The sequence below is a fragment of the Pinus tabuliformis genome, chromosome 5_2, assembly GCF_031772625.1.
Source record: "Pinus tabuliformis cultivar Carrire ecotype Pingquan chromosome 5_2, CPIR1, whole genome shotgun sequence".
NCBI lineage: Eukaryota > Viridiplantae > Streptophyta > Pinopsida > Pinales > Pinaceae > Pinus > Pinus tabuliformis.
Window position 1 is genome coordinate 751,471,846 of NC_142306.1, and position 72,089 is coordinate 751,543,934.

Consider the following 72,089-nt stretch of genomic DNA (forward strand, 5'->3'; position numbering starts at 1 on the left):
ATTAAAGTTTTTTCCTCGGCTTTGGCTTCGACCATGACTTTGTACATTATGTTTTGCTTGATTCTGATTGAAATTCCCTCCACCTCCACTTCTAGAAATGTCAGCTGGTGACTTACTAGCACTGGCCTCTGTGAAAAAAACATCTTCACCAACTTTCTTCTTCTTCCCAAAGGTTTTATCATGTTGTGTCAACATTTCATAGAGCTCATCAAACTTTAGCTTCTCTAGCTTTCCAGTTAATTATAGAGTTTCCAAAAAATGTGTGTAGGAAGAAGGAAGTCCAGCACTTAAAATTGTGACCATAAAACTATCATCTACTGCTTGAAAACCAGCATTAATGATTTCTTGCTTAATACTCTTAAGTCTGGAGAAGTATTCAAGGACATCACCTCCTTCTATCAATTTTTGTTGCAACAATTTTAATTGTAGATCAAACTTCTTTGATTCAGGCTGAGTATCAAAGAAGTCTTTAAAAATTCGCAAAGCAGACCATGCATATGTGGCATTTTCTATATGGACATACATTTCAACATTAACAGAAGATTTAATGAGAGCTAATGCTTTGGCATTCTTAACTTCCCATTTTTCTAGTGCATTTGCATCTGTGGGTTTATTTGGCTTAACATCACCATCACATATATCATGCCAAAGTTCATTATAAATGAGAGCGATTTCAATGAGGCGTTGCCATGTTTTGTAAGATTTTGTGCCTTCAAGTTTGTCGAAATCAGAAAACAACTTAATCAACTTTGACATTGTAGTGTTGAAGCTTCACACCAAATCATGCTCAGAAAAAAAATATCAAGATGGGCAACACAACATGCAACACGCTATGCAAAACTGATCTATCAGGGCTTGGCCTTGACCCTTGTATAGTCATTGAAACAAGAGAAAAATGATTGAGCTTTGCACTTGGCTCTAGTCAATTTCTCAAATATTTACAAAGTAACTTTCGAAATTTGACTTTTACAATGCTCTTGCAAATCCTGGTAAAAAAAGGCACCCCCCCCAAAGTAAAATTACTTTGAGTTACAATGTGATGAACCCAAATTTACAGATTTTAAATAAAAAATCCCAACTCACCTTATTTCTCCATTACAAAAAAAAATTTACTTTACCAACTTTTCAAGTAAAAACATTTTACTTTCCCAACGCTGTAAACATGAGGTTGTATGCAAGAAGGCCGCTGGTGGCGAGGTAGCAGATCGAATCCTAGACCTCTTATACTTTGTATAGGGCCTTTGGTCCTTATTCTTCATGCACTTTCTCCTCGAGATGAAGCCGCTAGGTTTGGAAGATTCGAACTACAAATCCCCAAATTATTTTCGGTATATTTGTGTTGCATTTGATTGCAATTGGTATCCGTAGGAGTAGGGGGTAGTGACCATGGCAACTGTTGGAGGATTATGCGATGTGAAAGATTTTTAGAACTCAATAGAGACACTCAAGCTTTGGCTTCAGGCTAGTTGCTTGCTGGCTGGCTCACGTTGCTTCATGGCCATCCTTCTCAGATCTTCTGTGCCAAATTCACTGTTAGATACACGCTTCTATGACATGTTTCCTAGATCTTTTAGCAGACAGAAGGTCGGAAAGCAGTGGAGCTTGCTGGTGTCACAGACCTATGAGGGAAAGGGACGACGAGAATCAAAATGTAGACCTCTAGCGAGGGAGATCCAACAGATTCACAGAGGCGTCATCGAGGTGGGGATGCATGAAGAATGGTTAAGGTGAGAAAGATATTCACTAGTCTACCAGGAAGGGGCCTGCAGGGACGGCAAATAAATTTGCGATAACGAAACGTAGGTTCAGATTTGGATGGTTAATTGATTATATAGAACATTGGATATGTCTCCTATGTGTATGGCAATACTCCATTCCCTTCATCATTAATTTTTCGGCTTTAGTTTGGTTTTTTCATGTTGGGGGACACCCCAATCTCCCTTGCAGTGCTTGTCACCAATGCGATTACTTTTGCAGCAGCAGCAGTTGCGGGCTCAGTTCTGTTGGGTGAGGATATTCTTATCATGGCCAAAAATCATGTTGAAGCGGAGCAGATAACATAAATTCAAGACACAGGAGCAAATTTGGATAATAATAAAAAATTGATTTTCAGATTTAAAAATCTAAAATCAATAAAATAATAATTTCTTTTCCTTTTGAACAAAAACAGGACAATTTTCATACCAATCATTTGCTGGTCAATTTAATGGAGTTTTTCAAAAACTTGCTGAGCTGGAATGTCCTCCTCACATCAGCTACATTACTGGAGCTCTGATACCACAATAATGGTAGAAGTGTCATCACTCACACAATTTTATTAATCAAAAAAGAAATTGCATAATAGTTTTGCAAGAGTTTACACCCGAACAACCAAACACTCTTGCAATGGGATATTTATAAGCTCAATGTCCTAACTACCTCTAATTATGGATCACTTATAAAGTAACAGGTGTCCATTTACAATAAAAGCTATTCAAACAATTTACTAACAATTCTCCTAAATCAGAGCCTAAGATACGACACATTTGTAGAGTCATATCTTTTACAACAATATTCTAATTCTAAATGTCTACATTTAATAATTAAATATTCTAGATTAATAATTATTAATTTAATATCTTAAATTAATAATTATTTTATTCTAAATTTGTAACCTACGATAATATTTTATTTTGGATCATCTAACAAATTCGGGTTAGGGTTAGGGTTTGATAAGCTATACCAATAACAAATTCAATGCAATAAATTAATATCATTAGATATTTATTTTTGCATCATATTAAAAATATGGTGGAACTTTGTATTCATCCCATACAAAATAAGTATATGGCGTTTTCATGCATAATTTCATCAAATGAATATCGACCAATTTTTTTAGTTGTGGGGTGTTTTCATTAATAAATTTATTAAATATTTTCCTTATTTGACAACTTCATGTTTTTTGTAACACCCCAAGCTGCATAAACAATTACTATGGTTATTAAGTTTTATCTTTACCATTTACTACTTTAGTTTTCTTACCCTATGTTGTTAAAATAATAAATGACTAAGGCTGGAAGGCCAAGATATATTTGGTTACCTAATTATTGGTAATTAGGAGTTCAGATATTTTAACAAAAATAAAAATTGTTCGCAATAGTTAAAAGAAACAGTTGCCCATCTATCGTGGGGGGAGATATAGATGGGGGAAAAGTGTCCAAGAGATATCATAGAGCATGGTGGAATAAACCATTGGGAGAATACTCAAGCACACTCTGTGAAGTATAGGACTTGAGGTTGGACAGTGAGTCTCGAGGCCCAAGGTACTCGATTGTGGCTAGAATTATCTTAACTGTGAACATAAGAAAGTGCTCAGGGGAGAGTCTGGACGTAATTGCCAATCTCATGGCTAGGAGGAGAGACTTTCCAAATAGGATTGAGGTTACATGTTTGCAAGTATTGAACAGATAATTAACACAAAATTTAATTTATGAATTAATGTTGGACTGTGAAAATTACTTGTTTAGGTGACAGAACAAAGTAAGGAGAGAAATTCCTTGAAAGTACATTAGAATAGAAAACATAATTTACCATATTCACAATTGAAAGTACAGATAGTAGATGTTACAATGATGCATGAAAGGCAGTTAATGTTACAAGTAATGTACAAGGAAGTATCTCATTATAGCAAATAGATATTCATTTTCTTTTAAGTTGTAAAAGTAATATCTATGATAAATTGTAGAAGTAATCTTTATGATGTACTGTAAAAGTAATCTTTATGATAAGCTATAAAAGTAATCTCGATGATGAACTATAGAAGTAATCTGTGTGATACACTATAAAAACAAGCTTTATGAGAATAGGTCTTGGAATCCCGAATGGATAGAATAAGAAGACATTGTTGTCTATTCACTAAGCTGCTACCTTACACAAAAAGGACCAAAATAAACCTCTATCAATCATCATAGGGAAGATAGTAATAAAGTAACCACACATTCATTCTTTTAACAAGACAAACTGAACTCATACATATATATATATATATATATATATATAGAATCCAACTAGAATGATAAACTTGAAATAAAGTTCTCCATAGCAATACGGGCTCAACAGCTTGTGTTTGTCAACATGATAAATAACCCCAAAACCCTCAAGTTTATAACCATATCTAGAAAAAGGTGTAGTAGAGAATCTTTGATCAACATTGTTAATTCAGAGAAAATATTCATGAAAAATCATAGTCGAAAAGAATTCCGACCGCTCAAAACCCTTGCAAATGTCGGGTAGGGAGTTTAATATTTATACACAGTTATCTAATTAAAAGGATAACCTTACCAGTGTCAGTGTAAAGCATGTGCTCGGAAAACGGTTCTTTTCACAGTGGAGTTAACACATAGTAATTAAACATTCATGAACCAGAGGTGAGTTTTCCAACCTGGAAACAACCATGGAGAACATAAGCTCCTAAACCCACAAAATACGTTGTCTTAACCACACAATTAACTAGACAACTATAGTAGAATACCTGCACACAAACGCCAACAACCACAAAGCATAGTATGTGGGAAAACTTGCTAAGTAAACCAAAACACAATGATGCCGAGAAGGTGGCAACCTTATGGGCGGTCCACCTACATCACAACAAATGTATCACTAGCCAACTTTAGAGTTGGAGATCCATGAACGACTGTGACAACAAATCTATAAAGCTTATGAACTTTAAGACCTACATGCTTACCTTCCAGAAATTGATGTTTGATTTGGAAACTTCCCGCAGAACTGGAAAACCATTGAGCCACCCCTGGACGGTGGAGGCAATCAGTTAAACTCTACACTAGGCAGAGGTTCGAAGTGGAAAACAAGTTCAAACATCACATAAAAACGAATTTCCATAAGGGCAGGCTATTGGGGGTAGCTTCCTATGTAGGACTAACCATAACATCCATGGAAAACAACTGAAAGGGTCATGAGCTAACCTGAAACCACCACAAACCAATTTATTTGTAGATTAGTGAGACACCAAAGGCCGATGATAACAAATGACAATACAGCTTGCCAGATGTGGGAAGTTGGTTAGATGGTTAAAACCTAGACCCTCCCCACCATCGGATTGCATAGGGAAGATCAACAGATGTACAACGGTCTAGGTGTCGTTAGGGATCACTAACATCTAGTGAACCCATGAAACAATATTGGCCACAAGTATGTTGTGTGTACCAGCGTACAAGAGCCAGTTAACCAATGTCTGATCATAGACGACTACACCACTAGGGGATGTGTGCAAATTAATGGTGAACCACCACATATGCATCACTAACTGTGAATTTTAGTTAACCATACAAAACCATATAAGTGCACTACTGTAATTACAACCAAGTATTAAGTTCACATTAAACTTCATATAAATTTATGACAAGTTCCATTTTATCATTGTGTGTTTTATATGTATTAATTAATTTCTTTTAATTTTCCTTAGTATTAAGGTTTTAGGTGTTGCAAATGGTATTAGAGACCAGGTTTGTACATTGAGACTCTTTGGGGAAATATGTATATAGGAAATACATGTGATTTCTTCATAATAACTAATTAAATATGCTTGTGAACACAGAGACCTGCATCAAACACAAAAGGGGTCAGAATGTAGATGAGTCTAGGACCACCAAACTTGACAAAGACAACTTATGTGAATGCCAACCTTGATATTTGGCTAAATCTAGGAGAGGAATCTCGTCAAGCTAATGTTGTTCTACTCAAAATCATTTAGCAGCTGCATGCTGAGATGACAAATTTAAGAACATACAATGAACGACTATGACTAGAACAAGACAAAATCCTTAGAAGTTTATCCAATCGTTAGAACCAACGAGATCCAGACCCTAGTGCTGAAGATAGAGAAAAAAACCCAATAGCTGAGCATGGAGAAGAGAATGGGGGGCCAACCGAAAAACATGGGGAAGAAAAAGAAGGATGTTCGGACAACATTTCCGACCAACGCAAGACAAAAAGATAGAAATCTGAATTACAAGGAGAATTTAAAAAGATTAAGCTGTCACTCTTTGAAGGGGAATGCTAAGAGGCAACAAAATCTTGGTTAATTGATATGAGAAAATATTTCCAAATTTATAATTACACCGATAAACTAAAAGCATGTTTGACAGTTTATCAGTTAAGAGTTAAAGCCACCATTTGGTGGGAAGAAATCAAAACATTGAGGAAAATTGATGAGGAGCAAGTTACATGGAAAGAATTTCAAAATCATTTCAAGGATAACTATCTAACAAAACATTATTATTATGAAAAAGAAAATGAATTTCAAGAGTTAAGATTGGGAACCTTAACCACGGATGAATATGTGAAACGATTCACCTCCTTATTGCACAATGTGCCTTACATGCAAGAGGAAAAGGCCAAAATTCAACATTTCATTAGTAGCCTACCCAATTTTATGAAAGAGAAGCTTGAATTTGATTACCCAAGAACAATAGATGATGCGGTGTGAAAATCTTGCATCTACCACCAGCAAATGAAATAGAAAAATGAAGGACCTAAAGGACGACTAAACAGGAAGGGAAGGAACCTATTCCCAAACAGACAAACAAAATTTACTAATGGCAGAAATGCACAGAAAAAACCTCTTAGTAAATTCCCAGCAAGGAACTAGCCCAAAGTTGCATATTCTGAAAACAGACAGTTAGAAGGAGTTAATAAACATGTTAATGACCAGTAGTCAAAACCATCTCTGCAATGTTGGGGGTGTGGAGAACCCCACTATTATAAAAACTGTCTACATAACGCAATAACAGAACAACTACAAATATGCAAGAATCATCCACGGTTGGATAAGTGGCAAGGAACATGCCTAGAATAAATGTTGCTTTGTATGATCATCAAGCAGAATACCAACCCACCATGATCAAATGTGAAGGTATGATTTCTAAGCAAACTATCTTTGTTTTGTTTGATCCTGGTGCTAGCCTAAGTTATGTTAGTCCTAAGGTGGTATAAAATTGTCAACTATAGAGTAGTAAGTTTCCAAAACCATGGTTAGTTCAATTAGCCACTAAGGGAAAAAGAAGGGTAATTGCAAAAACACAACATTGTCGTGTAACAATTTCAGGACAACTCATTAACGTTGACCTTAATATACTCCCTTTGGGTTCACACGACATTTTAATAGGGATAGATTGGTTGGAAAAATGTTGGTCCTTAGTTGATTTCAAATAGAAAACTTTTAGTTTTATCACTGAGTTAGGCAAAAGGAAGGAACTTCATGGAATCAAGACAAATACCAAATTGCATCCTATTACTACTATTCAGCTAGGAAAATGTATTGGAATGGATGACAGATATATGCTATCCAGGTGGTATTTACGAAATCCAAAAATAAAATGACCTCCTTCGAGAATATTCCTGTTATTCATGAATTTGCTGATGTTTTCCTTGAATCTATTCCTGGACTACCACCCAAGCGTGATATTGATTTCACCATCGAACTAAGTCTAGGTGTAGCCCCTTTATCCAGGGCTCCTTATCGCATGAGAATAACTAAGTTAAGAGAACTCAAAATGCAGCTCCAGGAGCTTCTAGATAAAAGGTATATCTGCCCCAGTGTGTCCCGTTAGGGAGCCCCCATACTGTTTGTACGGAAGAAAGATGGAACCCTGAGATTATGCATCAATTATTGTTAGTTAAATAAACTGACCATCAAAAATAAATATCCTTTACCATGTATTGATGATCTATTTGATCAGGTCCAAGGGGCCAAAGTATTCTCCAAAATCGATTTAAGGTTCAACTACCACTAAATCAGGATAAAGGAGGAGGATATTTACAAGGCTACATTCTGAATTTGTTATGGTCATTACGACTTCATGGTTTTTCCATTTGACCTCACAAATGCCCCGACTACTTTTATGAGTTTGATGCATAGTATTTTCTAGCCTTACCTTGATAAATTCGTACTGATTTTTATTGATGACATTTTAATATACTCCAAGAATTAGGAGGAGCATGAAGAGCATCTTAGGATAGTGTTTCAAACTCTGTGGGAAAATCAACTATATGCTAAATATAGTAAGTGTGAGTTTTTCCAAGGTCGAATTCAGTACTTGGGTCACGTTATATCAACAGAGGGAATAATAGTCGATTCGGAAAAGATCAAGACCATCATGGAATGGACTGTTCCAAAGAATGTTGTTGATATTAGATCATTCTTGAGTTTGGTCGGGTACTACCGTCAACTCATCGAAGGATTTTCAAAAATTGTTTTGATAATGACCTATTTATATAAAAAGGGACAAACTTTCCAATGGATAGTCGAATATCAGCAAAGCTTTGAAAGACTAAAGCACCTACTTACCAATTCACCCGTGTTAAAGGTAGCAGATCCTAAAAACTCTTTCGTGGTTTGCACGGATGCTAGTAAAAAAGGTGTTGGCGGAGTGCTGACACAAGAGGGAAAATTTATTGCTTACGAATCACGGAAGTTGAAGGAGTATGAGCAGCGATATTTTTCTTACGACCTTGAATTAACAACAGTCGTGCATGCACTTAAAATGTGGTGACCCTACCTGTTGGGGAAGAAATTTCTTCTATTAACAAATCATAGCAGCCTTACAAATTTCTTTAACCAGTCTAGTTTAAATGGTTGGTAGGCTAGATGTACAACTTTTTTAAGTGAATTCGATTTCGAAATGAAACATCTTAAAGGAAAGGGAAACCGAGTGGCCGACGGATTGGGAAGGAAAATGCATTGTATTTATGAGGTCCAAAGTAGTCAGGTACACTCAAACATCCCCGAAATCATAAAGGAAGCCTCCCTTAAGGATCCTGAGTACACTTTTCTTTGTAAACAAGCACATGAAGCTTAGTAAAAAAGGCAAAAATTAGATTTTGAAATAAATTCAGATAAGATCCTTAGCTTCAAAAACATAATTTATGTTCCTAACCAAAATTCTCTTAAGCAATTGATATTGGATGAATTACATAGGAAACCATGTGTTGGCCACCCAGGATACCAAAAAATGTTTTCAGCCATCAAGAAAGGTTATTTCTGGCCCGGGTTAAGGAAATATGTCATTGATTACTTGTCCAAATGTTTTGAATGTCAGTTGGTGAAGGCAGAACATCAGCATCTTGTTGGTTTGTTGCAACCGTTGCCCTTTCCAGAGTGGAAATGGGGGACCATATCTCTAGACTTCATCACCGTCTTACCTTGCACAAAAAAGAAACATGACTCAATTATGGTGGTGGTGGACAAATTGAGCAAAACTGCTCACTTTATACCGGTGAAATCCATTTAGAAAACTATAGAAATTGCAGACATGTTTATGAGGGAAAATTTTGTCTGCATGGAATACCCAAGGTGGTAATTTCTGATAGGGATGTAAAATTTACATCCACATTTTGGAAAAATCTCTTTGCAGGATTGGGTATGCAGATCCAATTTAGTACAACTTACCATCCTCAAACGGATGGACAAACCAAACGAGTAAATTAGGTGCCAGAGGACATGCTACGTAATTTTGTAATGCAACAACCACATAAGTGGGAAGACTATCTCCACTTAGTGGAATTCACTTATAATAATGGGCATCATGAATCATTGGGTATGAGAGCCTTTGAGGTGTTGTATGGGAGAATATGTAGAGTGCCCATAGATTGGAATAGTCTAGTTAATAAGCTATTGTTGGGTCCTGACATGCTAGCAGAGATGGAAGAGGCAGTCAAGAAGGTTCGACAAAATCTAAGGGCTCCCCAAGATAGGAAGAATATGTACTCAGATAAAAAGAGAACATACAAAGAATTTCAGCTAGGGGATCATGTTTATCTATGAGTAAAGCCTCATAAAATTTCCTTACAATGGAGGGGTTGTGCCAAGTTAGCAGCCCAGTAATGTGGACCCTTTCAAGTCTTGGAATGGACTGGACTGGTAGCCTATAAACTTACATTATGAAGACACATACAGGTCCACAATGTTTTCAATGTCTCCTTGCTAAAAAAGTATGTGTACAACCCTCAGCATATCATTAGCTGGGAAAATATTCAGGTAATCAGTTAAGTAGAATATATAACTTTTGGATAAATTGTTTTGGAGAGGTTGTCACTGTGAATTGTATATGTGCAGGTTGAACCAGAAGGAGAGTTTCTGGCAGAACCTCTTCATATTCTTGATCGAAGAGAAACCACCTTGCGAAAGCGAGACATCACAAAAGTTAAAGTGCAGTGGAAGCACTTTGGCCTAGATGAGGCCACTTGGGCAGAGGAGGAATTTGTGCGGAAATCTTGTCTGGCATTATTTTCTTAAATCAGAAAGAACACCAGGGATAGTGTTCCTCATATGGGAGGGGATATGTAACACCCTAAGCTACATAAACAATCACTATGGTTACTAAGTTTTATCTTTACCATTTACTACTTTAGTTTTCTTGCCCTGTGTTGTTAAAATAATAAAATGACTGAGGATGGAAGGCCAAGATATATTTGGTTACCTAATTATTGGTAATTAGGAGTTCAACTATTTTAACAAAAATAAAAATTGTTTCAAATAGTTCAAAGAAACAATTACAAAAGACAGTTACCCATCTGCCCTGGGGGGGGATATAGATGGGTGAAAAGAGTCCAGGAGATATCGTAGAGCTAGGTGGAATAAATCAGTTGGAGAATAATCAAGGATAGTATGTGAAGTACAAGACTTGAGGCTAGACAGTGAGTCTGGAGGCCTAAGGTACTTGACTGTGACTGGAATTATCTTAATTGTGAACAGAAGAAAGTGCTCGGGGGATATTCTGGACATAATTGCTAGGCTCACGGCTGGGAGGAGAGACTTTCTAGAAAAGATTCAAGTTACATGTTTGCAAGTATTAAACAGATAAGTAACACATAAATTTTATTTATGAATTAATGTTGGACTGTGCAAATTACTTGTTTAAGTGACAGAACAAACTAAGGAGAGAAATTCCTTGAAAGTACATTAGAATAGAAAACATAATTTACCATATTCATATTTGAAAGAACAAATAGTAGATGTTACAACGATGCATGAAAGACAGTGAATGGTACAAGTAATGTACAAGGAAGTATCTCATTATAGCAAATAGATATTCATGTGATTTTAAGTTGTAAAAGTAATCTCGATGATAAACTGTAGAAGTAATCTTTATGATGTACTGTAAAAGTAATCTTTATGATAAGCTATAAAAGTAATATTGATGATGAACTGTAGAAGTAATATGTTTGATATACTGTAAAAACAAGCTTTATGAGAAGAAGTCCAGGAATCCTGAATGGATAGAATAAGAATACATCATTGTCTATTTACTAAGCTGCTAACTTAAACAAAAACAACCAAAGTAAACCTCTATCAATCATCATATGGAGGAGAGTAACAAAGTAACCACACATTCATTCTTTTAGCAAGACAGACTGAACTCATCTATATATATATATATATATATATAATCCAACTTGAATGATAAACTTAAAATAAAGTTCTCTGTAGCAATACTGGGTCAACGACCTGAGTTTGTCTACATGATAAACAACCCCAAGTCCTTCAAGTTTATAACCTTATCTAGAAAAATGCATAGCAGAGAATCTTTGATCAACATTGTTAATTCAGAGAAAAAATTCATGAAAACTCGTAGTCAAAACGAATGCCGACCATTCAAAAACCTTGCAAATGTCCGGCACTGAGTTTAATATTTACACACAATTATCTAATTAAAAGGATAACCTAACCAGTCTCGGCGTAAAGCCTCTTCTCACCAAATGGTTCCTTTCACAGTGCAATTAACACATAGCAATTAAACATTCATGAACCAGATGTGAGTTTTCCAACCTAGAAACAACCACGGAGAACATAAGCTCTTAAACCCTCAAAAGACGATGTATTAACCACATATTTAACTGGACAGCTATAGTAGGATACTTGCACACAAATGCCAACAACCATAAAGCTTAGTATGCAGGCAAACCTGCTAAGTAAACCAAAACACAATGATGCCAAGAGGGTGGCAACCTTACTTAAGACTGGAGGATTCCAGCAATGGGCAGTCTGCCTGCATCACAACAAACGGTATCACTACCCAAATTTAGAGTCGGAAATCCATGAATGGCTGTGAGAAGAAATCTATAAAGCTTATGAAATTTAAGACCTGCATGCTTACCTTCTAGAAATTGATGTCGGATCTGGAAACCTCCCGCAGAACTGGAAAACCATTGAGCCACCCCTGGATGGTGGAGGCAATCAGTTAAACTCTGCACTAGGTGGAGGTTCGAAGTGGAAAACAAGTTCGGAAAGCATAGAGAATCAAATAGGCATAAGGTCGGGCTGTTAGGGGTACCTTCCGATGTAGGACTGACCATAACATCCATGGAAAATAGCTGAAAGGTTCATGAGCCGACCTGAAACCACCATAGACCAATTGCATTGCATAGTAGCGAGACACCAAAGTTCGACGACAACAAATGAAACTACAGCTTTCTAGATGCGGGAAGTTGCTTAGAGGGTTAAACCCTAAGCCTTCCCCATTGTCGGATTACATAACGAACATCACTAGATGTACAACGGTCCCGGTGTCATAAGGGATCACCACCATCTGGCACATGCATGCAGCAAGCTTGGCCACAAGTATGCTGTGTGTACCAGCATACAAGAGCCCGTTAACCAAGGTCTGATCATGGACGACTACATCACTGGGTGCCATGTGTAAATTAATTGCGAACCACCACATATGCATCGCTAACTGTGATTTTTAATTAACCATACGAAACCATATAAGTGTAGTACTATAATTACAGTCAAGTATTAAGTGCGTATTAAACTTCATATAAATTTATGATAGGTTCCATTTTACCATTGTTTTTTTTTATATGTATTATTTAAATTTTTTTAATTTTCCATAGTATTAAGGCTTTAGGTGTTACAAATGGTATCAGAGCTTAGGTTCGTACACTGAGACTCTTTGGGGAAATATGTATATAGGAAATAAATGTGATTTCTTCAAAATAGCTAAGTAAATATGCTTGTGAACACAGAGACCCACATCAAACACAAAAGGGGTCAGAATGCAGAGGAGACGGGACCACCAAACTCCCCATAGACAACTTATGTGAATGCCAAACTTGATATTTGGATACAGATAGGAGAGGAATCTCGTCAAGCTAATGCTGTTCTATTTGAAACCATTCAACAGTTGTGTGTTGAGATGACAAATTTAAGAACATACAATGAACGGCTACGATTAGCACAAGAGAGAATTCTTAGAAGTCTATCCAATCAACAAAACCAATGAGATCTAAACCGAGTGCTGAAGACAGAGAGAAAACCCCAACATATCACCATGGAAAAAAGAATGCAGAGTGAGCGAAAAAGCATGGGGAAGATGAAGAAGGACATTCAGACAACATTGCTGACAAGCGCAAGAAAAAAAGACAGAAATCTGTATTACAAGGAGAATTTAAAAATATTAAGCCGTCACTCTTTAAAGGGGAATTTTAAGAGGTAGCAAAAGCTTGGTTAATTGATATGAGCAAATATTTCCAAATTTATAATTACACCGATAAACTAAAAGCATGTTTGGCAGTTTACCAGTTAAGAGGTAAAGCCACCCTTTGGTGGGAAGAAATCAAAACGGTGAGGAAAATCGATGAAGAGTAGGTTACATGGAAATAATTTCAAAAGCATTTCAAGGATAAGTATCTAATAGAATGTTATTATGACGAAAAGGAATTTCACAAGTTAAGATTGGGAACCTTAACCATGGATGAATATGTGAAATGATTCACCTACATACTATGCTATGTGCCTTACATGCAAGAGGAAAAGGCCAAAATTCAGTGTTTCATTTGTAGCCTACCCAGTTTTATGAAGGAGAAGCTTGAGTTTGATTACCCAAAAAGAATGGATGATGCGGTGCGAAAAGCCCACATCTGCTACCAGCAAATGAAACACAGAAATAAAGGACCTAAAGTTGGACTGAATAGGAAGGGAAGGAACCCAATCCCAATCAAACAAGAAAAATTTAATAATGGCAGAAATGCACAGCAAAAACCTCTCAGTAATTCCCAGCAAGGAACCAACCCAAAGTTGAATATTCTAAAAATATACAGTCAAAAGGAGTTAATAAACCTGTTAATGATCAGCAGTCAAAACCGCGTGTGCAATGTTAGGGATGGAGAGAACCCCACTATTACAAAAATTGTCTGCATAAGGCAAGAATGGAACAACTATCAAATATGCAAGAAGCATCCACGCTTGGAGAAGTGGCGAGGAGCATGCCTAGAATAAATGCTGCTCTGGATGATCATCAAGTAGAATACCAGCCCACCATGAGCGAATGTGAAGGTATGATTGCTAAGAAACCTGTCTCTATTTTGTTTGATCCCAGTGCTAGCCTAAGTTATGTTAGTCCTAAGGTGGTAGAAAATTGCCAACTACAGAGCACTAAGTTTCCAAAAACATGGTTAGTTCAATTAGCCACCAGGGAAAAAAGAAGGGTAATTGCAAAAATAGAGTGTTGTCCTATAACAATTTTAGGACAACTCATTCACGTTGACCTTAATATACTCCCTTTGGGTTCATATGACATTTTAATAGGGTTGGATTGGTTTGAGAAATGTTGGTCCCTAGTTGATTGCAAACAGAAAATTGTCAGTTTTATCACTGACACAGGCCAAAGGAAGGAACTTCAAGGAATCAAGACAAATACCAAGTCGTGTCCTATTACTGCTAGTCAGCTAGGAAAATGTATTAGGAAGGGCTGTCAGATATATGTTGTCTAGGTGGGATTTACGAACTCCAAAAATAAAATGACCTCCTTGAAGAATATTCATGTTATTCAAGAATTTTCTGATGTTTCCCCTAAATCTATTCCTGGACTACCACCCAAACGTGATATTGATTTCACCACCAAACTAATTCCAGGTGCAGCCCTTGTGTCCAGGGCCCCTTATCGCATGAGCATACTTGAGTTAAGAGAACTCAAAATGCAGCTCCAAGAGCTTCTAGATAAAAAGTTTATCCACCCCAGTGTGTCCCCTTCAGGAGCCCCCATACTGTTTGTACAAAAGAAATACGAAACCTTGAGATTATGCATCGATTATCGTCAGTTAAATACACTGACCATCAAAAATAAATATCCTTTACCACGTATTGCTGATCTATTTGATCAGGTGCAATGGGCCAAAGTATTCTCAAAAATTGATTTAAGGTTCAGTTGCCACCAAATAAGGATAAAGAAGGAGGATATTTACAAGACTGCATTCTGAACTCGTTATGGTAATTACGAGTTCGTGGTGTTGCCATTTAGCCTCACGAACGCCCCAACTAATTTTATGAGTTTCACGCATGGTATTTTCCAGCCTTACCTTGATAAATTCATACTGATTTTTATTGACAACATTTTAGTATACTCTAAGAATGAGGAGGAGCGTGAAGAGCATCTGAGGATAGTGTTGCAAACTTTGCGGGAAAATCAGTTATATGCTAAATATAGGAAGTGTGACTTTTTCCAAGCTCAGATTCAGTACTTGGGTCATGTTATATTAGTAGAGGGAATAATAGTGGATCTAGAAAAGATCAAGACCATTATTGAATGGACCATTCCAAGGAATGTTGCCAATATTAGATCATTTCTGGGTTTGACCCAGTACTACCGTCGGTTCATCGACGGATTTTCAAAAATCTCTTTCCCAATGACCTCTTTACAGAAAAAGGGATGCACTTTCCAATGGACGATCGAATGTCAGCAAAGCTTTGAAAGACCAAAACACCTACTTACCACTGCACTCATGTTAAAGGTAGAAGATCCGGAAAAGTCTTTTGTGGTTTGCATGGATGTCAGTGAAGAAAGTGTTGGTAGAGTGATGACACAAGAGGAAAAATTTATTGCTTACGAATCACGGAAGTTGAAGGAGTATGAGCAGCGATATTCTGCTTACGACCTTGAATTAACAACAGTAGTGCATGCACTTAAAATATGGCGACACTACCTGTTGGGGAAGAAATTTCTGCTATCAACAAATCATAGCAGTGTTACAAATTCCTTTAACCAGTCTAGGTTAAATGTTCGATAAGATAGATGTACAAAATTTTTACACGAATTTGTTTTCAAAATGAAACATCTTAAAGTGAAGAAAAATTGAGTGGCTGATGCATTGAGCGGGAAAATACATTGTATTTATGAGGTCCAAATCATTCAAGTACGCTCAATCATCCCTGAAATCATAAAGGAAGCCTCCCTTAAGGATCCTGAGTACACTTTTCTTTGGCAACAAGCACAAGAAGCTCAGTTAAAAAGGGAAAAATCAGATTTTGAAATAAATTCAAATAAGATCCTCACCTTCAAAAATAGAATTTATGTTCCTAACCAAAATTTTGTTAAGAAATTGATATTGGATGAATTCCACAGGAAACCATGTGCTGGCCACCCAAGGTACCAAAACCAAATTTCAGCGATCAAGAAAGGCTATTTTTGGCCTAGGTTAAGAAAAGATGTTACTGAGTACTTTTCAAAATGTTTGGAATGGGAGTTGGTGAAAGCAGAACATCAGCATCCCGTTGGTTTGTTACAATTGTTGCCCATTCTAGAGTGGAAACGGGAGACCATATATCTAGATTTCATCACCGGCTTACCTCACACCAAAAAGTAGCACAATTCAATTATGGTGGTGGTAGATAAATTGAGAAAAACTTCTCACTTTATACCCATAACATCCACTTACAAAACTGTAGAAATTGTAGACATATTTATGAGGGAAAATTTTCGTCTGCATGGAATACTGAAGGTGGTAATTTTTGATAGGGATGTAAAATTTACATCCACATTCTGGAAAACCCTCTTTGCAGGATTGAGTACTCAGATCAAATTTAGTACAAATTAGCATCCTCAAACGGATGGACAAACCGAACGAGTAAATCAAGTGCTAGAGGACATGCTACATATGTTTTTAATGCAACAACCACATAAGTGGGAAGACTATATCCACTTAGTGGAATTCACTTATAATAATGGGCATCATGAATCATTGGGTATGAGCCCCTTTGAGGTGTTGTATGGGAGAAGATGCAGAGTACCCATAGATTGAAATAGTCTAGTGAATAAGCTATCCTTGGGTCCTGACATGCTAGCAGAGATGGAAGAGGCGGTCAAGAAGGTTCGACAAAATCTAAGGGCTGCCCAAGATAGGCAGAAGATGTACGCAGATAAAAAGAGAACATACAAAGAATTTCAGTTAGGGAATCATGTTTATCTAAGAGTAAATCCTTGGAAATATTCTTCACAATGGAAGGGTTTTGCTAAATTAGCACCCTGGTACTATTCACCCTTTCAAGTCTTAGAACGGGTTATATCTTATCAGATTATAAATCACTTATTCTCCTAAAACACTTGATATATTCTTTTTGAATAATAATAATAATTATTACTTTTTAAAATAATAAATATCTTTCACGTTGGCCCATTATAATTATAAATATTATAATAACCACTCGACTTGATTCCCATCAATTAAAAGAGCAAGTGTAACTAAAAAACCCTTTCTAAAAAAAGTCTACAGAAATTAAAAAAGGTCTTTTCACATTGTTTTCGAAGAACCTCTAATGGTTGTGGAATGAAATTTCAGTGAGCTGGAGATCTTATATTGGAATCTTATGTTATCTTCCCCGTAGGGGGTGATAATAGACATGTAAACTCCAAAATCAAAATCAAAAGCCTCCTACCAAACTTACAAAAACAAAAAAATATAATAAGTTAAACCATGAAATTGATTTTTACCTTCTTCCATTTCAATTGTGTCAAAGGATAACAAGAGATTTTCGGTCATAAATATGCCTGGAATTACCTGGAATTGTTTTGTACTTTCTTCCATTACTTTGTACCTCTCTGGTTCTTCTCCACTAAAATAACGCCCACGATGCGTAAAATCATCTGATCTCGCTCGGGAAAATTTAGTAGAGTTTACCCAAATCCAAATCCATCTGCCATTGATGCATAACGAAATCACAAGCAGAACAAGAATTGTTCATCATGATTTTGTCTAATTCGTCCTGGCCATGATCGCTACGCGGGTGATTAAAACCACGGCCCGAGTTCATTGCCTTTCAAATGGAGCTGCTCTCTACCCTTAAGCAACTTGGGCTGCCCTCCCAAAAAGGGACACTGCCGAATTTTTTCAAATAAGCAGCATGTCAGATGCCTGCTTGAATCTATAGCAGCACCGACTTGAAAATAGATGGCTTTATGGTTCCGATGAACAGCTGCATCAACGGTGTTATTTTTTTTCTGATATTTCATTAAATTAATAATTATTTAAAAATTTTGTAAAATGGTTTTTATTAATTTTTTAATCAATACAACTTTTCAATATGAAAATTTGAAATTCTGTAAAATGATTTTATTGTTTTTAAAAAATTTCACCATGAGAAATTGTTTTTAAAGATTTGGCTAATTTAAGGGGGATCATTGAAACTTTTTAAAATAAGTATATTTAATAAAAAATCTAGTTTGATTAAAAAATAAAATTTTGGAAAATTTTATCTAGATACATCATTTATTTTAATGAAATGAATATAACAATTTTAACAAAATAGCCTCAAGGGTTAGCTCAATCAGTCAAGCCAGGGCCTCGTCAATGGGAGGTTACAAGGTCGAAACCCAAAAGCTCTTGGGGTCAGGGACCCACTGACCATGGGTATCTGTGAAACAATTTTAACAAAATAATTTTATTAAGGTGATATTTATTTGATTTGTTTTTCCCTATCAACTTTACTGTAATAATTAATAACTAAATTTATTTATTTAGTTTTATTTAGAATATAATAAATTAATGAGTAAATAAATTTGACTTTTTTATAATTATGGTGATAGGCTTTTCCTATGCATCAACAATTGTCAACACTTTTACTCTCCTCCGTTCGATCAAATGAGACACTTTCAACCGTTGATTTGAAGTGTGACTGCTTTTTCCAAATATCAGTTGAGTTGCCTTACTGCTTTTTTCCATTCTTTTATGTCACTCTTGAAGATATTTTTACTGCTTTTTCCCTACCAGTTGTTGATGCTTTTGGTTTTCAATATCTATGGGTTTAGCAAACCGTCAGTGCATCGCTGCGTTTGGTTCAAGTCATGCTCTGGCCTCTCTGATCAATTCTTATTGTTGTGAAGAGAACGAGAATGAAAATTTCGAGGCTTGTGAAGAAGCATTGGGTATATTGCATCTGATTCCTATAACCCACGAAACTGCAAAATCACTGACAGAGACAACGTTCATTAGGTCAATGGCCTTGATCTTGCAGAAGGGAACCACTGAAGCTCGTCTTCACGCGGCAGTTTTAATGCAGAAGGTTTCTGTTTGGATATCTGATTGGGAATTTGTTGCCAGGGAAAGGATTGATATTTTCCAAGGGCTCTTAGAACTCATAACGGGTGAAGTTTGCCATCAGGCAACCGTGGCCGCCTTGGTTGTCCTCATAGCAATATGTAAGAAATCCCGAAAGAACAGATTGCTGGCAATCAAGGCAGGCGTTGTATTTTCTCTGATCGAATTACTTCCAGATGCCGAGAAGCCCAAGTGTGAAAGGATTTTAGATCTGTTGGACATGCTAGTGGACTACGCAGAAGGAAGGGTTGCCATGGCTGATCACGCTATGGGTATTGTTGTAGTCTCGAAGAAGATTATTAGGGTTTCAGAAACTACCACTAAGAAAGCAGTGCGAATCCTTTGGTCACTTTGCACATATTCTTCAAATGCGTTCATTCTCTATCTAAACTGTGTACGCTTCAACAACTCGATTGCACAAACAAAACAAAGCAGAAAGCAAAGGAGGTATTGAAATTGCATGCAAATACTTTCAGAGCCTCCGCTTGTCTTCCCCACCTGATGAGAAGTGATTATCCAAATTATATTTAAAATTATACGTAGAGAAAACTTGAAAAATTATCAGATTTTCTTAATTTTTAGTGAGAATGGAAGAATTGTATAAATGCTTAGTAGATCCAGACATATTTGAGATATATGTTTATCTTTATTGTGTTGATCGTAATTTTCGCTAAATATTCTAGCAGTTTGTCTTAGCATTTGCATAACAGATATGATGAAAGAAGTTAAGATGTCCAAGTTTCGTTTTTGGTGTATTATCGCATTTACAAGTCTCACTGTTTCTCCAATAAATCTTACGCACAAATCTCCAATCCTTTCTAATCCGAAACCAATTTACTTTATGTTCTGTCATAACAATCGCTGCATTCGTATAGTGTCAATTTCCTGCAGGCTGTAGTTTTGAGTAGATTTCATGAGAGTTTTCCAAATGATTTCATTTTGCACAGAATGGACTATCCGTGCACATGCACAGTGATCCCCTTTGTTGATCAAATATCATAAACCTGAGGAAAAACCTATATGTAGAGTCTTAATTATTTGAGTTAAAAAACTAGGAAACTGGAATACATTAAGTTGCTATTGGGAAAAAGCATGACCCTTTGCACATGCAACAGCTATCCATTGTTGATGTTCTTTCGCTTGAAGACTTTGGAAAAGCAAAGGCAAGGGACCAATTAGAAGTAATACGATTCGTTTCAAAATAAAACATGGGTCGAAATCTTCTCAGCTGTTTCAAGGGGTTTAGATTCTAAAAATAACCCATAACAATTTTTTTGGGATGCGTATTATAAAATGTTAAAAGAAAGGTTAGATTTTTCATAACTATTAATGTTCTTACTTACTTCGATGTTTGAATGTTTAGTTTCTTGGTTAATTATTTATCACATAATAGTTTCTCTTAGTATCTAGTTAAAATCATTTTTATTTTATTTTGGTTTTATTTATTCCATGATAAAATAGGGTGTAACTTTCCAGAATAGAAAAATCATCACCTATCTCATACATATATAAATATCCTAATACTAGAATAGAAAAATCATCACCTAGCTCATACATATATAAATATCCTATTACTCGAATAGAAAAATCATCACCCAGCTCATACATATTACTAATTACTTATATAGACGATTTTTTCTGTCACTTAATGAAAGCTTTTCAAAGGAAATTTGACACATTATCTTTTTGAATCCCAAACTGGAATTTGTGTTATGAATATTGTTCAAGTTTAGACATATTATTTCTATGAATGGCCACTTGAATTCATTCATGTGTTATGAACATTGTTGATTCTCGTTAGTTTAAGAAAGGGCATTGCATTTAGTTTAAATAACGTTTTTGAATCCTACCATCACCATAATGCATTTTGGTTTGCCTCCACTCTTAGGCTCCTTTATAGATGAAAATTATTATTTATATTTTCTATTTATATATGTAAATTGTAATAACATTGGGAATTTATTAGTAAGATTAATCACAATTTAATTGTTCAATGTTAATGTCAATTTGAAAAGAATATACTAAATATTTAATGAACCTAAGGTAATCAAGTCATTTAAGAATCACATATTCCATCATTCTCACAGTAGTGCTAGCATATTCACTCAAAAAACATTATTGAGTTCATATTGGTATATGTTTTTCTTGTTAAAATTCATAAAATGGTTACTTCTTTTGTAACTAATATCATTATTGTTCCATCCTCCTTTTAATATGCAAATCATCGCACTCCTGATTTTCTTTAGTCTTACCTTGCACTCCTGAGAAGACTAATGCATTAATGGGTCACGGGACACTCCTCATCTCCTTTGGAGACATGGAGGATCGGTAAACAGTGTTGTCCTTTCGTCTTACCTCTCTCTGAGTAGATAATGTATTAATGGGTAAGGGGGTTTTGTTTTTTGTGGTTTCTGTTATGGCTCATGAATGGATGTGTTTATGGATTGAAATTTAAGGAAAATATGGGTTTAATGTAGCATATGAATGGGATGCATTCAAGCATTGAAATTTCAAAAGTTGGGTTTATTGTGCATATAAAATGGCATGTGTTCGTGCTTTTGAAATTTTACTCAGAGAAAAGAAAAGATGGATTTGGTATTGCATATGAATTAGATGTATTAGTAGTATATGCTTGGCCATCTATAGAGGTTTCTTGATTTTGGGTAATTAACTTAACCTCTTGATTTTGGGTAATTAACTTACTCTAAAATGAAATAAGACATTCAATGTGTTCCTTGTAATATAGATATAAACAAAACATCTAAAAAAAAGTAATTGCACAATGATCCAGTCCAAGAAAACAAGTTTTTCCACAAACCAATTAACTCTTCTAGAAAAATTCAACAATCCAATTTAATAATCCTATCGGTCTCTCTTTGTACTTTTTGAGACAATTGCTAGTGTAAATAATTTTTAAAATATAGTAGAAATGTTAATTAATTATAATTTTTTTTATTAATTCAATTTTATTTGAGTATAATCTAAACGCTAATTTTTCTTTGACATGTTATATGAGTTTTATTTAATTTTGAAAAAAACAAATTGCTGCAATAATAAATTGTAGTTTTTCACTAATTCTAAATTTGTTTATACATTTAAAATTCATTCCTAATAACAAAAAAATATATCATCATATATAAAATTAAAAGAATATTATAAAGCAATTTTTTTTTAATTAATCAAAATTATTTAAATTCTAGTAAAACAAATAAAACAAAATAGTTTTTTTATTCCGAAATACATTGAAAATAATTAATTTGTACACTTATTTACTCTCCATTTAAAAATTTGGAATCCACTGTTTTAAAAATATGTAATTATTTATTTGAAAAACCAAAAATCACCCTTTAAACTTCTAACCAAATTGTGTTGATTTCTTTAATGGTTCTTTTAGTAAATTTATAAATTAATAAGCAGAGATATTCGAAGTAAAAATCTTCCAATATAATTTTTTTTTCATCATACTTACTTTTTTTTTCTTCATAAACGCTTGTTTTAAAATTAAAATTTATTTTAAAATAATAAAATTAATATATATAATTTTATAAAATAAATTATTAATTAAAAATATATATAAATATATATTTTAATTATTTTAAAATTATAATTTATTTTTATTCACGAGTTCAGAATAAATGGAGACACAATACTTTATTAATATAAAATATAGTAATATGTGTTTTCTAAATAAAAAAAAATCTTAAATTAATTTTGATGAATTAAATATACATAAATCACAGTTATTCAAATCACAAATCACATATTAAACACATTCTAAATGTGTCAATCATCTCAAAATTCGTTTCACTTATTAAAAAACACAAATTCTAATTTATTTTTTAATTACAATTTCGCTTGCATTGATAAAGCTCTCTATATAACGCTTTTTGGTTAAAAAAATCTAAATCATAAAATTGACAAATATTGAAAACGTTATTCCACATGACTATACCATCCCAAACACCATATTCAATCTTTAGTTAAACGAGGAGAAAGATGGAATCTCATTACGTGGTTGGCCCCGACATCGCATCTCCACTGACCTCAGAGGACATATTCTTCAGAATGTTCGTCAGCGTGGCATAGGGGGTTATGAGACGGATCTCTAAGACAGGCCATCTTCCCCTTTGATTAACATTCTGTCATATTTTTCGGTAAAATGGAAAATTATGATTTTAATAATTATAAATCACCATTTTGAAATTTTAAATTTATTTGAGATTTAAGAATTTAATTTAAATAATATAAATTATTATAAAAAATACTAGTACAATTACATTAAAAACATTAATATGGTTGATAGAGCTTAAATTTTTATAAATATAATTAAAAAAAATATTGCAATATAAAGACTGGCTTATTAATACACACATTTACATTAACCATATATAAAAAGGTTATAGGTCAACTTTAATTTCAGAAAAACAAAAGAATTATAAATGAATGTTATAAATAATAGTGAGGAATTTATCATGGAGGAACTTACTAGAATTGGCATAATCTAAAATCCCTAAGAAAATGGTGGGTGAAGCACAGGAATCTGATTTTTAAAATTTATTAAAAGTAATAGACCATTTTGCTAAATGAAATTTAGATACCACCTTTTGGGATTCAACTAAGTTAACTAAGTCATTCATCTATGACCATTTCCATGAGAGGTGGTCATAACTAACTAATTTCTCATGATTTTTGAATAGTCCACTTAGGAGTCCACTTAGACTTAGCACTCATTGCATTAGACCATTTTGTTGAATAAAATTTAGATATCATTTTTTGGGATTCAACTACATTAACTAAGTCATTCATCTATGACCATTTCCATGAGAGGTAGTCGTAACTGACTAATTTCTCATGATTTTTAAATATTCCACTTAGCAGTCTACTTAAACATAGCACTTAGCACTCATTGCATTAGACCATTTTGTTGAATAAAATTTAGATATCATTTTTTGGGATTCAACTACGTTAACTAAGTCATTCATCTATGACCATTTCCATGAGAGGTAGTTGTAATTGACTAATTTCTCATGATTTTTGAATAGTCCACTTAGTAGTCCACTTAAACATAGCATTCTTTGCATCAAGTGATGCTCACAGGGGTGAAGAAGTGGGATTGAAACTAGTGAAATAAATCACGTAGCGTCAATCACCAATTCTAGGGCTTGCAATTGGTAACCAGGACTTCCTGGGAGGTCACCCATCCCAGATTGCCTCTGGCTCAAGAGCACTTAACTGTGGAGTTTTCACCACAATCAAGCCCACTTAGCTTGTTGACCCATTTGCAAAACCTTAGCAAGTATTGTGCCTCATGAACCATTCAAGTAGAGTTCCATTCACTCCTTTTGAATTAAGTATTGGGGCTTTATATTAGATATCATTTTTGGGGATTCAACTACATTAACTAAGTCATTTATCTATGAGCATTTCTATGAGAGATAGTCGTAGCTGACTAATTTCTCATGATTTTTGAATAGTCTACTTTAGATATCATTTTTTCGGATTCAACTACGTTAACTAAGTCATTCATCTATGAGCATTTCCATGAGAGGTAGTCTTAACTGACTAATTTCTCATGATTTCTGAATAGTCTACTTAGCACTCATTGCATCAGGTGATGCTCATAGGGGTGAAGAAGTGGGATTGAAACTAATGAAATAAATTGCATAGCGTCAATCATCACTTCCGGGGCTTGCACCCGATAACCAAGAGTTCCCGGGAGGTCACCCATCCCAGATTGCCTCTAGCTCAAGCGCGCTTAACTGTGGAGTTTCCCCACAATCAAGCCCACTTAGTTTGCTACCCCAATTTACAAAACCTTAGCAAGTATTGTGCCTCATGAACTATTGAACTAGAGTTCCCTTCACTCCTTTTGAATTAACTATTGGGGATTTTCGAAGTGAATTATATTAGATATCATTTTTTGGGATTCAACTGCGTTAACTAAGTCATTCATCTATGACCATTTCCGTGAGAGGTAGTGGTAATTGACTAATTTCTCATGATTTTTGGATAGTCCACTTAGCACTCATTGCATCAGGTGATGCTCACAAGAATGAAGAAGTGGGATTGAAACTAGTGAAATAAATAACATAGCATCAGTGATCACTTCCAAGGCTTGCACCCGGTAACCAAGACCTCTCGGGAGGTCATCGATCCTAGATTTCCTCTGGCTCAAGCGCCCTTAACTGTGGAGTTTTTCGCACAATAAAGCCCACTTAGCATGCTACCCTATTTGCAAAACCTTAGCAAGTATTGTGCCTCATGAACCATTCAAGTAGAGTTCCCTTCACTCCTTTTAAATAAATATTGGGGGTTTTCGGAGTGCATTATATTAGATATCAGTTTTTGGGATTCAACTTTGTTAACTAAGTCATTCATCTATGACAATTTCCATGAGAGGCAGTTATAACTGACTAGTTTTTCATGATTTTCGAATAGTCCACTTAACACTGATTACATCAGGTGATGTTCACAGGGTTGAAGAAGTGGGATTGAAACTAGTGAAATAAATCACATAACATCAATCATCACTTCTGGGGCTTGCACCTGGTAACCAGAATTTCCTGGGAGGTCACCCATCCCAGATTGTCTCTAGCGCAAGTGCACTTAACTCTGGAGTTTTCCCCACAATCAAGCCAACTTATCTTGCTACCGCATTTGCAAAACCTTAGCAAGTATTGTGCCTCATGAACCAACACTACTTGAATGGTTCATTGGGCACAATATTTGCTAAGCTTTTGCAAATGGGGTAGCAAGCTAAGTGGGCTAGATTGTGGGGAAAACTTCACAGTTAAGCATGCTTGAACTAAAGAAAATATGGGATGGGTGACCTCCCGGGAAGTCCTGGCTACCGGATGCAAGCCGCGAAATTGGTGATTGATGTGATTTATTTCACTAGTTTCAATCCCACTTCTTCACCCCCGTGAGCTTCACTTGATGCAATGAGTGCTAAGTGGACTATTAAAAAATCATGACAAATTAGTTAGTTACAACTACCTCTCATGGAAATGGTCATAAATGAATGACTTAGTTAACGTAGTTGAATCTCAAAAAATGATATCTAATATAATTCACTGTGAAAACCCCCAATACTTAATTTAAAAGGAGGGAAGGGAACTTTACTTGGGTGGTTCATGAGGCACAATACTTGCTAAGGTTTTGCAAATGGGGTAGCAAGCTAAGTGGGCTTGATTGTGGGGAAAACTCCACAGTTAAACACGCTTGAGCTACAGGCAATCTGAGATGGGTGACCTCCTGGGAAGTCCTGGTTATTGGGTGGAAACCCCGTAAGTGATGATTGATGCTATGTGATTTATTTCACTAGTTTTAATCCCACTTCTTCACCCTTGTGAGCATCACCTGATGCAATGAGTGATAAGTGGACTCTTTAAAAATCATGAGAAATTATTCAGTTACGACTACCTCTCTTGGAAATGGTCATAGATGAATGACTTAGTTAACAAAGCTGAATCCCAAAATAATGATATCTAATATAATATACTGTGAAAACCCACAATACTTAATTCAAAAGGAGTGAAGGTAATTGTACTTGAATGGTTCATGAGGCACAATACTTGCTAAGGCTTTGTAATTGGGGTTGCAATGGGCTTGATTGTGGGGAAAACTCCACAGTTAAGTGCGCTTGAGCTAGAGGCAATCTGGGATGGGTGACCTCCTGGGAAATCCTGGTTACCGGGCACAAGCCCCAGAAGTGATGATTGACGCTATGTGATTTATTTCACTAGTTTCAATCCAGCTTCTTCACCCTTTTGAGCATCACTTGATGCAATGAGTGCTAAGTGGACTATTCAAAAATCATGAGAAATTAGTCAGTTACGACTACCTCCCATAGAAATTGTCATAGATGAATGACTTAGTTAATGCAGTTGAATCCCAAAAAATGATATCTAATATAATGCACTGCGAAAACCTCCAATACTTAATTCAAAAGGAGTGAAGGGAAATCTACTTGAATGGTTCATGAGGCACAACACTTGCTAAGGTTTTGCAAATGGGGTTGCAAGCTAAGTGGGCTTGATTGTGGGGAAAAATGCACAGTTAAGTGTGCTTGAGCCAGAGGCAATCTCGGATGGGTGACCCGACGGGAAGTCCTGGTTACCGGCTGCAAGCTCTGTAAGTGATGGTTGATGCTATGTGATTTATTTCACTATTTTCAATCCCACTTCTTCACCCCTATGAAGAAGTAATGTTTTAAATTTATTAAATGTCAATGCAAAAAAGTCAATAAATCTTCATCCACCTTAAATTGAAATAAAAAACTTCGACAAATATAAATTATTACTAACTAATTATGTACATTTATTTCTTAGTAGCTCAAACATATTCTAAATGACACTAACTAATATTTAATATATTGGCTTATTACTATTGATATGGTTTTTAATACTTTAAATCTTATTTATTTTCGTTAATACACAAAAATAATTCCTAGCTTTGGACAACTATGCCCAACGAATGATGGGTCAAGTTTTTACTATTTTAAATCTTATTTGTTTTGGTTAATACACAAAAGTAAGGAAGATTAAGAAGGTTTATGTTGAAGATAATGGAGAATATGTAAATATTAAGGAAGATTAAGAAGGTTTATGTTGAAGATAATGGAGAATATGTAAATATGGAGAGATTCAGTGCACTGGAGTGTTAGACCAGGAATTAGTTCCTACTTATTAGTGAGTTGTTCTAACTTCCCTAGATGTGTGAACACTATATATAATTTAGATTGTAAAATGATTTTATGTAGAGCGTTCTGCTAGAGGCAGTCTCTAGGGGGAGCTCTTCACCTATGAGCTGTCCACATAATCAATTAAGTTGATTCTTTTGTTTGTTTAACGTGGTACCAGAGATACAGGTTTGAGAGGGCTTGTGAATCCTTGAGTGGGGAGTCAGTGTGATGAAAACTAGTTGTTGTAATAGGCAGAGTAGCAACATCGCGGAAGAGGGCAATGAGCATTGCAGATTTGAAAGGGAAAAGCGTGACGATGATGCTTTCCTTCTAGCAATTTTGTTCATTGCCCCCAAAAATCACGGATATGAAAAGTTGAAAAGTCGAAGGAGAGAGTTGGCCGTGATTGCTGTCGATCGGTGGAGGTCGAGCGGAAGAGTGGTCCGACCATGCTTTGATGTGCATGCTGCGGGCTGGCCAAGGCTTTAGTGTTCTATTATCCTTTTATCTGAAGGCGCAGAGACACTCCAGCCGATAAGCTCATTGTGGACTCCACGGGAGAAGGCATACTGTTTGTGGAAGCTGACGTTGACGTTGCTCTTGAGGAAATAAGAGAACTTCAACCGCATTTCCCATGCTGGGCAGATCTGTTGCACGCCATGTTGTACCCGCAAACCCATCGTCTAGTTTATCGCATCGTCGTACGGTTATAACTATTCTGCAACGAAAATTCCTCGTGGTTCCACCACATTATTATTGTACGTCGTTGGTTATAATCCCCTCCCGACCTCCCAAATTACAAACCCTCACCAACTCTCTTGCTGCTAATTAATAACCAGTCGTGCGCTTGTACAGTTCTTTGATCAAAGAGATCGTTCGAATATCCACAACCCGTTAATGGAGATACGGTTGGCGTTGCCATTGGTCAGCCGCCGTGTCTAGTAACATTTTTTTAAAATGTTTTGGGATCATTAAATTTTGGTGGCATACAAAGGGGAATAGTTTTCTTTTAAAGGATGTTTTTTTTTTTTGTTGCTTTCTATTAAAAAAACAAAGGAGCTCTTTTTTAATTGAAGGATTTTTAATTGGGGAAATTTTTTTATTTTTTTATTTTTAAATTGAATTTTTTGATTTGGGATAGACCTGGTTTACTGGAGGTCATTTTTGTGTCAAGATGAACAATAAGATGGAAGAGGCCTATTTGAAATAGAGCAATAATCTTGATGGTTCAAATTAATCCAATTGGAAATTTAAGTTGTAGACCCTGTTGGAGGGGAAAAACGCATGGACGATCGCAAATGATGATGAGTCGAAGTCGGCTCTAGCTATAGGTGGAACATCAGCAACAATCCATGACTCAGAAAAGAGAGAGAACAAGGCAAAGGTGTTGCTCAAATTCTCTATGAAATATTGCATTATTCCTTACATTCAAGATTGTAAAGCTGCGGCAAGCATCTAGACAACTCTTAAAGACTTATACAAGATCAAGAACACAAATCACCTATTGTTGCTAAATAACAATGTTCTCTCCATTAAAATGGAGGAGAATGAATCAATAGTAGAATTCATCTCTCGTATGAAGGAGCTTAAGATTAAGCTAGGTGACATTGGCGAAACAATATCAAACACTGATTTGGTCACGATTACCATGAATGGTATGACCGACAATTATCAAATGTTCATAACTGGGTTGAATGCAAGAGAAAAAGTCCCCGAATTTGAAGAATTGACAGGGATCCTAATGCTAGAGGAAGAAAGGTGGATGACCCTGAAACCCCAGAGCTCAGATCTTCCCTTAATGGCAAAGAACAAGCCCTTCATATGAAAGACAAATGAAGTGCACAAAAGCGTAGGAACCCCAAAAGCAAAGCCACGTCCATCTCAAGTATGTCTCCAAACATAAGTGATTCAAGACAAAAATGTTTTTATTGTAGTAAATTTGGTCGTATGGCTAAACATTGTCGAAAGAAGAAGTTTGATGAAGGTCAATAGAGACATAAGAAGCATGCGGACCATCTAGTTGATGCAGATCAGAATTCAAATATCAGATTGTTTGTATTTGATTATGCGTTGTCAATTAAGGAGGGCGAAGCAAAAATCTGGTTCGTGGACTCAGGAGCCTCCTCCCATATGACATGTAAGAGGCAATAGTTTAAAATTTCAGAGAATCCAACACTGGTATGAAGGTCTACCTTGGAGACAATAAAGGGTATGAAATCAATGGATATGGTGATGTCGCTGTCTTAATACCTGATGGAAACATTAGGCATATTCATGATGTAATATGCATTTAGAATTTATGTATCTAGAATAACATATCAGGATCTTAATGTAGAGTTATTTAAATCTTATTGTGTAATTAGAGACATGCTGGATCGGATGAAGTCCATTGCAACAGGTGTACGTGTAGGAGGATTGTACAAACGGGATGTCAGAAGTGCATCACATCAAGTGTTGGCATCATCAACCATGTCTGCAGAGAGTCTCTGGCATCAGAGATTGGGACATATAAACTTCAGTGATCTACTACTTCTTCATAAACAGGTATGGTGAATGGTCTTCCTATTTTGAATAGTATGCATGTTGACTGTGAAGTATGTGCCCTTGGTAAATTACATAGAGATGAATTTATTGCTATTATTGATAGGAAGTAGAGGGATACACTTGAAGTTGTACACACTAATCTATGTGGGCCAATGTAGACAAGGTCGTTAGGAGGGGCCTACTATTTTCTTATTTTTTTTTATGAATGTACAAGGTTCACCTAGGTGTATTTCCCTAGGGTGAAAAGTCATGCTTTTGAATACTTCAAGTAATTCAGAAGTATGATTGATAAGCAAAGAGGAAAGTCCATTGCAATTCTTCGCTTAGACTAAGGTGGAGAATTCAAGAAGGGTGACTTCATTAAATACTACAAAGGACATAGAATACAACAACAATTCACAACACCTTACACTCCTCAACAAAATGGGGTTGTGGAAAGGAAAAACAGAACCCTCTGGGAGTGTGCTTGTAGTATGTTGAAATGTAAGAATCTGACCAATGGTTTTTGGGAAGAAGTTGTAAGCACTATAATGAATCTTAAGAATACGAGTCATATTAAGTTTTTGGATTATAAAACTCCTTTCGAAGAATTGTTTGGCTTTGAGCCTGTAGTAAATCATCTTAGAGTCTTTGGATGTAAGGCTTTTGCTCATGTCCCGAAAGAAGATAGGAAGAAATTAGATTCAAAAGTCATTAAGTGTACTTCTGTTGGATACTGTAGTGAGTTTATGGCTTATAAGTTGTTTAATCCTTCGACTCACAAGGTGTTTCCAAGAATATATGTGGTATTTCATGAACAGGTAGATGATGGGAACCTTGTTCGTAGTGATGAAGAATTGCATGTGCCTTTACTGTCAAAAGATGGTGATGTGTTAGGGGCCAGTGAGCAGCAGCAGCAACAACAACAACAACAGTAGCAGCAAGAGAAAGAAGAAGTGGCCGAATAAATCATGTTTTAGTCTAGTTCGCAGAGGGGAGATCAGAACAAGTTTGAAGCCACTCCACCACTCAAAAGATCAAGTAGGAAGATACAATTTCCAGCCAGATACAAGGATCATGCACTCATTACTGGTACGTTGAACATTGTTGAACCTTCTAATTTTAATGAAGCTAGTCAAAGTATCGAATGGAGGGAAGCAATGCAGGAGGAATATGAATCTATCATTAAAAATAATACCTTGGATTTAGTTCAGCTTCTTGAAGTCAAACGACCCACATGGTGCAGATGGTTAAACAAATTAAAGTTTAAAGCAAAAGGATTTATAGATAGATATAAAGCTAGGTTGGTCACAAAGGGTTATTCCGGAAAAGAAGGTATATATTACAAGGAAACCATTGCCTCAGTAGCTAAATTAAACACAATTAGAATGATTATTGCATTAGCTACGAAACACCGCTGGAAAATACATCAGCCAGATGTAAAGTTTGCTTTCTTAAATGGAGATCTGAAAGATGAACTATATCTAATGCAACCAGAGGGATTTGTGAAGAAAGGGGATTAGCATTTAGTCTGCAAATTCAAGAAGGCTTTATATGGACTAAAACGGGCTCCCAGATCCTGGAATAACAAAATAGGTTCATTCTTTCTTAGGCATGGGTATATAAGGAGCAAAAATGACCTTAACTTGTATAGTGTGTATGATGATGAGGGGCGGACTATATTGATTTCTTTGTATGTTGATGATATGATTATGACAGGGAATGCAGACAAACTCATTGAAGAAATCAAGCACCAATTATCACAAATGTTCGAATATTGTTTTGGGATTAGAAGTTCGAAGATATTCAAGCCATAATTTCTTGTCCCAAGGTAAGTATGTCAAGAGTTTGTTGAAAAAGTTTAAAATGGATTAGTGTAAGGCTTCATTTGTACCACTACAACAGAACAAGAAATTATAGGTTAATGATGGTCCCAAAGAGGCAAACGTAACATTGTATAAAAAGCTGGTTGGGAGTCTCATCTATTTGACTACAACTAGCCTTGATCTGGCTTATGCAGTCATTATATTGAGCCAGTATATGTCTCAGCCTCATGAGAACCATTGGGTTGTAGCAAAAGGAGTGCTAAGGTATCTACAAGGAACCTTAGATTTTGGCATTTTATATTTTGATTCATTTGATGTTAGATTGGTGGGATCTAGAGACTCTCGCTGGGTAGGAAACTTGGACGATCAAAGATCCATTATAAGATATGCCTTTAGCATTGGATCCAAGGTCATTTAATGTTGTAGGACAAAGCAACGTACTGTAGCCTTATCCTTGGTAGAAGCAGAATATCAAGCCATGTGTGCAGCAGTATGTGAAGCAGTTTGATTACGAAGACTTCTCCAAGATGTAGGGGAAGAGTGAACAAAAGCCATGGTTATCAAATGTGATAATCAAAGTTCTATCAAACTTGCTTATAATACGTTGTTCCATAAAACCACCAAGCACATAGATACACAATTTCATTTTGTCAGGGAAAAAGTACAGTGAAAGGAAATATGTGTTGAATAATATTATTCACGTGATAATGTAGTTGATATATTGACTAGACCTCTAGGTAGAATCAAGTTCTAATTGTTTAGGGAAATGTTTGGAATACTTGTGAAACCCTTTCTCCATTAAGGGGGAGTGTTTAAGATAATGGATAATATCTAAAGCTGGAGAGATTCGGTTCACTAGAGCCTTAGATTAGGAATTAGGTCCTACTTCTTATGCAACTGTTCTAACTTCCCTATATGTGTGAACACTATATATAATTTCGATTGTAAGGTAATTTTATGTAGAGCATTGTGCTAGAGGCAATCTCTAGGTGGAGCTCCTCACCTGTGAGTTGTCCACTTAATTAATAGAGTTGATTCTTGAATTTGTTTAACAATTTAGAGTGTAGTTTAGTTTTTAGTTGTTAAATATGTCCGATAAATTAATTAGTCAAGTTTATACTATTTTAGATCTTATTTATTTGTTTAATACACAAAAATAAGGAAAGTTAAAAAAGTTTATAGTGTAATTTAGTTTATAGTTGTTTTTGTTTTTGACATATTTTTCTATCATTGTTGAAAGAAATTTGATAGAAATTTTTTGAATCACTAAATTCAAATTATATAATTTATATAATTTAAGTGTATGTCATATATAGAGTCAGATTTTTTTTATACAATTTACTCATAAATATTTATATGAATACATCTTTGTCCTCCATTTAAATACAAAATCAAACAAGTGTGTAGGAGCTTTCCCATGAAGCTCCTTTCAGTTATGTGAATACATCTTTGACCTCCATTTATTAAAAACAAAAGATACATGTTTTCTATCATTGTTGGAAGAAATTTGATAGATATTTTTGGAATCATTAAGTTCAAATTATATAATTTATAAAATTTGAGTGTCATGTATGGAGTTAGATTTCTTTATACAATTTACTCATATATATTTATATGAATACATCTTTGTCCTCCACTTATTAAAAAAAAAAACATGTTGGAATATATATTTTAATTTAAAGAAATATAAAAATATAAAAATAAAATAAATTGTGTAGTTTATTCATATCTAAAGAGTAAAAGATTTAGATATAAATAATTATTTAAGTGTTAAATTTTTAATTATAATTAAATAAGTTAATTTTATTGAAATATTTGTTGTGTTTATGAATGGTCAAATTTAATAAGTTTAAATACACTTTGTCAAAAAATAATTATTGCTTTTATATAATTTTTATAATTTTAATATAATTATTAGGGAATGGTAAGGATTTAATTTCTATTAAATATTTTAGAATATTTATAGTAGTATACATAATCTAAAGGTTGAGATTTATTTGCATAATAGAAAATGTTATTTGATTATAAAATTTAGCTTTGTGATATATTAATTAATTTTTAATGGAGGTTAGTTTAAAGTGTATAAATTTTGATATTTTTCTATCTTTTTTTTTTATGAGTTTTTGTTAATTTTGACAAAAAAAATTGTTATAATGAGAGACTTTAGTTGTTAAATGTGTACAAATTTTTTCTAGCTTTTTAGGAACTCTAAATCTATTTATAGATTCAAAATGCATTTCTAATGATAAAACATAGTCATTTCACTAATTTTATTTTATTTGTTTCAATATAATTTATGATTCTCGAAAACATGTAACCCTACATTCACGAAATAATTGTGCCAACCTAAAAAATTACTTCTTGCCAGCTCAACCACAAAAGTTGACCCTTCGTTACCCAGACTCGTTTTAGCACATCCGTTTAATAAACATTATATATAGAATTTTTTTAATGTAATGACCCCAAACAATACACAGTGATGGCAATATAAAAATTATTATTGTTAACATATTATGAATGATTTGTAAGCACAAAAAAACAAGTTCTATTATCATAATCATATGAGAATAGTATTTTACGTACTTTTATAAATTATACTGTTTATATATAGAATTTTTTTAATGTAATGACCCCAAACAATACACAGTTATGGCAATATATAAATTATTATTATTAACATATTATGAATGATTTGTAAGCACAAAAAAAACAAGTTCTATTATCATAATCATATGAGAATAGTACTTTACGTACTTTTATAAATTATACTAAGTTTGATGGGATATGGTTGTACACAGTGATGATTTTCAACATTAAATCATTTACGAGAGTTTAAATGCATTTGGGTAAGTCGTTGGCCGCACCAAATGGTATAGGCCATCGCCTCGGTTCCCGCCATGGTGCAGATGTGTATTTACTCTTTGATGTCCGGGTCGTGGTGGCTGCCTGAAAGTTACCCATCTGTCCATATTCAAACGCTAATCCTCGGGATCTAACTCCTCCATGAATGGTTCTCCATGGCTCGCTGGATCGAAGTGTCCACAAGATGTCTGGCATCCTTTTCTCGGCATTGTGGTTTCATTTGGTTATTGTTTCACTTTGAGGGTTTATGGACCTGATCTGTTCTTGGGTGTTTGCTCCCCCTTTAGATCTGGTTCACCGAGATGTTCTTTCCTTGTTCTCAAATCTTGATAATACGTTGAAGGTTCCAAAACTGCTCCAATGCCCTCGAACACAATCAACAGAGGCAGGGTTTGCAAGCATCCTTTCCATAGGTAAAAGTTTAAAGTTTTATCCGCATTTTCAGTTCCTTTAATAGAGTTAGTATCATCTTTGCATGTTTCGATTCTTTCTCTTATTCTAACACAACCTCTCTATTTTGGTGTAAGACAAAGATTCCCGAGACATGAGTTTGGCTTCGATCTACGACAAAACTCTTCAACCAACTTCAATGTTTGTGATCACTCCCGAGTATTTTGACTTACTTCAGATGTTTCTTAGGTCAGGGTTTTCTTAGGTCATTGTTTTATGACCATGCTGTCAAGTCTATAAGAATCTGTTAGTTGTTTAAATAGGATTTTGGAGGTCACTGGAGCCGAGGTTCCACGAATAGGTTTTGTTTGTTTAGAATTTTATTTAATGCTTAAGATAAACCTTACAACTTTGGCTGAGTGTGGAATATTTTGGCACTTTATTCATGCTGATCGCCTTTATTAGTAATCTATATATATTATGGACAATTAAATTTGTGTGAATGTAATTTATCGATGGAGTAGAATGTGTTAGTTGTTTAAATAGGATTTTCGAGGCCGTTGGAGCCGAGGTCCATGATTAGGTTTTGTTTGCTTAGAATTTTATTTAAGGCTTAAGATAAACCTTACGGCTTTCGTCGAGTGTGGAATATTTTGGCACTTTATTTAGGCCGACCGTCTTTATTAGTAATCTATATATATTTTGGACAATTAAATTTATGTGAATGGAACTTATCGATGGAGTATTACTTCTAAGGCGAGGGTTTTCACATTCTATTTGCAATGTTTAGATTGTTTTTCCATGTTTGTTCGAGGGTTTTCACATTCTATTTGCAAGGTTTAGATTGTTTTTCCATGTTTATTCAATTCTGAGTTTTGGAACAATGTAAGTTATTTTTTCTAATTTACACTGGCCCTCTAATAATTCTTGCTGCTTGTTAGAAAGAAAAAGGGAAAAACTTAATAGAGTTAGTATCATCTTTGCATGTTTCGATTCTTTCGCTTATTCTAACACAACCTCTCTATTTTGGTGTAAGACAAAGATTCCCAAGACATGAGTTTGGCTTCGATCTACGACAAAACTCTTCAACCAAATTCAATGTTTGTGACCACCCTCGAGTATTCTGACTTAGTTCAGATGTTTCTTAGGTCATTATTTTATGACCATGCTGTCAAGTCTATAAGAATGTGTTAGTTGTTTAAATAGGATTTTCGAGGTCACTGGAGCCGAGGTTCCATGGATAGGTTTTGTTTGCTTAGAATTTTATTTAATGCTTAAGATAAACCTTACGGCTTCAGTTGAGTGTGGAATATTTTGGCACTTTATTCAAGCCGACTGCCTTTATTAGTAATCTATATATATTATGGACAATTAAATTTGTGTGAATGGAACTTATCGATGGAGTAGAATGTGTTAGTTGTTTAAATAGGATTTTCATGGCCGTTGGAGCCGAGGTTCCATGGTTAGGTTTTGTTTGCTTAGAATTTTATTTAAGGCTTAAGATAAACCTTATGGCTTTGGCCGAGTGTGGAATATTTTGGCACTTTATTCAGGCCGGCCGCCTTTATTAGTAATCTATATATATTTTGGACAATTAAATTTATGTGAATGGAACTTATCAATGGAGTATTACTTCTGAGGTGAGGGTTTTCACATTCTATTTACAAGGTTTAGATTGTTTTTCCACGTTTATTCGAGGGTTTTCACATTCTATTTGCAATGTTTAGACAGTTTTTCCATGTTTATTCAATGCTAAGTTTTGGAATACTATAAGTTATTTTTTCAAATTTACACTAGCCCTCTATAAATTCTTGTTGCTTGTTAGAAAGAAAAAGGGAAAAACTTCGTGATAGTTCATTTAGAAGCTCGAAATGCTAGAGTTTTTGCTATCTAGTTAGGACTTTAACTTCTTATTTATTGGTTAGGACTGTAACTTCTTATTTATTTATTTGTGAGTTGCTATCTAGTTAGGACTGTAACTTCTTATTTATTTGTGAGTTATATTTTCTCCGTTTTCTCTATTTGTAGCCATGAGACTTAGCTTAATTAGATAAGGTGTTTGCTATGCATCAATTTGATTATAGTACATGTAAATGATTTTGGTACCATATTCAGAAACCATTTTGAACATGTTTGTACCATATTCGGGAACCATTTTGAACATTATGGTCTGCAACATAATTGTTCTCTTCTCCTGATTTAAATAAAAGACAAACAAAGGTTTTACCCTATATGAGATAATGTTAGCAATGTCTCATGTTACAGAATTTTGTCATTTGCCAATTTTACTTGATGATACAGGAATTTTGTCATTTTCCAAATGTACTTCTACTTCTAAGTTCTGTAATAATATGTTACTGATATTCCTTGATAGTTCCTTCTGTAATTATAAAGAGTGTTTTCCTCTAGTTTACCATTATTGCTCTACTTTTACACTTCGATAAAATATTTCAGAATAAAAAAAAGAAAAAGAAAATTATGTTTTACTTTAAGGAATAGGAAACCTTGTCTATAATCTTTTCAACAGTTATTTACAAATATTATCTCTTAACACAACCTGTGTGTCAAGCTAAAACTCAAAGAATGACTTATACAAGAAATTCTTTACTTATCTGTTTAATTTAAAATTCAGAGAATGACTTATATGAGAAATTCACACAACCTAAAATTCAGAGAATGAATTATACAAGAAATTCTTTACTTATCTGTTTAAGTTGTTCAGGTCTGAATCTAAAACAAGATCTGCACTTTAATACAAGAAATTCTTTACTTATCTGTTTAAGTTTACTTATCTATTTAAGTTGTTCAGGACTGACTTATATAAGAAATTCTTTACTTATCATTTTAAGTTGTTCAGGACTGAATATAAAACAAGATCTGCACTTTAATTTCCTCCCTGAAGTGAGATTCCCTGATTCGGTAAATCTCCCTCGTGCTACTCCTGACTTCAGGAGTTCTCTCTCTCCTCAGAGACCTTTCTCTCCTCGGAGACCTTATCATAGGCTCCCTGACCCTTCACCACAATCTCCTTTCCTTCTCCTGATCTTAGATACCTCTATCATCTTGATCCTTTTAGTAAAATTATAGTGAGCTCGAGAGGCTTCTCTCCAAGCTTTTTGAGCATAGGAATAAAATCTTAAATCAAAATAAATAATTTGTTTCTTTAGGTCTGATAGACCAATGTTTGGTCTTAGCGGACGTTAACCACCACCATCATCTTCATCATCATCATCTTGATCCTTTCAGTAAAAACACTCTAGGATTTAATTTTGGAACATATAACTGTTTCCATAACTAATTACCTAGTAAAACAATATTTATCTCAGATACCTCTATCATCTTGATCCTTTCAGTAAAAACACTCTAGGATTTAGTTTTGGAACATATAACTGTTTCCATAATTAATTACCTGGTAAAACAATATTTACCCATAATTGCAGAATTAATTATTCCATTACTAAATTCCAAAAATAGTTTATAATTTTCTTTTAAAAAAAATTAATAACACTGTGTAATTAATAGAGTCCATCCTCTTTGGATCATTGGAGGAGACTTCAACATGATCACCAGGCTAGAGGAAAATCAAGGAGGCCGAGCCAAGCTGGAGCAGGAAAATGGCCACTTTAAAGAATTCATCCAAAACAATTTGTTAATTGATCTGCAATTCTGCAATGGCACGCACACTTGGAGTAATCGCAGGGCTGGGAGGCAACAAATAGCTTCTAAACTAGACAGATTCCTCATTTCTGACAACACGGTGCATCTTGGAGGCGACATAGCGGCATCAATTCTCCCTTAATCAGGTTCTGATCGTTGGCCTATCTCCCTCCATTGGCAAAGACTGGGCAATGCTACCAGGCGACCATTCCGCTTCGAAGCGTTCTGGTTCACCCATCCCGCCTTCAACGATCTCATCAGATCTAACTGGAACAACTTCCCTCCGCCAAAGGGATCAAAAATGTTTCATTTTCAACAGAAACTCAAATTTCTTAAATCCCAAATGAAGCATTGGAATCAAGAGACTTTCGGTAATATTTTCCAGGCGCAACATGATCGCTAAACAAAGAAATGAGAGAGCTCCAGCAACAGATAATCACAGAGGGATACAAGGAAGGGACCTTGGCACAGGAATAGTGCATTCAAAATCAATTGGAGGAGAGGAGAAAGCAGGAGGAAATTCTATGGAAGCAGAAATCTAGGATCAAATGGCTGAAAGAAGGAGAATGGAACACTAAATTCTTGCACCGAACCACAATTCAGAGAAGAATGCACAACACCATCTCTTTCATTCAGAAGCAAGGAGGGGAAAGAGTGGAAAATCATGCAGAGATCGAGCAGGAGTTTATAAGTCACTTCCAGCAGGTTCATCAAGAACCCCAAACAAATAGACGACCTGCTATAGGAAAAATCATTCAAAATTTCCGAAAATCATCACAGAAGAACACAACGAACTCCTTCTGCGCTCAATTTCGCCACAGGAGGTGGATGAAGCAATGAACCAGCTCAAGGAGGGTAAAGCCCCTGGCCCAGATGGTTTCACTACTACTTTCTTCCACTCTTTCTGGGATCTGATAAAAGAGGAGGTCTGGCTAGTGGTGGAGGAATCACGTATTCTACATTGGCTTCTGCCCTCTCTCAATTCAACCTTCATTGCCCTCATCCCAAAAGAAGAGAGCACCAGTACTCCGGAAAATTTTTGTCCAATTGCTCTATGCAATGTAATTTATAAAGTGATATCTAAGGTCATTGCCAACAGGCTAAAGCCGCTTCTGCCCCTGCTCATATCGCCTGAACAATCTGGCTACGTGGAAGGAAGACAAATCCTGGATGGCATTATCCTCACGCATGAAATCATACATTCCCTCAAGCACTCCAAACAGGCAGGTATGATTCTCAAGCTTGACCTCTCAAAAGCTTTTGATAAGCTAAGCTGGACATATATACAAAAAATGTTAATTGCTTTTGGATTTTCTCCAATGTGGGTACGATGGATTCTGAACCTAATCTCTACAACTTTCTTCTCTATCCTCATAAATGGTATCCCATCCCGTCCTTTCAGTCCCTCAAGAGGAATTAGGCAAGGAGATCCTCTCTCCCCATTCCTTTTCGTGCTAATGGCGGAAGGTTTGGGTCGCCACATCAAACACGCCCTCCTCTCCCGGCAGCTCAAAGGTATATCCATTCACAACTCTCCAGCAATTACTCATCAACAGTTTTTTTGATGACAATATGCTTTTTGGGTACCCTTCGGTTCAGGAAACCTCTCTGTTTAAATCCCTTTTGAATGATTTCTCTGATGCTTCAGGAACAAGCATCAACACGGCTAAATCGCAGATTTTCTTTTTTCACACTCCCCCTGTTACTCAACACGCCATCGCCCGTATCCTGGGCTTCTCCATAGACTCCTTACCTCCTAAATACCTTGGAGCCCCCCTTATTGATTCTGCCATCAAGCACGCCTCCTGGCGTTTGCTCCTTGAGAAAATTGAATCACGTCTCAATCTATGGACTCACAGAACTCTGAACATAGCTAGTCGATTAGTGCTAATCAAAGCTGTGCTACAGGCAATGCCACTCTACCTATTCTCAATCCTTGCAGTGCCTAAATGGGTCATTAAAAAAATAAAGGCTCTACAGCGCAACTTTCTTTGGGGTGCAACAAGTACAAATTGCAAATGGGCCTTGGTAAAATGGACTACAGCCTGTAAGCCTAAAGAAAAATGGGGTATTGGTCTGAGGGATCCCAGTCACAGTAATGCAATCATGGGTGCAAAAATCTGGTGGTAATGGCTCTCTGCTCCCAATAAGCCATGGGTAGCCATTTGGACAGCCAAATACGCCAATCATAGACCAACGGAGGAGCTTATTAGATTCACTCCCACTGAAAAAGGTTCACTAATATGGAATGCTGCTAAACAACACTTCTTGTTGATCCAGCAACACAGTTTTTGGGAAGTAAGAAATGGCAGAACAGCTCGGTTTTGGATGGATGCTTGGAACCAACTACCAAAGCTCAACGACATCCTCAGACAGCCTCCAGGCCATTCCTGGGAGGAGCAACAAAAGGAAGAGGTCCAACAATACTGGACTCAGGAGACAGAACAAGGGTACAAACAATGGAAGCAAATTGACAGGTTGATCAGGAATGCGGATCACCAGACTAAGAAGGACTTGGAGAGGGAGCTCCAAAATCGACGAATTAGATACTCCGAAGGCAGGGATATTCTATGATGGGGTTACACGCCTAGAGGAACCTTCACCACCAAAGAGGCATATAAAATCATTTGCATAGATCCAACGCCCCTGGATCCCATCTGGGGTAGAATCTGGTCACCAGGCACCTGGCCCAAAGTCTCTCTCTTCCTCTGGCTGGTTGGGCACCGGAAAATCCTCACTTGGGACAATCTTAGACGAAGAAACTTTCATGGGCCCTCAATCTGTCCCAATTGCAACTCTCAGGAGGAAACGCTCCAGCACCTTCTGGACTCATGCACCCTTGCCAACCAACTGTGGGAGAAGGCTAGCTTTCGATGTCAAAGAAGATGTAGAGTGTTTGAAGACATCACCAACTCCATACGCCATTGGTAGCAGAACCCTTACAAAAGTGAAATTCTCAACCAATTATGGAGAATGATTCCTGGACTCCTCCTTTGGTCTATCTGGAAAGAAAGGAACAAGCGCATATTCAAAGATCAAAGCACTCTGTTAGAGATCATCTGGGGCAACTTCTGTCTCAATCTTAAAGAGACCTTGGCGCTTCGCACTTGGTATCTGGACGACTTTCCCACTCTTGCAAATGAGAAAGCCATTTGGGCAAACTGGAACATGCAACTCCCACAGGGAACTCATAATCAAATCCCCTCAAAGAGCATCAACATCAAAAAGGACTCATGGACACCCCCTCCAAAGCACACTTTCAAGCTCAACTTTGATGGAGCTTCAAAGGGCAACCCTGGAAAAGCAGGATTCGGTGGCATATTCAGAAATCATGAAGGTTTGCCTCTCCTCATATACTTTGGAAACATAGGATGGGATACTAACAACTCGGCTGAATTGGAGGGTCTCTGGCAAGGACTTCTCCTTTCCTGGAAACACAACTTCCATCCCCTGGAAATCGAAGGTGATTCCCTAATCCTCATCAACATGGCCAAACAACTCCTAAATGGGACTCATGCGAGGAAAATTGCCAATAGTTGGAGACTCGAAGCCAGATTGGATGCCATAGAACAATCACTTCACAACAATCGGGCCATCATCTTCAATCATGTTAAGAGGGAAGGCAACAAGGTCGCTGATCTACTGGCCAATTTGGGGGTGGAAACTGAGCACACTCTACTCACAGGGGCTCTAGACATAATTCAGAAACATGATCAAGAACAGGAGTGCAAAATTCTGGTTCAAAGGGACGCAGCTCTCCCGGATGCGGGTGTTTGATCGTGTCTTAAATGTGAAGGGACAGGGGTGTGGCGAGGTAGATCGACACCTGCCCACCCAGTACAAAAGGTTTAAGAGTTGTATGGCGGTTGGCTCTTGGCATTTGCGCAGAGCAGGGCTCATCTGCTCTCACTCCAGCGGCTCCGGTTCACACATCATGTCTACAGCTCTGGTTCTTCCCTCCGCATGCTCTGGCCTGTACCAGAAGGCGGCGTTCTTCAATGCCATAGTTATGGAAGGAGCATCTCGAGGCGCGCCAGAGGAGGATAAGGCAAGGTTCAGTCTCGGGTATGCGGTGAATTCGTCTTCGCTGTTTCATTCGATTTATTCTCTCACCTCTAGCCTCATTTCTGATCTTTGGCTGTTTGATGCTGACTCTGTCACTCCTGAGGCCTCTCGGGACTTGCTGGGGAAGGATAATCCGGTGCTTGGCTCTGTTCTCTGGGCGGAGTGGCTTCAGTTTCTCCTCTCGTTCCTTTCCTGGGTCTCGAGCTGTTGTTTCGAAATCTTTGTTTCGTTGATTCACTCGCTTCATTCTCTTGTCTCTGGCCTCATTTATGATCTCAGGTTGTTTGATGTGGGCTCTATCATTCTTGAGGCTTCTCAGGACTTGCTAGAAAGGGATAATTCGGTGCTTGGCTCTGTTCTCTTGGCGGAGCGGCTTCAATTTTTCCTCTGGCTCTTTTCCTAGGCCTTGGGCCTATGCTGCAAAGTTTTTCTGATTTGCTGGCAAAGCTGTAGCCATCTCCCTGTCCACACTGTTGCTCTGCCTACTGGGTATCCCACTGCTGCTCTCTCCCTGATGCCTTGCTTGCACCATAGAATGAGGTGCCGAATAGGCCAGCCCCGACGCGCGCCTTCCAGTTCGTCCTCTGATTCACCCTACCTTTCTAGTGAGTTGTTTGCAGGCCACTACCCCAACACTTGCAGTGGGAGAGGGCAGCTCCATTCCTCTAGCTATCACCGTGGGCCTCCTCCCACATCTGGCTCTGCAATTTTCACCTTTAATAGCTCTCTGAATCACCCAAGGATAAAAGCTCATATCTCGGTGGTTTTCCATGAGGCAAACCAGACAGAGGACCCTGGATCTCGTCTGGGAGGTTCAGGGGCAGTCTCTGTTCCATCTTCAACCCTCCAGATCGGAATTGGAAATGCGCCTCAACAGGCTCTGGATGAATAGGCTCGCAGCACCCAGGATGTGGTGATCGCGCCGATTGACCCTGGTCCCTTCGATCAGAATGCGGCTCAAGCAAGGGATTTGCCTGATTTTGGATGCTGCCACATTGAGGAAGAGCCTCTAGATGACTAGTTCGCTCACCTATGCTTCGTCTACATGCAGTGTGGCCCTTAGAACTCGGCGAGTTTTTAGTGCAAACAATTTTGTGGTTTTCTGGTGTATTTTTGCATTTTTGTTTATTCTGCATTATCAAGAGAATCTTAACGTGGTCCCCTGCGTGGGTCCTGAAAACTAGCTCAAGAATGAGCTCACTGCGTATAGTCAATCTTCTCATATACTTTTCTTGACAGTTCTGCCTCTCTTCAGAGCAGAGTTTTGACTTCGGTCACGTTATAATTATACCCCCTTACTTTTTTAATAGATTAATCTTATTTAGAAAATAAATAAATAAATAAATAAATATTTATATTAATAAGAGATATTACACTCAAGTATTCAATTAACAAGAGAAGCTGCGAGGCAGCGAGTCCCTACATGAAGTTAATATTTAAGGTCTAAGCCAGTTCGAATACCAGTCGCAGCAGTTTAGCTTGTTTACTCCGAAGGATTCTAGTTAGCATTCAAGCAAGCAGCACTAGGAACAGAGGCCATAGAGACAGAAGCAGGGGCATCATCAACACCAATTGCATAGAAATAAAGGGCATCAGAGGTAGAGCCAATTTCAGATTCTCCGGTTACAGGGCATCAGGAGCAGCATTCAAGTAAGCATATCAGCCATCAGATCCAAATCCCATGCCCGTGGGGGCAATTTTTGGTTATTAAGGTAAAGGCAGTTCGAATACCAGTCGCAGCAGTTTAGCTTGTTTACTCTGAAGGATTAAGTTTAGCTTGTTTACTCCGAAGGATTCTAGTTAGCATTCAAGCAAGCAGCACTAGGAACAGAGGCCATAGAGACAGAAGCAGGGGCATCATCAACACCAATTGCATAGAAATAAAGGGCATCAGAGGTAGAGCCAATTTCAGATTCTCCAGTTACAGGGCATCAGGAGCAGCCTTCAAGTAAGCATACCATCCATCATGAAATGCATGTCATGCATCCAATATTACATAATAGAGCTGAATTTTAAGAAGCCTGAGAGAAGTCAAATTACTCCAAAACCTCTACAACTTCAACTGATTGTCTAATTCACCTCGTCAGCTTCTGGATCTGTGGGATGATTGGCTGCCTCTATAATAAATTTGGCCTTTACTTCACTAGCATTCTCCCTGTGACTAGTACGCAGTAGCAATCAAATTACTAAATTAGCATCTCCAACTTTGCAATAACAGTGATTATGGAATATATGTATCAAAACTAAATCTCAACAAAGTAGCCTATGCAATGCAGTGTTTTGTCAATTGAATTAAAAAGTACTTTCAAATCCCTGTCAACTTCCAAATGCCAGATGGTCTTGTGAAACTTAAATTGGATGGATACTGACCTGTTCAGAACACTACCTAAAGCAGCAGGGATGAGCACGCCACAGTCTTCAAGCAAGAGAGTTTTGGGATCAATTGAATCTGCTGCTTCAAATCCTTTAACAACACCATTAGTCTTTGTGTGCTTCATTAAAGCTGGAATGTCAAGGCCATTGCTGTTCTTTATAGCTCCTGAAATGTCACTAACTGCTTCAATCTTTCCACCCTTTTCATGGATAAGTTCAGCTGCCCAGGAACCGACATTTCCAAAACCCTGAAAAGGTCAGAGAGGTTTTGGTTCAAGAATGTATTTCAGTCTGTAATGGTTCCAATCCCCTCGAATTGATGTTATTGCCATATTTATGCAGCCAATTTCATTTCATTTAGTGTCCATAGATATCCTTTGAGTAAAGAAAAAGCATGGTAATGAGTTTCTTTGATGCAATTAGTGCAACTAGTAAATTCAAAGAAAGGCAAGCAAGATGGTGTTTTTTTTATGCGGCTAGACTTACATTCACAGTAAAAGCTGAAGAGAAAAACAATCTACCTAGATTACAAAACGTTGACCTGAGATGCTTTTACCATACTCAGCTAATAAAGCTTCTGTTGCAAACATAACACCTCTACCAGTTGCAGCATCCCTGCCAAGGGATCCACCTAGATCCTATCCATCACAAAAGAATCTTTCTAACATCAAAAAGCTATGTAAATTATACACTCAAGAGGTTGGTGAGGTCTTTTGGAATAAAGATTTATATACTTACAACAGGTTTTCCAGTAACAATTGCAGGTGCGTATTCGTGGAATTTTGAATACTCGTCTAATATCCAGGCCATTGTCTGTTCACATCAACCATGTAAGCATAGTGGATATTGAAGAAATATGTATTAAATCTCGGAGCTAATAACATCTATGTGGACTCCAATCAAATCATGGATCTTCTGAGTAAAGACACGAGTAAGCCTTTCTAACTCACTGAAACTTAAACTTCGTGGGTCGCAACCAATACCACCCTTTGCTCCCCCATATGGTATGTTAGCTACAACAGTCTTCCATGTCATTAGTTGTGCTAAGGCATTTACCTCATCTGGGTCAACCTGCATACCCCAACGATAAATAGATTATTTATAGAATTCTCTGAAATGATTGTTGCAGGGTACACGCCTGGTATAATTCATCTGAAATAAGTCCCTTTCCATGTGCAAAAGGCACCTGTGTGCTGTTAAATGCTTCATCTGTAATTCCATTTCCAACCAGATAACCCTGAAAAACTAGCCATGCAACATCGATGCCTTTCATGTGTGCAGAACTGTAATACCTCCATGGAAATTGAAATTAGGGAAATGAGCAGAATATTTACAAAAGAAAAACAAAAGGAAATATGGCTACCTTAAATACAACATCGAAGTCCATGTTGTTGACTAGCTGAAGAGAGCATGAACTTTGCTTCTTCAATTCAACTGATCACCATTGATACAAAATCAGATATCCATTAGACTACCAAAATGTTGGCAATAAAACATAACTATCAAATGCTGAATATAATTTTGTTTAATATCCTTCCTTGTACAATAAGGCAAACATTTTTGTTTAATACCCTTCCTTGTACAATAAGGCAAACATAAAAATCATACATAAGATGCTCATACAATGGTGCACTATAAATAGTATATACTATTGTCAAACGAAAATCACTTTGTATTTATGCATTCTACAGTTCTATCAAAACCAAATTATGAAAATGAAACACAAAAAAAAAAGAGTGTTATATATTAACTACAAAGGACACCAATTAAAAAGTTTCAAAACCTTCTTGCGTCCGCAAATTGACTAACTTTGTGGTGAGCAAAGTCCCCAAGATTTTTTGGGCATTTGTCACTACCCTGGACAGCAGATGAAAAAACACAAAATGCAAAACATGCATAGACTGACATTCGAACTAAAAATTGCAACAGCTTCCCATGCCAAACGCATTTGTTGTAGATCATATTTCCTGTGCTTTTTATGATGTCTATGATATTATTTAATTCAATAACTCCGTTCTCAAAGATCATCTTTTTTCTTGGAATGGACAAGAAAATCTATGTACACAACACAATTATAGTTAATTTCAGACAAATAGGCAAAGAAAATTGAAGCCTATATCATAATATTATGACAAATGAACCAAAGCACATTAAAAGGAATTAGTATTATGAAGCTATTCACTTACAGAGAAACGTAAGTTCTCCCGGCTGAATTGTGACAATTTCGTTAGTCATGACTAGTTTTATGCCAGGTAACCTGTATCCTTGAAGTTGGCCACTGACAATATAAATAATATCGAGTTCATAGAATGATCAATTCACACACCTACAATCCAAGCCACAAGAAACAATCAGTTATAAACAAAAATAATCTAGCTCACAAAAGCCTGAGTTTGCACAAAATTCATTGTGTGCTATTAAGAGACAGATCAATGATCTCATGTGCTAAAAGTGAATTCCTCCCTGGTGATCCGACAATATTTGGACAGTCCATCCAAACACGGTAATTGCATGCATTCAAAAGAAAGATTTTACCCTTGACCAAGGAGGAGGGAGATTCTGCCAATAACCAAAGTTTAATCAACGATCCAAATAAAGCCTGGAAGCAAAATCAAGAACTGACTGACAGCATACTCCTTCGCCTGCCCAAAGAAGAAAATAAAAGATTCACATCAATGCCAAAAATTTCAACACAGAAATCGAAAATACCTAAATTCATCTGCAAAAACCCTGCTAATTTCAGAAGGCGAGGCAATAAACTATGTGAATTTGCAGTTCTATTATCTTCAAACAAATTTAGCGGGGACCTCAAGCAAAAATCTAAATCTATGATCGAAGACTCGCAAAGTTCTGCATAAAGTGTAAACTCCGAGTTATCGCAAATTACGAAACAATCTAACGAAAAGACCAGGCAAAAACCTAACTCTATACGGAAAAAACGGCATTTGTTTCCTGTGTGGAACTACGAATACTTTAAATGTAAAGTTCGCGTAATTGCCGAAGAATTTAGCAGCAGAAAACTCCCTCTTGAAAAGGGATACAACATTAGAAATTCCTCAGTAAGGGAAGTAACCATTGTAAGTTCAATACCTCTCTCGGGTAAAGAAAAGGCAAATTATGCACCCGGGAAAAGGTAGAATCCGGTGTCGGGAACGAGAGTCAAGAATTATCACCAGCAACTTCAAGCGAGTACCCAGTAAGCTGAGCTAGGGCGTTACAGGCACCTGTGTGCTGTCAAATGCTTCATCTGTAATTCCATTTCCAACCAGACAACCCTGAAAAACTAGCCATGCAAGAAGTCAATAGGCCTGAATGAAGCCTATGAATTTCAATAAGATTAGCAAAGAGACTGGACGTAGTAATAAACAGGCTAGTAATAAAAAGAAAAAACGAATAATTAAAAGTTATATAAAAAATTGTTAAATAAAATAATATGACAATTAGAATATATAAATATATAAAAGTCGCCACAGCTGGACCGTTGGACTTCATGCTACCGCATGGATACCAAGTGTCGCATTAAGTCCCGACGGAAAATCCCAATGGCGCAATTCATGCAGTGAATGAATGGCTTTTGTGCGCAGCGGGTGAACCACTTTCTGTGTGCAGTGGGTGAACCACTTGAGTTAATGGCTTATTTGAATGGCTTCATGCAGTTAATGACTTGGGAGAGAGACAGGGGCAAACCGACAAGAAAACGCGCTTAGGCTTAGGCTTAGGCTCATTGGCAGGGGAAAGTTTGGAGTGGCCTTCTGAAGAAAACGAAAAAAGAAATGCGGGGCAGATCTTCCGGGGGTTCGTTTTCCCCCAAATTGATTGTGCTCCTTTGCGTTCCTCAATGGGTCACCTGTTCTTGAGAAGCCTGATGGACAAGGCCCTGAGGTACGCCAGAAGGCATTTATGCTGTCTGTAGCATTTCTAGATATCCGTTGATTTTGATAATTGGACCTTTTGTTCCTCACAGGATCCAAACTGAAGCAGTTGGAGGAGAAGAAAGGCATTGTTATTAGATTCGTTATTGGACACAGTGTTATAGCTGGTGGTATTTTGGATCGTGCCATTGATTCAGAAGACGCACAGCATCATGATTTCCTTAGATTGGAACATGTTGAAGGCTACCACGAGCTCTCAGCAAAGACCAAGACCTATTTTTCTACAGCAGGGATTTCTTAACTACATGAAGATCTTGCAATCCTAACAATCCTCCATGATATGAGTGTCGTCATCAAGCCTTCTAGGTAAGTTTTTCATATGCCCTTTATTCCTAGCAAGATCTATTTCAAAAGCAGCAAGCAGCTCCACTAATATGAAATCCTGTCTGAAAGAAGGTGAAGATACCTCGTTCTGGGGCAAGTTTTGATTTACCGCCTTGTTCGGTAAGATTACTCCCTAGGGTTAGGATTTCGAAGATTGAGAGGCTCGACCAAACACCACGGTAGAATAACACGACCACGCCTTCATGTTCCACATATTATAATGGCGGGTATACGGCCAGGCCTATTGAAATTCAGACCTCTATTGTGATCCAGCAAAACAAGCTGCACAATGGAGGAGAGACCGTGGCAGACCCGGCTATAACAAAAAAAAACGAAGACCTCACCTGCAATTTCAGTGAATTGGAGGATCAGTCGCCAAGTTGCAGAGCTTTTTTTCAAGCAGAGGCCTCGCTGCAAATGATCGAGCTGGAGATCAAGGGTAAGGGGCAAAAAAAAAAAACGTAACTGAGGACAGATTTAGCTATGGCACAATTTGTCCGTGGGAATAAACCCAATTATTTTTCTCCCGAGATATTCAGAAAACTCCCTCTTGAAAAGGGATACAACATTAGAAATTCCTCAGTAAGGGAAGTAAACATTGTAAGTTCAATACCTCTCTCGGGTAAAGAAAAGGCAAATTATACACCCGGGAAAAGGTAGAATCTGGTGTCGGGAACGAGAGTCAAGAATTATCACCAACAACTTCAAGCGAGTACCCAGTAAGCTGAGCTAGGGCGTTACTGTGCAAACGCTTTGCATGCAAAAGATATTAGATGGGTTACATAACACGCAACATTATGGAACAAAAGCCTTAACAGAAATTAAACCTGGAACAAACCCTAGACCTCTCAGTAAGTACCTGAAGGTGCTTCCCCGCCATATCAAGTCTGCGACGCCGCAGGAAACCGGGGATGGTGTGTTAGCTAAATCCTCTCTTGAAGATTATCGAGAGGCAGAGTAAAATGTTGAAAAGCAACTTGTTTCCGCTGAAGAGCATCAGAAGGAACCCTCACCTTAAATGTAAAACAACAAATAAAAGAATGTGTGAAATTCTGGAGGAAACAGAAGTTACTAAAGGCACTGCGCAGAAATGTCTGAGAAGGTCGAGCGACAGAGATCCCCAGCAGGCTCACCATGCAAATGACTCGCAAACCCCACGGAAAAAAGGTAGAATCCGGTGTCGGGAACGAGAGTCAAGAATTATCACCAGCAACTTCAAGCGAGTACCCAGTAAGCTGAGCTAGGGCGTTACTGTGCAAACCCTCTGCATGCAAAAGATATCTGAGAAGGTCGAGCGACAGAGATCCCCAGCAGGCTCACCATGCAAATGACTCGCAAACCCCACGGAAAAACCAGGTACAACTGAACCATAGGATCAGAACCTTATCTAACCGACGGTGATGCCGCTCCACATTTTAAACCAAAGTACATCGAGAAGGATCCAACAGCTGTTGAACCACCGCATGCACCAGCTGCCAATGCACAACCTTGTTATAACCTTACGAAACCCTGCAACCTTAGCATATACATATACCTGTTTACGAAATAAGGAATTAATGCTAGCATTAACACTAGACCGTTGACGGTCAGGCATAATTTGAAACTTAACCTATGTTCGGGCCTCTTCCGCCTCGGGAAGAGGCCAAATAAGATAGGAAAGCTTCAGCGGAGAAGCAGACATAGGAAAGCGCTGAACTAATGCTAACCGCCGTATAACAGACCTTATTCTAACCGCCGTATAACAGACAAGGAAAGCGCTGAACTAATGCTAAGTCGGGACAGAACGATTACTATAGTCCCTACCGGATGCCAGATTGCAGGGACTAATAATATAAACAATTATTTTGAATATTTCCAGCAACTACATGTATTTCTTAATAACTCCAACTTATTCTAAATGGCATTCGTCTAAAATTCATCCGGAACCAACTAACTAATATTTATTATTTAATATATTGAAAATTATACCCAATGATTTGATTGGTCAACATTTTAGTATTTCAGATCTTAGGTCTTTCAGTTAAGACATAACCAATAAAGAAAACTACAAAAGGTCATACGAGTGAACTAGGATTTATTTTAAAATTTATTTACTTCAATTTTATTTATTTTCGTCTTATTTACTTCTTTCATATTAAAATAAAAAATTAAAATACACACTTAAAATAGATGGTGAAAAGTTGTTTAGTTAAAGTATTTTGTGGCGAAAAAGTTACCAATTCAAACATAGTGATATTAATGTGGTGTAAGTGATTTTCGTGTGGTCAAGGTTAGGTGTGATTCCAAGATGATTTTGATAGCTTAATTGTTCTTCAGTCAATGTTTTTTTTCCAAGGAAAAAAAACGGTAACTTTTTATTAAAAAGATAATGAAAAGTTACACTAGCAGATGCAATGAAGCATTCCGTAAGCTGCCACAAGGGCTCGAGTGCTTTCGCACCCCACGCAACGTTAGAGGACTAACGTGCACAAAGAATAAGAATAAAAGGAGGGAGGAGAGAAAAGAGGCAAAAAACTGAATTCCCGCACTGAGTTGGACTCACGCTTCAAGTTTTTCTCCCCTTTTTCTTTTCGACCTTACGCCACTCGCCTGGAGTGGGCTCGATCGAAGCAATGACTAATTGTGTTTCTGTATTCTGTGGGCCAGTTTCTTTGTCTGAATCTGAGGTATCTGAGTGGTGTTGCCGTTTGATGCCTCCCGTACTCAGATCCATGTTTGACTTCTCTGCCTTGTTGTCTGATGGGATTTCCTTCTGATTCTCCATTTCTTGAGATGCCTCGGTCTTTTCTGCTGGGATCTCTTCCTCTGCTGCTTCTGATTCTTCATCCTCTGAATCTGAGTGTGAAAATTGCCATCCTTTTTTCTGCTTCCCTTTCTGCTTCTTTTTATTCTTTACTTCTGGACATGAGCTTTGTAGGTGTCCTGTTTGCCTACAGAGCCTACATCTGAAAGCGGTGTTTTCATAGTCTAGTACCTGTAACCAGTTCTGTTGTTTGTAGATCAGCCTTATATTGTCCGGCAGCCCTTTACTTAAATCTACTTCCACACAGATACGTGCGAAAGTGTAGATCCTTTCATCGATCCTTTCTAGATCTGTTTTGATATATTTCCCTATGCTGTTCCCAATGCCTTCCAGCACTCGCTCATTCCAAAAGTGCAGTGGAAGATTGTATAACCTGACCCAGACTGGCATTTTGGTTATAGTCATTTTATTTGGATCAAAATCTGGGAACCATGGGGTCATAAACAGCCCCGCTGTTCCCCAGAACCATGGCCCAGCACTTATGACTGTATCTCTGACTTCCTTGGATGTAAATCTTACTATGAAGAAACCCTTCGAACATAGATGGATATCACACTCCATGGTCCAGCTGGTGAAGATCCAGTGGAATAAGTCCGTGGGTTTTGGCCAGAAACTGTTGAAGCGGCAGATTAAAGCTTGTGTTTCATAAGACTTAACGAAGTCATCAATCCCTGACGAATCTAAGTTTAAGGCTGGAGTTTGCTCTGACTGATCTACTATGTATGGCCTGGGAATGTGTCCGCCTTGTTCTGGTGCGGGTCCTGAATTCCTGCTGCCCTGTAAGATGTTTTTGTAGGATAGCCCTCCCTTGGGTTGGTGCTGGGCTGCAGCATTTTTCCCCTTATCTGCCCCTGAGGAGCTTGTCTGTCCCTGAGGCAGAGCCCCTCCTCTCAATCTGAAATTTAACGTAATGGTTGATCCTGGCCCAATCTCATAACTCTCCAGCGATCTACCGTCCTGGAGGGACCGTCTACCACTGACCAGGTGTTGGATCTGGACTGGGAAACCCAGTTCAGCCCATATTTTTTGTTTCAACTGCAACGGGGAGTCTCCTGCATGAACCCAAACTAGGCGTGTTTTCCCCTGAGGGGGATTAATCAGAATCTGAAAACAAGGATTTGTTACCTGCTCTGGCTGAAGGCTGGCTACCAGATGATCCGGGTATGAGCATTCTTCCAGATCTTGCCTCATATTGAGTCGATCTGCCTTTTGCATGTCAGATACTGCGCGCCCTCTTCTCAGTCGCTGCCTATTCCTTCCGATCTGTTGCCTGGGTGCTGTATAATCCTGGATCTTGTTCCAAACGGTTAGATCCGGCCAAGATCTACATTGTTTGGGTCTCAGATCTGGTAGATCCGACCCAGATCTGCCGAGATTGGGCCTTACGGTTTTGAGGTGGGTCGGATCTGCAGCCCGCAGTCCCCCAACCTTGCATGCAGAAATCGTGAGGAGATGGGCAGTATTGGAGGATCCAACCCCTGACGTTTTTCCGCCTCCGTGGTGGGTTCTGAACCTAGAAGCATTTTTTGCGTGCGGCTCATGCCTCTTGACGAGCTTTCCTTCCAGATCTATCTTCGTTATCTTTGGCCCATCACGCAGATAGTGTTTTGGGCGAGGGTTTTCTGCAACGCCAGAAGCTTCAGATGTTTTCCAGGCTCTGGGCCTCGTAGCCATACCCGTGCCTGCAGCTTTGAAGTCACCATAATGCGCTTTCTTCTGGCCGGTCCAGTGGAGGGTAATGGCTGTGGCCAACCCAGCAACGCCTCCTCCAGCAGCCGCAGAGCCTGTGGTTTCGATACCAGAACAGGGGAAAACCCTCGCGCAAGCCATCGCTCTCCCTCTCTCTGGAGTCAACACTCGTTCTTCAGTCAATGTTATTCAAGCAAAAATGTGTGTATATATATATATATATATCAATTTTACAGACAGTTTGACAATGATTTAGAACTTTGAATGTCCTAGATTTTGATAATACTAAATCTATTTATTCATTGAAAAATATATTTTCAACAACTAAAATTCAACAACATGCTAAAACTTATACTATAGAATTCCAAAGATTTTTCAGGTACTAATCTATATATGCATTTACAAAACATTTTCAATAATTATGAATAAAGAACATTTTCAATAGTTATGAATAAATAACTTACAGAAATTTATACCTTCTAATTTCTATAATTATGAATAAAGAACATTTTCAATAGTTATGAATAAATAACTTACAGAAATTTATACCCTCTAATTCTTGGGAAAGACATCTAATATACATTCAAAACCACGAGAGAGAAATATGGACTTATTGTATATTTGAAACCACAAAATAGGAATGAGTGTTGAAAACTTAATGGCCTATTAATGGAAAAGGACTTGTACAATTTTTTAGTGGGTAGTAATCAATAATATCTTCATGTGTCAGCATCTCCAACCAATTAAAAACGTTACAACAGAATTGAATATGACTACCAACTTATTTAAAATAACAAAGACTCGCTATACATAATAACTTTTCTCTTTAATTTATCTTGGATGGTGGGCCTCTCCTTCTTTCACTATTATTATTCACTATTATTATTTTGAATATTGAATGAATTATTGGTAATTTGCAAATTCTTATATATTTAAAAAATTGAAATTATAAATATTTTTTTTGTAAGCTTCACATGACTACATTTTCATCATATCTAATATATCCTCTGATCGAAAAAGTAACTTCACATCAAGAGTTCTTTTAGAAATTGATTTTAATTTAATTTATTCAAATTCGAACATATATCTATATTTAAGATTATTTCCAAATTTAATTTGATTTAACTGGTACCTGAATTTAAGGAAATTTTTATTTTGTTATTATATTTATAAAATATTTTGAAATATACCCATAAATTTAACAGCAAATTTGAGTAAGAAAATATTTTAAGCATCTACATTCTAACATATTCTGAGATCTTCCATCAAATTGAATTATTATAATAAATAAAACAAAAATAAATTTTTAAAATATTTTACCATTTGCCATTGAAATAAAAATAAACATCTATGAAACACTCTTAATTCTCAAACCCAACCTGTTTTTCGAAATTGTGTAAAAAGAATTAAAATAAAAAATTGAAATAATTTGTCAACCGGGCTTATGTCAAAAAAAATGAAGTTATTTTTCATCACAGTAAACCGTCAATAGCGTGATACTCTTAACGTTATGTTGCGAATTAAGAACGCTTTTCTATTAGCCATACAAAGTATTTTTTTCGAGTTTGTGTCCTTCCCGTGTATTGTTTCGATATTTTCCTCAGCTCGTTATCAACTTTTAAACAATAAAACCCAGATTTCTTTCGCAATATTCTGTAAATTACGTATTAACAACCAACAGAAGTCACCATTTTGTAACAATAAGAAAACAATTTAAATGCAAACTGCAAAATATTCCCCAAAATACAGAATCCTGCAATAAACAACAAAGAATGATAAAAAAATTCAATTGTAATGGATGGCATTTGTCTTCACTATCCTAAACTGAAAAGCTTCCCACGAATATAAAAAAAAAAATAAATTATGAAATCTAAAGTACTAGAAGAAAGAGAAAAATAAAAAATAAATGTAATAAACAATATTTCTGTACATTATATTAAACATAATGGGTTTTCAAGAGTATCAAAGAAATATGAAATAGAAATAATCAGCATAGGTGTATTTTTACCTTGGATCTAAAGTGGATCAAATATTTTTTCACTCTATACTAGTTTGCATATTAGTGTATTTGATCCCTCTCTAGGCTTAGTAGATCCAGAGTAAAGATGAATCTATGTTGGTTTAATTCCCCATTTAAATAGGTTACATTCCACGTGAATACCATGGGTCAATACCATTGATTCTCAATACCATGTGCCATTTTTTTTTTATTAATATTAACATTAGGGTTAATAATGTTTTTTTGCATGGTATTAATAATAATTTGGCCCATGGTATTTGGCCTATGATGGGTCAATATGATTGATTCTCAATACCATGGGTCAATACCATGTCCCATCTTTGTTTTTTTTAATATTAATATTAGGGTTAATAATGTTTTTTTCATGGTACTAATAATAATTTGGCCTATGATATTAAAATAGTATTTGGCCTATAATCTTCACCTAAATAAAACCTCTTTTTTGAGTCTTCTTAGATATAAAGAAGTTTATAGACTAAATATAAAAAAAGGTTTTATTTATTTACCATACCTCTAGTTTCTTTATATTTTTTTTATTTACCATACTTTTGGAGTAAGTATAAAGAAAGGTTTTATTTATTTACCATACCTCCACTTTATTTATATTTTTATTTATTTACTATACCTATTTTTTGAGTGTTCATAAACCTCTTTATTTATATTGATTTCTAAAATTAAAAATGTTAAATGTTTACATTTATGTTTATGTTTACATATTTATTTATGTGAGATGTACTCCATACTAGACTATATAACTATAAAAGGCCTCTAATTGCAACAAATAGTCAATGATATTTATTTTTATATAAAAAACAATTTATAATTTTTTATTTATATAAAACACTTCCAGTAATATAAACAATTATATCTTTAGTCTCCTTAGCCTATTTTCAAAAAATTTGAATTTACATTTCGTAAAATGTAAAACTCTCACAAACCAAATAATTATAAAATTTTATAATAATAACCACTTAACTTGATTCCCATTAATTAAAAGAGATGAAGTGTAACGGAAAACCCTTTCTACAAATAAGTCTACAAAAATTAAAAAAGGTCTCTTCACACTGTTTTGGAAGATTTTATTCAGTCATAAATATGCTAGGTTAAACCTTGAAATTGTTTTGTACCTTCTTCCATTGCAATTGTGTCAAAGGTTAACCAGAGGTAGTACGATTGACCGGTTAACCTTGGCATGTGTTACTTCAGTATGTCAAAAAGTCTTATTCAATGTTAGATTGTCTTAGAAAAAAAAGCGCTACACTTCTTCAAAATCTTAGAGCATTAACAAAGCATTAATCGTAAATCAGAATCTTTCGATGCAATATAATTAAATAACTTCGATTTGTATCCAATAAAAACGTCAAGATTGGAACCGAAAACAAGGGATGGATCAAATGCAAAATTCAACCAGAACCCATTTGTGTTGCTTTTGAGGCAAAATTTACTCAGGTGTACCATTAAAAAAGAAGGATAGAACGATACATCACAATTGAGATCATATAGTATGACTAATATGGTTCCTACAATCCACTGGCTCTATGCCGGACGATCGATTCTACATAGCAATCTCGAACCTATATATTTGGTGGGTTCTCCGGATCATATTCTTCTTCAGAGTTTGCGTTCTGTCCTTCCGCCGAATTCAGATTGGGATGGATTCCTGAAGCCATTGGTGCGGGGATTGTAGCCGAATCCTGCCCTATTCTAGCGGATCCCAAAACTGGTTGTTGGGGCTGAGCGCAGGTTCTGCAAAGGGGACAAGTGGAATGCGAGAAAAACCACATGTCGATACAGTCCACATGAAATCTATGTTTGCAATTGGGCAGAGTCCGGCCATTCTCATTCTCCTGCAACTCGCACAGACATATTGAACACTCTAACGGATCCGTGAAATTGTGTGATCGATACACAAACTTGGGCAGCGTCTCTAATACCGCAGAATCCAATCCCACATTGTGCAGCCTCTCCCGTTCTTCGGATCTCGCTCGGGCAAATGTAGCAGAGTTTACCCAAGTCCAAATCCATCTGCCATTAACGCATAACGAAATTACGAGTACAAGCAGAACAAGAAATATTTTGACATAAATCATGATTTTGTCTAATTCGATCTGCCCATTATTGCCAGGCGTGTGATTAAAACCACAGCCCGAGCTCATTGCCTTCCAAAAGGAACTGCTCTCTGCCCTCGAGCAACTTAGATGGGCTGCCCTCCCAAAAAGGGACACTGCCGCTGAGTTTTTTCAAATAAGCAGCGTGTCCTATGCCTGGATGAATCAATAGCAGCACTTCCTTTAAAAGGCATATGGTTTTATGGTTTCGATGAACAGCTGGATCGTGCTGTTATTTCTTCTGATATTTCATTAAATTAATAATTATTTAAAAAGTTTGTAAAATGATTTTTATGGTTTTTTATGAATTGAAATTTTCATTATAAAAAGTTGAAAAATTGAAATTCCGTAAAATGATTTTATTGTTTTGTATTAAATTTTCTCAATGGAAATTTGTTTTTAAAGTCATGAAAATTTGAAATATTGTAAAATGAGTTTATTGTTTTGTATTAAATTTTCTCAAAGAAAGTTTGTTTTTAAAACTTTTGTTAATATAAGGGTGATCATTGAATTTTTTTAAAATAATTATATTTATTAAAAAAAGTTAATTAGACTAAATAACTACACTTTTGATGATTTTATTTAAATACATAATTTCTTTTAATGAAATAAAGGCAAAAATATTTAACAAAATATTTTAGGTTTTTTTAAAAGTTGATATATATTTAATTTGTTTTTACCTAGTGACTTTATTGTAATAATGAATACTTAAGTTTATTTATTTATTAATTTTGTTTTATTTAGAATATAGTAAGTTAATAAATGAACAAATTTGTAAATAATTCTTAAAACTGAGTAGAAAATATTATTTGATTATATTTTTTTTAACTTTTATTAATTCAATTTTGTGTGAATGTAATAGAAATGTTAATGCTTTTTGACATTTTATATAAGTTTTATTTAATTTTGGAAAAAAAAAAAAGTTGTTCGCATGATAAATTTTAGTTATTAAATGGATAGGGTTATAAGCTTTTCACTAGTTTTAAATTTGTTTATACATTTAAAATTCATTCCTAATATGACGAAGAATTATATTATAATATCAAGATAAAAACAAGATTATAAAATAGTTGAACAATTGGGCAAGATTATTTAAAATTTTAATAAAAACAATAAATCAAAATAAATTTTTTATTTAAAAGTGTATTAATTAAAAATAATTACACTTTTACACTTATTTACTCTCATTTCTTAAAATGTTGAATTCACTGTTTTAAAAATATAGGTTTATTTTGAAAATACAAAAATCATCTTTTTAATTAATCTTTTTATTGAAATTTTAATAAAATAAATAAATCAAATCAATTTTTTATTAGAAAATATATTAGTTGAAAATAATTATTTTTTATACTTATTTTTTTTTAATATATGATTATTTGAAAAAAAATCATTTTTTTTTAACACATTGTCCACACAATCCTCATCATTACATAGAGTAATTTTCAATAGAGCAATAATAAGTTGCATAACAATTCAAAATCACGATCTAAATTACTCATCTAGATTCCTCATTAACCATTAGATAGAATCCTCATCATTACATAGAGTAACTTTCAATAGAGCAATAATAAGTTGCATAACCATTAAAAATCATGCTTGTAGTGTATAACATAAAGTGTATAATATAACCCTGCATCCATTTAATTATTCGTTTAATCACATAGTTTACATTATCAACATCTGATTATGCAAGGAATCAACATCATCAAAATGACATAATAAACAATCAAATCATTGAACACCGATATATGCTGGAACCTTGTACGATGAAAACTAGCAAATATTTAATTTCAGTAAACGTTTAATTTTATATTAAACGCTCGTGAGGGTGTTCACCCATCACTCAGTGGTTATAAGGGAGTTCATCCCTTGACCATTGTTATAAAATATTACAAATAATATCATCTTAAAAACAACATAACTTGTTATAAGCTATTACAATCATCATAACATCATTTACCCACAAATATCCAATCTTCATATCTTTGTGTCTCATTATCCCTTCAGTGGACCATCCTGTAGCTCGTTATCATCTGCATAGACCATTAATTATTTACTTGCCACTATCTTAAGCATAACCTTTCCTACCATTGTTGCCGTAAACATATGTTGATATGATGATTACATAAAGTATTAATCAACCAATTCATAAATCTATACTAGATCATGCTCTACCATCTATTCATACACATTCATGAAATGTAAGCAAAATATTGCGACGTTCTTCCTTTAACAACACTAGTCATGCAGTAAGTGTAAGCAAATAAGTATCAATAATGTCAATATAATTACCACATTACTATGACCATTCTCGTACCAACACACATTCATATCCAAAGAAAACCACTGTAGCCATTCATTTCATTTAAAGGATAATAGCAACTTATCTTTGTTTTTCATGCATGTAATTAGATAAAAACTTATTTAGAGAGAGCTAGCCCTTTAGCTTTTTCTTTGTGCATGTAACTAAGTAATCTTTCCAATATAATAAATATTATTATAATAAATTAAATTACATGCCTACTTCTAAGGGAAATCTAAGATGATAGACATCATTATTGTGAATACAAATGCACGTCCCTTTCCAAAAATCATATTTCCCAAGATAGAGCTATTTACAAAATCTATTGCATGTAGAAGACATGCATTTCTCTAAAATAAAACTTATGTGTTAGTCATTATTTCTTGTTTGCGGATATATGTTGTTTACAAAGGAAATCTAATGCATTTATTGCAATTAATTACTTATTTTACTTTCTACGGTCTAACATAATACTTATTCTTTTATGCACACAGATCCATGTTTCTCTTTAAAATAACTAACACAATAGTTCTATTTTCATGCATGTAATGAAATATTGTGTAACACCCTCTATTGCACAAACATTTATTTTTCTTACCAAGTTTTATGAAGTATTAAAAAAACTTTTATTTTGCTTAACACCGTTTGTTAAGAAAGCTGAATGAAAACAGTGACATAACTCCTTGGACAGTTAGAAACAGTTGCCATCTTTCCTCCACAAAAGAGGGAAAAAAATGGGGAAAGGGGGACACACTGAAGGCAGGACAGGCTGCTCAAATCTTTCTTTGAGTTGGGCATAAGTAACCTGTCGGAAACAAAACTATGGCTAACAGTCGAACTGATATGCGACTTGAGGTTGGACAATAGTCCTGAAGCGCAAGATACCAGATTGTGTACCCCTAGTAACTGTCAGGAGTAGGAAGTGCTTAGAGGGGGACATTGGACGTAATTTCCAGCTCCATGGCTGGGTGGTGAGATCTTCCAAAAAAAGAAGTATTTATACAACTCTAAAATTATCATAAACATATAAGTGACCAACTCTGGTCTTATTATTTAATTCCTAGAAATGCATTATTTTCAACTAAGAATAGAAAATCATTGTTATAGCTAAATATTTAAGTATATTATGTTGTATTAAGAATGGAAAAGTAGTAACTAGATTCTATCTTTTAGGATTATGTTCTCTTAGTTGAGGTAACGTAATCATACAATCTATTAAACAAGTGACTAAAAAATATCTATACTGTTAATTTCATTCTAAGATTGATCTATTTATTCAAGGAACATAGGATAAATGGCACAATACTGTCTCAAGCAATGACATGGAAAACAATCTCAAAATTCCTATATGATAATTCCTTCTCCTAGAAAATCTAAGATTATAACAATAGAAATAAGTGTAAGAATAATAAGAAATAACAACTATATGAGAATAGAACCATAAATCATATTAATGCAATGCATAAAGCTGATGGAACTTTATTACTACAACTAAACAACATTGGAATCCATTCAAGATATGAAGGATGTCAATCAGTTCAAAGCTATTGGACTTTTCTTGCATTTAATCATCAATCAAAATACAGAATACATATATAATCACGACAGAGCAGTTAAGGTCCATTTCAGATTTCGGATCTATGTCCAATCTAGAAGGATGGATGGAAAGCCAACGAGCCTCGTATCAACGGAGTTTGAATGAAACCATTGAAAAAATAAACTTGAAATAAAGAGAGAAACAATATCCCAAGTACAATATTACAATTTATAAACCATTCGAGTCATAAATACAAATACATAGTGAGGATATTGCGCAGCTGGGTTGAGCACCCATAAACAACCAGAAAAGAAAATAGCCAAGTTGTGCATCGAGTCAACCCTTTTAACAAAAGCTAAAAACTATTTATGTAATGATAGTATGGCCGAGCTGGACTTAAAGCCACCAAACCCTCTCATCCACTAAATTATCAAAACCCTTAACTACTTTCAACAATAGACAAAACAAATGAAGTAAATTTCCCTTTTTCAATGTCATCGGAGGGTTTCATGGCAGACCAACCTGAAGACACAAAAGATGAGTACTCTGTTAGGGTACCTTACATAGCTACACTTCGAGAAAGATGCTAGACAAATGGTTTACCTACAAGGGAAAACCAGAGGATTAACCCTTGGAATTCATGAACAATTTTTAAACCAGATATAAGACCAAAAACATTTCAAGTTTCCTTCTTACCTGAGAAAGAGCCGCTTCTGGTGAGGGAGAGATGAAGGGTTGTAGTCACCATGCGATAGTTAACCATCTATATAGGAAAAACAAAAACGAAACAGAGGAATTATTAGTGCAAACCTGAAGCCCAAACCTCGAAGGAAAGACCTTCCTCGTGCTTTGCAGTTCGACTAGTGGAACGAGGTAGCACTCAAAGTGCACACCTACAACATAAGTAACCCTCTGTGGTATTTGTTCTAAGAGAGGAAATTAAACTGAGTACAAAGTATGGAAGAAAACATTTACAACCTTACCTGAGTGCTCTCTAGAGGATGACGAAACGTGGAGGTCTGGTGTCGTCGTGGTGCCCCTATCAACCCTAAAAATATTCCTACAACCACCATAGTATTCTCTACCAACCTTGAATAGAGTTGCAAAGCCACAATGCATAGTAAATGTCGCACCCAAATGCGAAATAAGTGATTTAGACAAATGGAGGAGAAGCTTAGGGTTAGCAGGAAGTGTTGGAGCCGTCATATCGATCCACCATATATCTTACGGTGGAAAAATAGTCACCATTAATGCCTTGGCCTTTTGGCAGCGGGTCAAGCTATCAACATTAAAGTGGAACCTCAGGTGGCAGCACCACACTTACAGTGTACTATCTAGGTGGTGTAATTGCGACGGTTTTCGAGCAAGTGCCTGGTGGGGCAGAGGCATTGGTTCCTGAAGATTCCTCGGACAACTATAGATTAGCACTTTAATACCCCTTTCCAAGAAATCTAAATCTTTTTAATTATATGCATGGGACGTTACGGTTAAATAAATGCAAATAGATTAGGATAATATTGGATAACACGTAAGTAACAGTTCATTTAAAAAAAAAACTTTATATAGTATATCGATGAGTGTTACAAATGGTATCGGAGCTCAGGTTCACACACTAAGACTTTTGGGATAGATAAATACAACTTTAATTAAGTTGCAAAATACTTATATCTATTCAATAAACAACTGAGTTTGGGGAATGTGAACACAAAGGTAGAAGTTAGCACCAAAGAACAGAAATACAGAGGAGACCCAGATTATCAAACTAGTCAGGAGTGCCTTATGTTGAGGCCAATCTATATATATGGATACAACTGGGAGAAGAATCTCGGAAAGCCAACGCTGCCCTACTTGAAACTGTGCAACAAATATGTACAAAAATGATGAGTTTGAGGACAGATAACGAATGACTGAGGCAGGAGAAGGAAAATATTCTCAAAAGCCTGTTTGATCGACAAAATCGACGAGGACTAGACCCCAGTACGAAGGATAGAGAGAGGACCCAACAACCCACCATGGTGAGGAAAATGTAGAATCAATAGAGGGACATAAGGAGGATGAAGAGGGGCATTCAGATAATGTTTTCGACCAAAGAAAGACCAAAAGATAGAAGATGGAATTACAAGGTGAGTTCAAAAAGTTAAAACTATCACTTTTCGAAGGAGAATCTGAAGAGGCAGCTGAAGCATGGCTGATTGACACGGGTAAATATTTTCATATTTATGAATATACTAACAAACTTACAACATGATTCACATTTTACCAATTAAGGGGAAATGCCACCCTCTGGTTGGAAGAAATTAAAACTGTGAGAAAAATTGATGAAGAACAAGTGAGGTGGCAAGAATTCCAGAAAGATTTTAAGGAAAAATATTTGAATGAATGTTACTATGATGAAAGAGAAAAGGCGTTCCATGAGCCAAGGTTGGGGACCTTGACCATGGATGAATATGTGAAGAGATTCACCTCCCCGTTATGATATGTCTCGTACATAGAGGAGGAAAAAGCCAAAATTTAGCAGTTTATTAACAGTCTACCCAATTTTGTGAAGGAAAATTTAGAATTTGACTACCCTAGGATAATGGATGATGCAGTTCGAAAACCTTGTATTTGCTATCAACAAATGAAACAGAAAAGTGAAGTGACAAAAGGAGCTTCAGGAAGGATAATGAGGAATTCACCCCCAAACAGACAATAGAAAGGCATAAATGGGAGGAGCAATTAGCAAAGAACTTTTGGGAAATTTACCACAAACTCGCCCAAGGTCCCAACATACACCAAAAATAGACAAATAGAGGGAAATAATAAACATGCGACTGATCAACCACCAAAACAACATCAACAATGCTGGGGATGTGGGGAATCTCATTATTACAAGAACTGCCTGCACAAATCTCGAATGAAGCAGAACTCAAATATGCAGGAATCCTCCATAGTTGGAGATATAACAAGAAGTATGCCCAAAATTAATGTCACTTTGGACAATCATCAAGCAGAATACTAGCCCACCATGATCGAGTGTGAAGGTATGATTGATGATCAACCTGTTTCTGTTTTATTTGATTTGGGTGCTAGCCTAAGTTACATTTGTCCCAAAGTGGTAGAGAAATGTCATTTTCCAAGTTGCAAATTTAAGAAATCTGGGCTAGTTCAGCTAGCCACCAGAACTAAGAGAAATATATCCGCGAAAACAAAAAACTTCCCTATAACAGTTTCAAGACAGCCCATCCATGTTGATCTAAATATAGTCCCCTTAGGTTCATATGATGTACTAATAAGGATGGACTGGTTGGAAGGGTGTTGGTACCTGGTGGATTATAAAGAGAAATATGTAAGCTACCTCACAGAGTCAGGGCAAAGAAAGGAAATTCAAGGAATCAAGAAAACCATTAAATTACCTCCTATTATTGTTAACCAGCTAAGAAGATGCATTAGAAAGGGCTTCCAGAATTATGCTGTCCAAGTAGGATACTCTAATGACAGAAATAAGATGGCTTCAACCAAGAATATTCCTGTAATTCAGGATTTTGTGGATGTGTTTCCTGAATCCATTCCTGGATTGCCACCTATACGTGATATTGATTTTACCAGTGAACTAATACCTGGAGCATCTCCTATTTCGAAAGCTCCCCACTGCATGAGAATTCTGAAGTTAACATAACTCAAAATGTAGCTTCAGGAACTTTTAGGTAAAGGGTATATTCGCCCTAGTGTATCTCCTTAGGGAGCCCCTGTGTTGTTTGTTCGAAAGAAGGTCGGGGCCTTAAGGCTATGCATTGACTATCGTCAGCTAAATAAATTGACCCTAAAAAATAAGTACCCTTTACCCCGTATTGACGATTTATTTGATCAAGTGTAAGGAGCTAGCATATTCTCAAAGATTGATCTAAGGTCTGGTTACTACTAGATTAAAATAAAAGATGAAGACATTTGCAAAACCACATTCCGAACTCATTATGGTCATTACATTCGTGGTATTGCCTTTTGGCCTTACCAATGTTCCAACCACTTTCGTGTTCCTGATGCACAACATTTTTCATCCTTTTCTAGATGAATTTGTATTGACTTTTATTAATGAATATTAATTTATTCAAAAAAATAGGAGGAGCATGAGAAGCACTTGAGAATAGTCTTGCAGATTTTGTGAGACAATCAGTTGTACGTTAAGTATAGCAAGTGCAATTTTTACAAAGAACAGATTCAGTATTTAGGCCATGTTATATCAGCTAAGGGAATCATGGTAGATAAAAAAAGATCAAAACTATAATAGAATGGACAACTTCGAAAAATATTGTGGACATTAGATCCCGTTTGGGTCTTGGAGGTTGTTACCGTTGATTCATTAAAAGCTTTTCAAAAATAGCTTTTCCTATGAACTCGATACAGAAAGAGGGGTGTTCCTTTCACTGGACAGTGGATTGTCAGTGAAGTTTTGAACATTTAAAGCAATTGCTTACCACTGCATCGGTGCTCAAGGTAGCAGATCCGGAAAAATCAATTGTGGTATGCACAGATGCAAGTAAGGAAGGTGTTGGTGGGGTATTAACACAAGAAAGGAAAGACATAGCCTATGAATCTCGTAAACTAAAGGACTATGAGCAACTATACTCTGCATATGATCTAGAGTTAACCGCAGTAGTGCACGCACTTAAAATCTAGTGGCACTACCTCCTAGGAAAGAAATTTTTGTTATTAACTAATCATAACAGCTTAACAAAATTCTTTAACCATTCTAGTTTAAATGCTCGGTGGGCCAAGTGGACCACATTCTTGAGTGAATTTAACTTTGAAATGAAGCACATTAAAGGAAAAGAGAATCAAGTGGCAAACGCATTGAGCGGGAAAATGCATTGTGTCTACGAAATAAAATTTAGTCAAATACAATCTAACCTTCCTAAAATCATTAGGGAACCATCCTCAAAGACCCAGAATACACATTCCTTCAGCAGCAAGCATCAAAGGATCGAAAGAGGGGGAAAAAGTCTAATTATATTTTAAACACTGACCAATTGTTAACATTTAGAAATGGGATTTATGTTCCCAATAAAAATTCTATCAAACAATTTTTATTGGATGAGTTTTATAGGAAGCCTTACGGCACTCACTAGGATACCAGAAATTTTTGTTAGCCATCAGGAGAAATTATTTCTAGCCAGGTTTAAGGAAAGATGTTGCAGAATACTTATCAAAGTGTTTAGAGTGTCGGTTGGTGAAGGCAGCGCATCAACATTGTCCTGGTCTATTACAATCGCTACCCATTCCTGAGTGGAAATGGGAGACGATCACTCTAGATTTCATCACAAGACTACCTCGCACTAAGAAGCAGCATGACTCAATTATGGTGGTAGTGGATAAGCTAAGCAAAACCACCCATTTCATACCTATGAAATCCACCTACAAGACTGTAGAAATCACAGATATATTCATGAGGGAAATTTTTCGATTACACAGAATACCCAAGGTAGTAATCTCCGACAGAGATGTAAAATTTACATCCACATTTTAGAAAACCCTCTTTGCTAGGTTAGGTACTCAGATTCAATTCAGTACTTTCTACCATCTATAGAGGGATGGCCAGACAGAACGAGTGAATCATGTCCTGGAAGACATGTTGTGGATGTTCGTAATGCAACAACTGCACAAGTTGGAGGACTACCTCCATCTAGTAGAGTTTGCCTATAATAATGGCCATCACGAATCATTGGGCATGAGCCCTTTTGAGGTGTTGTATGGAAGAAAGTTTCAAGTAGCCACAGATTGGAATAACCCAGTTAATAAGTTAGCATTGGGTCCTGATATGTTACCTGAAATGGAGGCCACAGTGAAAAAGGTCTGCTAGAACTTAAAAGCTGCTCAGGATAGGAAAAAGATTCATGTAGATAAAAAAAGGACTCATAAACTATTTCAGTTGGGGGATCATGTGTATTTTAAAGTTAAACCCCAGAAAATCACTTTATAGTGGAAGGGTTGCACCAAGATGGCAACCCGGTACTATGGAACATTCCAAATACTGGAGCGAATTGGACTAGTGGCATACAAATTAACACTCCCCGGCCACATCCAAGTCCACAATGTCTTGCATGTCTCTTTTCTAAAAAAATATGTATACAACCCTCATCATATAATTAACTGGGAAAATATACAAGTAATAAAAAAATTGAATAGGTGACATTAAATTGTTGTTTTGGTACATTTCTGACAACAAATTGTAAAGTGTGTAGGTCGAACTAGAGGTAGAGTTTTGGTAGAACCTCTTCGTATTCTGGATCAGAGAGAAGACACCTTGTGGAAGCGAGCCATCACCCAAGTTAAAGTGCAATGGAAGAACTTCAACCTAGAAGAGGCTACTTGGGAAGAAGAGGAGACCATGCAGAAAGCCTATCTGACATTATTTTCTTAAAAGAACACCAGAGATGATGTTCCTCATAAGGGGGGGAATTTGTAACACCCTTTGTTGCACAAACATTTACTTTTATTACCAAGTTTTATGCAATACTTCAAAAGAATTTATTTTTCTTAACACAATTTGTTAAAGAATTAAGGCTCGAAAAGCTAAAACATTATGATATTTTTATTTAAAGAATTTAAACAATTTGTTAAGAAAACTAAATGAAAACAATGACATAACTCCTTGGAAAGTTAGAAACAGTTTCCATCTTTCCTCCCCAAAAGAGGGAAAATAATGGGGAAAGGGGGACGCACTGAAGGCAAGAGAGGCTTCTCAAATCTTTCCTTGAGTTGGGCACAAGTAACCAGTGGGAAACAAAACTATCGGTAAGAGTCAAATTGGTATGTGACTTGAGGCTGGACAATAGTGCTGAAACCCAAGATACCAGATTGTGTACGCCTAGTAACTGTGAGGAGAAGGAAGTACTCGGAGGGGGACACTGCATGTAATTTCCAGGTCCATGGCTAGGTGGTGAGAACTTCCAAAAAAGAAAAAAAAATGTGTTTATACAACTCTAAAAAAATCATAAACAGATAAGCGACCAACTCTGGGCTTATTATTTAATTCCTAGAAAGGCATTATTTTCAACCAGGAACTTAAAATCATTGTTATAGCTAAATATTTAATATATTTTGTTTTATGAAGAATGGAAAAGTAGTAAGTAGATTCTATCTCTTAGAATTATGTTCTCTTGGTTGAGGTAACGTAATGATACAATATATTAAACAAATGAACAAAAAATATTGATACTGTTAATTTCATTCTAAGCTTGACCTGTTTATTCATACGAACATAAGATAAATGGCACAATACTGTCTCAAGCAATGACAAAGAGAACAATCTCAAAATTCTTGTACGATAATTCCTTCTCCTAGAAAATATGAGATTATAGCAATACAAATAAGGTTAAGAATAATAAGAAAAAACAGTTATCTAAGAATACAAACATAAATCATATTAAAGCAACACATAAAGCGGATGGAACCTTATCGCTACAACTAAACAACATTGGAATCCATTCAACATATGAAGGGCAACAATCAGTCCAAAGGTAATCAGACTTTTCTTCCATTTAATCATCAATCAAAATGTTGAATACATATATAATCATGACAGAGGAGTTAAGGTCCATTTCGGATCTCCTTCCAATCCAGAAGGAGGGATAGAAAGCCAACTAGCCTCGTATCAGTGGAGTTTAATGAAACCATTGAAACAAAAAACTTCAAATAAACAGAGAAATAGTTTCCCAAGTACAATATTGCAACTTATAACTCATTAGAGTCATAAATACAAATACACAGTATGGATATTGAGGAGCCGGGGTGAGCATCCATAAACAACTAGAAAAGAAAATAGGCAATTTGTGCATCGAGGCAACCCTCTTAAGGAAAGCTAAAAACTATTTATGTAGCAAAGGTTTGGCTGAGCTGAACTTAAAGCCAACAAACCCTCTCATCCGCTAAATTATCAAAACCCTTAAGTACTTTCAACAGTAGAAAAACAAACTAAGTAAATTCCCCTTTTCAATACTGTCAGAGGGTTTCATGGCAGACCAACCTGAAGACACAGAAGATGATTACTCTGTATACATGCCTTCCATAGCTACAGGTCGAGAAAGACACTGGACAAAAGGTTTACCTGCAATGGAAAACCAGAGGATTAAACCCTTGGAATTCATGAACAATTTTTAAATGAGATATAAGAACAAAAACATTTCAAGTTTCCTTCCTATGTGAGAAAGAGCTACTTTAGGCGAGGGAGAGCTAAAGTCCTATAGTCACCATGTGCTAGTTAACCCTCTATACAGGAAAAACAAAAAAGGAACAAAGGAATTCTAATTGCAAACTTGAAGCCCTTGCATCAGAGGAAAGACCTTTCTTGTGCTTTGCAGTTCGCTGGAGGAACAAGGTAGCAATAGAAGAGCACACCTGGAACATAAGTAACCCTCAATATTATTCGTTCTAAGTGAGGAAATTAAACTGAGTACAGAGAATGGTAGAAAACACTTACAATATTACCTGAGTGCTTGCAAGAGGATGACAAAACGTGGAGGTCCAGTGCCGTCTTGGTGCCCTTATCAACCCTAAAAATATTCACAAAACTGCCATAGTATTCTCTACCAACCTTGAAAAGCGTTTCAGAGCAACAATGCACGGTAAATGCCACACCAAAATGAGAAATGAGCGAGTTAGATAGACGAAGGAGAGGCTTAGGGTTAGCGGGAAGTGTTGGGGAAGTTAGATCCATCAACCATAAATCTCACGGTGGAAAAACCTTCACCATTAATGCCCTTGCCCTCTGGCAGTGGGTCGGGCAGTCAGCATTAAGGTCGAACCTCAGGTGGTAGTGCCACACTTATAGCATGCTATCTGGGTGGTGTAATTGCCATGGTTTTTGATCAAGTGCTTGGTGGGGAAAATCCAATGGCTCATGAAGATTCATCGAACAACCATAGATTAGCACTTTAATAACCCTTTCCAAGAAAGCTAATTTTTTTTTTTAATTATATGCATGTGACATTACGATTGAATAAATGCAAAGAGATGAGGATAATATTCGTTAATACTTAAGTAACAGTTCAATAAAAAAATAAAAAATTGTATAGTATAGCAATTAGTGTTACATATTGTTTCTATGCTTCTGCATATGTGTTATTTTCACATAGTTATTTTCAAGAACCCAACATAGTTTCTCTATCCTTTTATGTACAAATTTCTTATGCATTTGTTTCCAAGAAAGTATCATAACAAAGTTCTCATGCATTTGTTTTCAAGAAAGTATCATAATCAACCTTTCTTTTGGGCAAAGGAATTAAAATAATAATAATGTTAACCGTTTATGCATTAAACCATGCAATTAAATCAAACTATCCAATATACAACACACAAATCATTTATCTTTTTCCCCGCCAAAACATGTAACTTTTGTGAACTATTGCAAAGAAATTAACACAATTGACTTATCTTTCACGCACAATAAAAACTTATTCTTTCCAAAGAATATTCCTACTTATATTATCTCTGTTCATTTGATCATGCATAAGTATTTTTTTTACAAAAGAACTCTCTTAAGCATGAGAATCCATGGGAATATTTCCCATGGATTTATTAAATAACTAATATTTATCAATACCATGGAAATATTTTTACCATGACTAAGCACAAAACCTTTGTGTTCTTTCTAAG

General features: G+C 36.1%; 3 protein-coding genes and 1 pseudogene across 3 annotated transcripts; 2 read left to right on the top strand and 2 right to left on the bottom strand.

Moving 5' to 3' along the window:
* The first annotated feature begins 19,066 nt into the window (after window positions 1-19,066).
* Window positions 19,067-19,819, top strand: LOC149161419 (E3 ubiquitin-protein ligase PUB23-like). Its single transcript, XM_089434872.1, has one exon. It carries the CDS (start codon window positions 19,067-19,069, stop codon window positions 19,817-19,819), a length of 753 nt encoding a protein of 250 aa, XP_089290998.1.
* A 22,460-nt stretch (window positions 19,820-42,279) lies between these two features.
* LOC149161420 (uncharacterized) lies at window positions 42,280-43,083 on the top strand. Its single transcript, XM_089434873.1, has one exon. It carries the CDS (start codon window positions 42,280-42,282, stop codon window positions 43,081-43,083), a length of 804 nt encoding a protein of 267 aa, XP_089290999.1.
* A 2,063-nt stretch (window positions 43,084-45,146) lies between these two features.
* Window positions 45,147-46,821, bottom strand: LOC149161421 (glutamate dehydrogenase 1-like; annotated as a pseudogene).
* Window positions 46,822-58,086: 11,265 nt separating this feature from the next.
* Window positions 58,087-58,668, bottom strand: LOC149161422 (RING-H2 finger protein ATL5-like). Its single transcript, XM_089434874.1, has one exon. It carries the CDS (start codon window positions 58,666-58,668, stop codon window positions 58,087-58,089), a length of 582 nt encoding a protein of 193 aa, XP_089291000.1.
* Window positions 58,669-72,089: the final 13,421 nt, after the last annotated feature.

What these genes read in the sequence shown, in the direction of transcription:
- LOC149161419 (XM_089434872.1), top strand. Translation starts at nt 19,067, where the DNA reads ATGGGTTTAGCAAACCGTCAGTGCATCGCTGCGTTTGGTTCAAGTCAT.
- LOC149161420 (XM_089434873.1), top strand. Translation starts at nt 42,280, where the DNA reads ATGATTCCTGGACTCCTCCTTTGGTCTATCTGGAAAGAAAGGAACAAG.
- LOC149161422 (XM_089434874.1), bottom strand. Translation starts at nt 58,668, where the DNA reads ATGAGCTCGGGCTGTGGTTTTAATCACACGCCTGGCAATAATGGGCAG.